This window comes from Cygnus atratus, chromosome 7 (assembly GCF_013377495.2).
Source record: "Cygnus atratus isolate AKBS03 ecotype Queensland, Australia chromosome 7, CAtr_DNAZoo_HiC_assembly, whole genome shotgun sequence".
In the NCBI taxonomy this organism is placed as follows: domain Eukaryota; kingdom Metazoa; phylum Chordata; class Aves; order Anseriformes; family Anatidae; genus Cygnus; species Cygnus atratus.
In genome coordinates this window covers 10,123,517-10,195,605 of record NC_066368.1, presented here as the reverse complement: position 1 = coordinate 10,195,605, position 72,089 = coordinate 10,123,517, and the positions used below count along the sequence as shown (strand labels likewise).

General features: G+C 39.5%; 1 protein-coding gene across 2 annotated transcripts; it reads right to left on the bottom strand.

Annotated features, from left to right (window-relative positions):
• Positions 1-31,057: 31,057 nt before the first annotated feature.
• On the bottom strand, positions 31,058-61,678 carry GPAM (glycerol-3-phosphate acyltransferase, mitochondrial). Of its 2 annotated transcripts, none has more exons than XM_035547882.2 (21): positions 61,484-61,678; positions 59,997-60,127; positions 57,854-57,976; positions 54,817-54,890; positions 52,727-52,840; positions 51,355-51,504; positions 50,383-50,479; positions 49,285-49,421; positions 48,554-48,653; positions 47,610-47,822; positions 47,057-47,170; positions 44,961-45,046; positions 43,883-43,998; positions 42,919-42,989; positions 41,575-41,839; positions 40,894-41,036; positions 39,341-39,418; positions 36,254-36,394; positions 35,545-35,734; positions 35,376-35,434; positions 31,058-34,363 (listed from the first exon to the last, which is right to left on the bottom strand). In XM_035547882.2, the coding sequence occupies exons 2-21, from the start codon at positions 60,096-60,098 to the stop codon at positions 34,247-34,249; spliced, it is 2,490 nt and encodes an 829-aa protein (XP_035403775.1). In that variant the 5' UTR covers positions 60,099-60,127; positions 61,484-61,678; the 3' UTR covers positions 31,058-34,246. The 2 variants fall into 2 exon arrangements, with proteins under 2 accessions (XP_035403775.1, XP_035403776.1); XM_035547883.2 differs by having other exon boundaries at positions 31,064-34,363; positions 36,254-36,391; positions 61,484-61,628.
• Between the last annotated feature and the right edge of the window lie 10,411 nt (positions 61,679-72,089).

Below are 72,089 nucleotides of genomic sequence, written 5' to 3'. Positions count from 1 at the left end.
TCTCACTAAATACTTACACAGCAGGAAAATGAGTTAAGCATATGGAAAAAGCTCATTTTATAGCTAAGCCAATCTCTGCCTTGATGCACCACAAAAAAAACACAAACACAAGATAGGAAAGCCTCAACACTAATGAGCAAGAACTATGTGCAAGACAGAGGCAAGTTAAATCTGTAATAGCTGCTAATGAGCTGATCAGTTGCACAGTTACCATTATTAAAAGAGGACAGTCACTATAGCAACAGGAGCATCTACCACTTCCTATTTCTCCAAGACACAGGATTCCTCTTGGGAACGTACACCGTGGACTGACAAGCTATCAGAGCTTTCCACAGGGTCTCCTAAGAAATACTCACTTGTTTGTCATTGCAGCAAGTTCTGCTGTACCCCAGTCCCTTATTTTGACTGAAAACTTCCCACCATGACTCCTCAAAACAGGGAGGAGTTGCTACCAAGAGTAATAAGGCCATACCAAGACCTGTGGTACCTTTGGGACCATCTCCCACATTGGAGCAGTTTGTCATTTCTCAGTGCTCAGCTCTGCTGTCCTCATTTCAGCTCCCTCCAGCTCACCTTAGGGGTCAGGGCTCTAGCTACCCCTTTCCCTGATCCAGTTACCACCCCCTTCTAAGGACTGAAACAGTTGCTTTGAACTGAATTGGGAACTGATCTCATTTCATTATGCAACACCAGGGAAGAGCTCTTCCAATACAATCAAGGAGCAGAAAACAATTGGTAGAAAAAGCAGCAACATCAAATGAAATGCTGATGTATTTTTATGCAAATGTGAATTTTTACAAAAACAAGTGATGCAGACAGGAGAGCGCCTGAAAGAACAGTGTTTCTGTCTCTGTCTGCATGATTGTCCTATCTTTGTGCTCCATATGGAGCCAGGGGATACAAGTCTGACCATATTATTTTATTGGCCAAGTCTATCCCAGAAAAACAAGTTGGTTCTCATATCAGGTCAGCTAGGTCTTTGAATCTCCCTGAGGCCATACATCGACATCTGGTGCAAGGGGCTCTGGACCACAGCAAGAAACAAGCCTAAAGTTATATCAAATAAAGTCTAATAAAAGTCATGCCCTAATGCCTACCTGTAGGCACCTGAAGTTACAAATATACTTTAGGTCATGATGACACTGTTTCAAATTCATTGGCCATTGATAATAACCAAGGTGCGTACCATTTTACAGTTGTGGCAATTTTGAGTACAGAAGCACAGTGATATTTTGGAGTATTGCAGTAGCAAAAATCTACAGTAGTTCCTCAACAGCTAGCAGATACTTTCTACTTGCAGAAAGCTCAGTGGACAATATGGGAGCCAAGAGATTTCAATTCTTATTTGTGAAGCTACTGGAACACAATTTGTCTTAGCATTATTAGAAAATTAAATGTATGTTAAGACACTTCCTCAAGAACAGCAAAATGAATGTGACCTTATTTTCTGTATTTGCCTAGAAACACCTTATCTGAAGATTGCAGGAACATAAAGTACCCTAAGGAAACTGAATATTTTAGAACAGTGCTAGAAAATAAGTCAAGGAGCAATGCAGACTTTCTAAAGATGCTTAGGATCAGCATAGTTAAGAATAATCAGCAGTAAAACAATTAGCAACTAAACTCCATGTTGGTCATTGAAACAAACATTATTTCAAAGGAAAAAAAAATCTTGAGGAATTGCATCTCTAAGATAAAAGATAAAGAAGAATTTCCCACTTATTTCCCCTACTTTGGTTCTAAAAAGTCTCAATTAGGTTGCTCCTTGAAATGACCAGTTATTTATGATTTCTATCAGGTTAGAAATATCATTAGCTAGTATTTCTGATGATGATCATGCCCTACCGTTCAGGAAAAAGAACAGAGTGCCAAAATAGTGAGACATTTATGAACCTCAAAAGCGTTCATATTCAAAATGAAAGCATATCTTCAAGATTTTCATGCCCTCCAACTCTGCCCCAAAACAATTTCACTGAGGATAGAGAACAATAGAAACAGTTCCTCCTATTACAGAGAAAGTGAAAAAATGACTTAAAAGCTTGCATTTAAATTTCTTTAGCTTTCTCCAGAATCTAGCCAGTAATTCAACAATAGCATAGAAGAGAGCTACCTGTGCCTACAGTGAGCTCCTAACATGTGAGCTATGCACTGTGAGCTACACTGACTCAGAAACCAGAAGAGACATTATAAGCTCTAGAACACCAACCCAAACAAGGTTCTGCTTATTCCTTCAGAATTCCTTCTTGCTTCCCTTAATTGCCTGCCTGACAGGGTAATATTAAAGTGCCTTGTAGACTCTTCTAACAACCTGCTGCCATTTCCACTGAAGAGGAAAAGTCAACAGAAAACATCAGTGGTCCCTTTCTCCCTTCAGGACAGCCCACTGTCCCCCTCAGGGCTTGGGCAGGAGCCCTGCATTCAGCCTCCTTACACCTGGAGAAGGGAGGGGGGAGCCCAGGTGACCAAAGGGATCAAGACAACGAATCATCTGGAGGTCCTGAAGACAGGCAAGGAAGCACCACACTAAGTACATCTAGAGGACCATGACCTATTTGGAGAGTGAGAAGTAGAAACCACAGGACATAGGAACAAGATTGCCTGCTACACCAGAGCAGATCCTCCAATATGCCAAAAATCAGTGCTAGTAATCCACAGGAACAGGCAGGTCCCAAACAGCAAGATACAGATGTCTTCTAAACATCTTTATTTCCTTGTACTCCCAAAGTCATAATGCTGGGGGCCATACACTACCATAGACCAATATTATTTGGGCTGACAATACTGCATGGCAGGTTCATAAATCCATGGTACAGCTTCAAAGTTAGAAACATTGCTCTGGAGGCACCACTCATAACATGAAAGACGACACTTTCACCCTCCAGGATGTTATAAAAACTGTACAGAACCGATCTGACACAAGAACATTTTGTCAGCTGCTCTACAAGGACAGACTTCTCTTGTTCTTGTTTTAAATGATTTTGCCTCACCGTACCTGACTCAGTTTTCCCCACACAGTTTTTCTTTCCCTTCAAATCTGAAGATGTATTTTTTATAACAAGATGCTTTTCACTTAAATGTCCTTTTCTTTTGTACAATATTTTCTGTGCAGATGTATGTCAGTCCCCATCTGTCTCCTGCTGGGAAACGCAGGATGTGCCTTCCCACATTCAGCCCCAAAGCTGAGCCACAGGCTTGTTCATCTTTCTGTTTGTGACAGCTTGTTCCAGTTTCATGTTGAGAAAAACACCTAGAAAGAAAAGCAGCTTCCATGACCTCTGCTTTACAGACTCCCAGGGTCTCCTGTGCCACACAAGCAACCCTATCCCCACAGCTTGCTCAATAACCACGTTAGTAAGTAGCTACCTTTGAATCAGTTCTTGGAGTTGGGATATATTGCCTCAGAACTTGTAAACTCTGCCTAACTTCTAACTCTGTAGCCTTCTTTGTTTTGATGTGGAGGAGGGAAAGAATTTGGGGGAGTTTCTAAGGGATGTTCAGGCTTAGAAGACAAAGCATTCCTTTTTAGGCAGATGGATGTTGAGGTTACATTTCTTCCAGAAATTGAGAAATTCATTAAGGGTTAAAAATAGCCAGAAACCACTCCCACCTCAAGAAGTTTTCAGCTGAAAAATAGAAGCTGGGAGGGTGCTCAAGGAAAATGTTTACCACCACCACCACCCAAGCATTCACCTGGACCTCTGTTAGAGTCAGGAGACAATGCTAGATAAACCCCAGCCATGGACATTATGCCCTAATCCAAGTATGGCACAACAGATCTGGTGCAGCTCAGTGAGATTAGCTAGAACTCATCCACCTGAAAAAAATCCTACCATTGACAAAATAGACATCACTTTACCAGTTGAGAGTGCTGAGAATCTTCCACAAGTTGATGCTGTCCAAAAAGTTTTCTTTCCAACAGCATTTCATCTTGGAATATTAGTTGACCAACTGGTCAGTTGGGGGACTGAAGTACAGCCAGGGAGGAGCAATAAAGCCAAAAACATCCCCGTCGATCCTTCCTTCTCACTGGACACCTGCAGCAGCTCCACTGCTCAGATGGCTGAAAATGATGCATCTCCCTGGAGCAGGATTTCACACGCACACACTATCAATGCAAGTTGAATGCAACCCCTTCCTTCATACCACTTATAATCTCTTCAGACCCAGGACTATTATGCTCCATGACTAAAGGCTGGTCTTTAGGAACACAGACTGATCAGGGATCAGAGGAAGCTCAGTAACATCATTGGTGAGAGCCAGAGTACACAGATTCAGCTGCTCCAAATAAAGGAGAGCAACAGACCAGCATCCTTGAGTGGCACACCCCCTAAAAAATAAGCCAAGGAAAGCAGCTGTCCCTTGAAAGCCTTGCAGATTAAAATTATTGCTAAAAACTGGGGGAATGTGCAAAATATATTTAGTGTTGAGGTGAAGGACTCTGGAATCCACCCAGAAGAGGGGTTACAATAGATGAGCTCCAACAGAAGCTTAAAGTAGGGCTTTGTATCTTATTAAACATTATAGAAACCCATAGAAAACAACCTCAGGTTGTTCTGTGAGCAGTAGAGCTTACTGAAATTCCTTTGGGTAAGAAAACTAGCAGAAAACACAGCCTGACTTTAACTGGAAAGTAGTCAAAATGGAACAGTAAATAAAATAATCAAGTGTCACAGTCCCACTTAAATCACCAGGGGTATGAAAATACTTGTTTTGTAGAAGCACTGTTGTACATGTTGGTCTAGGCTTTCAGAGTTATTTATGCCAACCCCTTCTTATACACAATCAAGTAATAATTAAGTCTCAGTGCTCTGCACACAATGTAAGTGCCTTACAATTTTCTGTGAGCATAATTAAAATTATTTATAGACAAGAATGACAGCTGTGGATATGAGTGCAACGCTTCAGTATTAAGTTTAATATCAGCAGGCAGGAAGGTAATTAGTTAATGGGCATGCAGAGTTTTTTGTTTTGTTTTAAAGGGCAAAAGCGTTAATTATTTCTATTTGAAATTGCTTTAATACATATTCCTCCCTGAGTAAATCTGAAGATTTGTTTCAGCTTAGGTACTGTTTTATATAATTGAAATCCAGGCTTAAAGTTAGCTGTCACCCAGGGAATTGGTAATAACTATTATCCTACAGTTTTTAACTTGAGAAGTAAATCACTTACTCCTGAGGAGTAACGCACAAAGGCACTAGTGATGCTGAAGTTATCTGCAAAGACTCTGGTTTGCCTAGTTCAGTCTTTTCCTATGAAGATCTTTAAGGTGCTTCTGACCATCCTATGAGTGTTCATTCACACTGTTTCTCACACACACTAAAGGACTTTTGCTCACAACAATTTACAGGATTGACCAAGTTCAGAGGAAGGTCACTCCAAAAAAAAGCTTCATGTAGGGACATTAAAAACAGAGCAGTAAAGCTTCAGACAGGTCATGAAGTGACAATGAGGAAGTTATACTCTTTCCAATTTTAGCACTATGAAGTCTTTCTATTTCACGCAGGCAATATATGCTTGACAGAATCCATGTTTTGTTTTGGAAGCTTTCATAAAAGCCATACACATAAAAATAATGTGGTGACAGTACAGGGCCAGCAGGAATAGACAGCAGTCTTTCCAGATAGACACTAACAGTAAACCCTCCCATGAGTATTGATGCTGTGCCTCTTCAGGCAAGGGCAGGACTGCTGACATTATGATCTTGGAGTAACTCTAAACACCATTATGTCTATCTTGTTTCCTGGTGTCCCCAGCGAGCAGCAGTCAAGTAAACTCAATCTTTACTCAGCAGCAGAGCTGTTCCTGTCACCCAACATCATCTCATTGCTCTATGCACATACAAAGACTCCGAGTTGTAATGCTTCCACACATCAGGATTGAGCCCACGAAGCAAGAGCTCTGATGCTGCAAAGATCACGAGCAGCAGAAACTGGTGCTCAAGAACTGAGGTCCCAAGGACAGAACTCCACTTCCCTGCTCTTTGCCAAGGGCCACTGTTTGCACAAGACAATTCTTAAAGATGAGCCTCAAAGAGGCACCACCCCCACCAAGCCATGAGCTTTATTTGAAGACAGCCCAGGTTACTGCTAAGATCCACTCTACCCTCATCTTTTTTTTTTTTTTTTAAAGACAAAGTTGATGCTGATGTCCACACCCATAGCCAAATCTGGAGCACAAAATTGCACTGTTTCAGCATTCAGTGGTAGAAGGCACCAAAGTAATGCCAGTCAGCTGCCAGAAGAAAGCATTTCCATCAGCAGAGCAACAGAGTTGTTCAAGACAAGCTCTTACATCTATCATCCACATTTTGCATCGATGCCTGTCTGCCTTATACATATGTACCAACTGAAGGTATCATCTTCTGCTTCAGCTATTGAGCATTTCCTATGTTACTTCCCATGCAAGCGTCAAGTTGTATAACACAGATACTGATTCATACTTGCTAAAGACTTCACCATCATTTAATTGTGTGTACTAATTAAAATACAGTATGCTGATAGAGGTGACAGTGTAAACAACACTAGATTGAAAGCTTCTAAGCAATTCATCATGCTGCTAAAATATGCAGGCATGTTTCTCAACACCAGAGCATCTTTTCTAATTTACAAGTGAATTAAGCATTGCTGTATGTCTGTGACTCTAAAATAATTGCAAGACACTTTTCCTGGATTCTCGTGTTTTCCATTTACAATTGTTGCAAGAAGTTTAATGGCAGCTGTAATTCTTTGTGCCTCCCCAGACATCCCTAAGGGGCAGGCCACAATGCCAGTTTCTCAGAAAGTAAACCATTACAGTATTTGCCTGCTATAAAGATCAAAATGTAGAATAAATGTGAAATAGAATGCGATTAAGAACTCTTTCACCAAGAACCATTTCCGTCAGGATGTTATTCAGAAAGGCTGAGTGTTTCAATGAAAGCCAGTGAAAACGCATCTCTTGGCCAAGCAGTAAGGACTACCTCATGATAATTACTTTCTTAAAAATTAAGAATCCCCTCCAATTATCTGCTCATTGTAGATTAGACTGAGAAACAGCATACTAGGTTGCTTAATGCTAAATCACATTTAGTTCACCACAGACAAGGAGGTGAATTCCCCATGAGGCGGGTTAGAATAAGGAAAGATAAGCTTTTTATAACATTCAATTGGCCAATTTTTCATACTAAAGGCAGAAAAGCTTACCCCAAAATTAGCTAAATGAATGTGTGTGTGAATGGTTTTTTGTTTGTTTGCTTTAAGTTCCACCTATAGGATCCTAATATTCTTTGGCAGCTGTTTTCCAGTCTCTTGAAGAGAAAGTGTGGGAAAATAATTTGTGATATTTATGACAGATTATCATTAGAAAACAGCAGAAGCAAGAATGCAAGTTCTGGATACTGAGCAGTTGCACATCTGTGGCAAACCCATGTAATTAGGATCAAAGCATAGCCACCACTAACCCATATTGGGGTTGAGGAAAATGAACAGATTTATTGGAAGCCAGCCAATGAGAGAAACATTTAACCCAGCAGAACCCTAAGAGTCCAGACAATTCAAAAAAAAGGTCACCTCACCAGATCATCTTCCAGTTAGTACTTAATTTTGGACTCATTTTTCCATGCCTGCACAGCCATGTTAACTCTTCCTCCAGCCTCAAGTTCTTTAATTCCTTTAAAGCAGTACATAGGTCCCTTAAATACACAGCAGAGTTCTGTTGCACATTAAAGCACATGTCCCAGGGTTCTGCATCGTAGCTTCTGAACAACTACAGACCATGTGTTTACCAATGAAAGAGACTAAGAGATGAACAAACAAAAACTACTTCTGAAGTCAAGACAAATGCTTAGAAATCAGAAGACAAGAGGGGGAGGTCAGAAATGGAGCCTGCTACAGAGGAATACAACAGAATTATACATCAAACACCCCATCAGCATAGTCAGAGTACAAACGTCACTGCCAATACCACCACACTGCCTCCCAGATGTAATCACACCCCTTGAAGCATACTTGAGCACAAATATATTCTGCTTCTCCTCAAGACAAGATCAACTGCAAACCTTAAGCGTCCCAGAGATACACAAATATGAAACCCAAACTTGGGGGTTGAGGTTACACAAGAATAACGCCAGATAATCATGGAAAAATAGATAGCTTGAGAACCCCAAGTCATTGGACAAAGGCATAATAGTTGTAAACAATTTAAAGATGAAAAATCTAATGAAACACATTAAACTTTTCTACAGCTTATTCTCACCTTTCTTCACTCCAATTTTCACATCGCATCAGGAGACAAGAGGAGAATACTCTCACAAGTCACTCCAAGGTCTCCAGCTGTAAGGATACGCATCCTTAATACAGGACCTTTCCATAAGGGTGAAGACTTGCATCAGTTCATCTATACAAGAACTAAGCTTGTGGGTAGGAGTCACTTTTATATTCTACCCACAGACACTTTGGGGACACTGTTGGACCTACCAGTCACAAGAAACTCATGAAGTGGCTGTTACTGTGGCCTCACATCATCAGGGCCCCAGTAAAATGCTTCTCTTCCTTGTTGTGAAGTAACCTGAAGAGCTTGAGATAGAATTAATAGTGTATGCTATGTAGCTTCTGCCATCTAATTTTCTATCGGGAAGAAGTAATTTATTAGGAGACCTACACAAGGCAAGGAATTTAGTTCAAGCCTCCTGCAGATCAGGAAAAAAAAAAGAGTGACTTTTATTGACATGTACACACCCTGTGATTCCAAATGAAGGATTTTTAGCCTGGTACAGTTTAGATAATGAATGAGAACCAAACAGAGCTCTCACTGCTGGAGTCACTTCAAAGGGAAGCCATATTTTACTGAAGAAATCTGGGTAGAAACACAGAAAAGTCTGAGACCACATTAAACAAATCCTTGCCAGAGGGAGATAAGCTAAAACATTTTTAAAGGAATATTCAATTAAGCACATATTCAGAAATCACACCTGACACGAATGGAAGAGTTTTGTTTTGTTTTTTCCATGCAGTAGAATTGTTTGTTTACAGACAGGGTGAAACAGATTTCTTTCAGCAAGTTAAAAATCAAGCCTTTCAGAAAAAAAGGCAAAACGTTTAACACAACAGCATGAGATTTAAAGAGTACTTTCCCACATAATAAAGAACAGGATACCCAAGCTTGCCACATTTCATTTTTAGATAACAATATGCTGTTAACTCACTACTTTCTACTCATTTTAACCACCTGTAGCTCCCAACCACATTCCTGCAAAATGTTAGCAGAAGTTAGCTATTCCCTGCATGAGACTTACAGCCCACATCTGCACATAACAGATGTTTCAGAAAAAAACACAACCAAATAAACAGTATTGCAAGATAGCTTAGATAAACCAGGAGCAAGAGGTGCAGATGCATGGTGTGCAAAAAGAGGGGAGAGCTCCAGGTGTGCTCCTCCACACCTGGACAGCAAGAGGTCTGGGAAGACTTCTCTCCCAGCAGCTCTGCAAGCTGTTCCTTGTCAATACCTAAATACCTGCCAACCTTCCTGTTCAAAACCAAAAGCCATATTCACACTCATCCACTTCATACAACACCCTTGTTCATAAGCATTGCTGAGTATTGCCCTATTTGCTCAGATTTGCTGGCTGAATAAAATCTTCAACCAAGCACAGAATTACTCACACAGCAGTGCTTGTTAGAAACAAACAAAAAAACCACATTATTCAAGCAGAGCTCTCCCATTCAGTCAGCCTACCCCTCCAACACCTCATTTTTCCTGTTTAGCCTAGCACAGCATTTCCCTGAGAACAGGCATAAGGCTGACATTTTATGTGATTAACTGATTTACTTATTTCTGAGGCCGCTCCTAGGTGAAAAGCAGACTCACCACACACACAGAGCCTTATTTCCGCATTGCATTGTCCTTTGGGGAAGGCCTGCTCCCCACTGGGTAACTCCCTCCATTTATCATAGCCTGCAGAGAGCCCTGTTACAGGGCTTGGCTGTATGCTGCAGCACCCTACCGACTGCTCTGCAGGTTACAGAGGAGTGCAAGCATGAAATAAATTATGCCCAATGTTCAACATATCTCCTTTCCTCTATTAATCACCTGAATAGTCAACACACACAAGTTTTTGAAAGATGTCTGTACTACATTTCATTGAAGTACAACCTGAACACAAGTTTTGGCTCCTGATATTACATAGTTAATCAAAATCCTCAGGCTATGGTTATGACTAGCTTGTTGATAAAATAAAGGTTTTATTTGCTTATGAATTACTGATTCGTGAATTCACCAACAAGAAAAAATGTTATTTAGCATACAGGAGAAAAATTGTGTATTTTGTGCTGTTCTCTCTATCACATGATGGACATCCTATCACTAATTAAGTTGCACTCATTGAGCTCTACCTTCACTTTTTGACAAGTAGTTTATTACATGCTCTGTTATCCAGGACCTACAGAGCTTGGCCTAGTCCATGTCACAGCCACCGCTCTGAAATTACAACATCTGTCTGCCAAGTTCAGCAGCCAGCATATAACAACTCAGTCTGCAGCTCAGAGTTCATCCTGCATCTTGCACCATTTTATCCCTTCCAAACAAAGGTCTAAAATCATAGCTGAAGTGTGAATTCAGCAATAAAAACAAGAAACACTGACGATAGAAGCAAGGCTTGCATCTTCTGCAGCTCTCACCATAGTCCTCAGGTAAAACAGGTATTTAGCACAGACTCTCTAACAGTTTATTTTCCTTTCTGAGAGAATAAAAGGATGCAGGACAACTGGAGCATCTTATGACATTCTTGACATAGGTTTTGCAGATAGTTTGATTCTGTCTTCACTAAGCAACATATCTGAAAGGAAGCTCCCTTCCGTGGCACTGATGCACCACCTTAACGTGAGCATCTGAAAGAGCTAAAATTGAATACTCATATGTATTCCTTTGAGTAACATCCACAGCCTCTTACAGATGGGTATCTTACTGAGGTTCAGTGCTACATCAATGAACCTTGGTATGTCTTACTGAGGTAAAACTTCTCCAGGAGAAAAACTAGGACTCCCTCAAGTCACTGGCAGTTTCACTCCCTATTCTGGAACAATGCAGAGAGGCAAGCCGTAACTCTACAACAATATGATTACATTTTACGTAGACCATGAAGAGCACCTAGAGATGGTAGGTTTTCATTGTAGCATCTTTGCTACATTAAGAAACAAACAAAAAAACTCAGTGCTTGAAAGCTTTGGTGCATCTACCTTGCAGGCCTCCTAAAGCTCTGCAATAGGTACCAAAGTATCTTGTGAAAGAGAATTAGGCCAGCACACACAGCCCAAAGAAAGCAGGGCTCCAAATAGAACAATACAGCCTACAAGTTCGGTCAGCTTCTGGAGAAAATGTTATTGTAATTAGGGAAGAAACAAACCAGACCTATATTTAACAAGGTAGGAAACACACATGCATGGAATCTTACGCATTACTCTTTTGATACTAGGTAAAGATATCCCCAAACTAATCCTTCCAATGCATTTCAGCAGCAAAATCTAATTTCTACTTTCCCTCTAGACTAAACATGACCTACCTACAGTTCTCCATCGTCACCTAGCTAAGGCACAATACTTGCATCTCAGGAATTCAACATTTCACAAGTATAACTTACACGCATCTTCAGAAGTCAGTAACTACAAACAGTAGTCAGACTTATAATGTTTTTAGGTAAATTCCAGCCATACCACAATTTTACTTAATTTCATCCCACCACAATACTGTAAAGCACTTACATTTAACCAGACCTTGTCTAAAGAGCACATTCTTCTCCTGGCAGTCAGTAGGAAAACACAATCATCTTTCACAGTCTGAAAAAAGCTTTTGCTTCCTCCTTCAGATTTTATCCTTTGTGGTGTACTGGCTTGTTAAGCCAGGAACTTGGCTTCACCTGGAGCACGTGTGTGTGTGTCATTTTGCAGGTGAGAACAATGAACTAATCTGAGACCAAGGCACACCAACAATGGGAAGTGCATAATGTAATATTGATAAAACATGAGTGGTTTTTACAGAATAAATATTTTATGTGTCCTTGTAAGTCTGCTAAAGACAACAAAAATATTTCCAGATTTTCTTGTGCTTCAGACCTAAATCAACCATAAGGATTTCTGTACTTTTAATTTAACCATCCTAAGGTCCTAAACACATTTGGGAATGATGCAGTTTTTCTAGGACCCTGTATCCTTCACGAACACAGGCCCCCACCTGCTTCCAGTTGGATCTCAGATTAAACCTCAAGTCCCCCACCTGTGAGAGTGATGGCATGTTTTTTTCTTGGTATCCACCAAAATATTTTCTTTTACTTATGCTTTCTTTCTATATAGTAAAAAATAGCTCAAGTATTTTAATAACATCAGACAATTTGGTTTTGCTTAGGATCAATCTCCATGTTTTATATGCAGGTCTTTTCATAGAAAGAAAACACTTAAACTCTCAAAACGTTGTTACCAATCTTTTCTCACCTGGGTTCTACCCATCAACTCTCTTTTTCAGTTAACTTCCCCTTGAAGTTTTCCCTATGCTTCCAGAGAAATCTTCTTTTATCTCTCTCTTTCAGCTTCATGTGTTTTTTCCTTGTGATTACCTAAGAGAGTAGATAAATATTTCATCTTTGTCTCATAGTCAGAATTAATTGTTTTATGTTCCACTCAGAATATTTTCTTTGATTAATTAAAACACACATGCAGGAAGTTATACAGTAATTTTATTGCTGTTTTCTACTAAATAGCATTTTGTGTTCTGGATATTATCTGGCAAATATGAAGTTCACTTAAGAACTACAAAACAAAATTGAAAATTAATATAAACTGGTTAATATTGTAGCAAAACTAACAGCAATGTCATCAGTTATAAGAATAGTCATGACACACTATGCATTACTTAAGAAAAGTGTGGGTTTTTTTGGTCAGTTATTACTGCTGCAGAATTTAAATACAGTGCATTGCTTTGATGACATGATAGAAATGCATCAGGTTGCTTACACACTGCCTGAGCTGATGTAGATAATTTAACATTCAACAGAGAAACTTAAATGCATGGCAGGCCCTTGTGCATTGTTATTCCAGGTGCAGCAGATCAAACTGTAAATAACAGACCTCAGCATACCTGAACCTTGCAGCATCTGAAATACAGCTGAAGACTCAAATCTTTCATGTTGTGACCGCTTCTAGGAAAAACTTATTATAAAGCAGAAGATATATTTCATGCATTGGTGATAATTATCACTTTAGCCAATATGGGCAAACAGATGTCTTCTTCCTGATGGATGTAGATAGAACAGATATCCATCACCTTTAAACGGGGCTTCTGCAGTACTCTCAGTTGTAAATACCACAGCTATCAGCAAGCATTTTAAGCACAACAGTGTAACAAAACCAAATGTCTGTGCGTGTGCATCCTTTCCCATGTTTTATGCCTCAGGAAGGGACTAGTTTCAATGAGTGTATAATTCATCCTCTGCCTGGTTTTGATCTCCCAAGGTCTGCACGGAGCCACGTCTGCTCCCATGGTTTCACAGATCAGCTTTCTGGATCCATCCGGCTGAATCCAGACCTGTTCATTCTGGTCACTGCCAGTCTTTTTGTATGCCTTAAAACTCACCTCCGGATAAGGAAATCAAGATTTTTTTACTATAAAGCCCGTCACATTGGCTGTCACATTGGATTTTGGCTGTAGAGTCCATACATCTTTTAAACTACGAGGCTGATCCCCAGAAAGTGTGTTGACCACACCACACAGCTCGGTGTCATTGGCAAACTTGCTGAGGATGCGCTCAATCTCACTGTACATGTCACCAACAAAGATGTTAGGCAGCACCAGTCCCAGTACTGCCCTCTGAGGAATGCCACTTGTCACTGGTCTCAGCTTGTACAACTGTGTTGATTGCAACTCTTTGAGCATGACCATCCAGCCAATTCCTTACCCACTGAGTGGTCCATGCAACAAATCCATGTCTCTCCAATTTCAAGACAAGGAAAGAAAGGCAGGTCTAGAGGCAAGAGTACAAGATATTCCTGTGAGTCCATCGAGCACACAAACTACCTACAGAGCAGAACCAGGTCCATTGAGGATGCAGGGTCATAGACAGGCACGTCTACGGATAGAGACTGACAGCCCTGGGCCGATCTGAAATGAGCCTCCTGGGCCATGGACAGGGGTGAAGCAGGTCCCAGGGGAGGCTGGGCAGGGACACTAAGGGCCATTAGTGCCCTCAGGGGCCTGACAGTATGACCTGTCCCTTCTTTTAAAAGGCGATATTTGTAAACATCATTGCCAACATAAAAGTCAACAACTAATTACCTACACTTTTATGATCTCAGTAGCTTCTGGAAATTCCCCTCAAATACTTGCTGGGCTGATTTTATTTTTTTTTTCACATTTTATTTTTTCATATATATTGGTAGACAATTACCTTCAGTACCAGATTAGAGAATCCACCTAATGGCTCACAAAAGTAGGGAGTCTTCATCTCTCATCATTAACACTCAGTTAGTTCACCAGCTGACTGAATTATTGCTCATAAGTACTTTTGGATTGATTAGCTCTTGCGGCATATTTTGAGCAGCTTGAATCAATGTACATTAATTTGGGGATCTTAAATTGTAAGACATCGCAGTATTGGCACACACAGAAATTATTTATTCTATCATCTTTTATATTCTTTGCTTCGTTTACGTGGATACTTCTGATGCCTACCTGGAGTGAAAATCCTATTCCAAAGTATTCCTGTCTCATTACACAGATAATTAAGGCACAATTAGATCACTGACATCTCTACAGTTTTCTCTCGGAACTGGATGGTCAATCCAAATTATGCTAATTTTTGTTTCCCTGCTTTACATTAGTTTTTTAAACAAAACTTATTTCTTCACTATACACTATTTTAAAAATTCCTATTTAGAGCCTGACATTAATAGCATGATCCATCCAAGGGCTGTTGTATTTTTTTTTCTGATCTTCTTAATAACAAGCTGGATTTACTACAAGTAACAAATAGAAACAATTCTATTTTTAAACCTCAAATGACAGAAAACCAACACGAAATCTGCAGTAATGTAGTAGTAATATAAGCCTTTTTGAAGAATGAGTTCAAAATACACCTTTCAGACCTGGTACAAAACTGAATGCATTTCAACCTGGAGATGACAGCCCATGATTTTTGACAGAAGTTTTCCCAATATTTTGCCATTTCCATCATGCCACAATGAGTGATTCTGAATATCTCACTTCTTTTTGCAGCAGCTTCCAGCAGTGGAAACCAACAAGACACAATCTGTTCAGTCACATCTTCAAAGCACACATCATAAATGAATATGCAGTACTGCCTCTACATGTGGAACAAGTTGAAATATTTAGTATTAGCCAGCATTGAGGGTATTCAAGCAGATTTCACAAAAGCTACAACAAAATGCAACACAGAACCCAAATAATTCCAGTCTCAATTCTCATTCCAAAGTTTACATGAAATGTGTCTTTAATAATTGCCCCACTGCCTCCTTAATAATTGCCCCATAATGCCCGCTAATGCCCCCAGCTGGGACTAGGTCTCACAGACCAAGGTACTAACACAAGCAACATTTTTTGCTATGTGTAGACACTGTCTGCAGTGCAGACAAAGTGGTCCTGAGGTGAATAAGGTCTCCAGGTATTGCCAAAGTTAAAAATGGAAGATATGGTCCTTGGACAAATTTACCCATCACACAGTCAAAAGGATATGTGAAATTTAAGGCACATAATCCACAGCAGATGATGGGTGGGAAATGTGCGATTGAAAGTTAATTGTTTAACAAATTAACTGAAGACTTTATTAACTTATGAAATTGAAGACTTACAAGTTCCAGTGACTGTAGTGGATCAGCAGTTATGAAAACATTTCATATATGTAAAGAAGGAATGAATCTTCCTTCTTGCCAGCTGCTGGTATTCTCAAATCCCAGGAGGTCTTCCCAGTGCTCCCCTGGGGTCTGCGATAAACTTCAGCAGCTTAAATATTAGTCAAGTGGGATGTTCAAAGCCACATAAGGGACTTGTAGGCCCAAAATTCATTAATTTTAGAAGGAACTGAGTGCTCTAAAACCTTTGGGAACATCAAGCATTTTACCCTCATTTCCATGCCTAAGATTTCTTTTCAAGGAAAGCTTTTGGTAAGAAATGCTAGTGTGAAAGCACTGATTTACAGCTATTGCTGGAGAGAACTGATCACTACAGGCAATGGCCACATGAATTTTCTTTGTGCTTTCTAGTTACTCATGGGTGCTGTTTGTAGAGGTGATTTTTTCTAAGATCTCTGGGCTCTCTGTTGCAGGTGACAGCTGTAAGGAGGGGTGATGAAGGATATGTGCTCTAAGAAGCTATGGGATAAAAGTTTTAAAGCACTTGCCTATGACAAGCAGAAGGATTCCATCGCTGAGGGTTACTGAGCGGTTTATCACTTTTGGCCATTCTCTCTCTCTGCTTACTTCCCGCAGGAGAAGTGCTGTCAGAAATTAAGCAGATGATAGCACAACCTCACACAAATATTTATGTTACTGATAGACCAAGACACCACTATCTTCAGATGTTTACCCTAATGATTCAACAAAAAGCAGGGGTGTTCAAACCTCAGATTTTATTTCAACATTTCCTGAAGATGGGGATTAGCCAAGTCAGCAACATTCACCATTGAGCTACAGGGTTAGTCATAAGAGATGTTACAGGGATTCACTAGGACCATTTTGCTTTTTCAGTCCCATTACAGAAGCAGAGTGGTAGTGCCTACATAATGTAGGCATTTTCAAAGTGCTCTTAGGTCTGGCACACTGAAGAGGCTCATGGGGTGGCTTCTTCATCACAGTTCTGCACAAGTAGGTCTCCAGCCCATTGCTTTGCTCAGCAGTGCCATGCCTGCCCTCCAACCTTCCTTCACCAGGTAATCGTACCTTAGGGACAGAGCACTTCATTGCAGCCAGCCGTCACAAGAGCCTTTCTGGAGGACCCAGCCTTCGCATGATTCAGTTAGGTGCTTTTTAATATTCTACACCGGAGCAAACTTCAGATGTGGTATGAGACATTTGTTGACCTTGGCAGACAGGTATTGTAAAGTCCCCATGGCAGTAACCTCATGTCCTGCCCTCTTCCTCATCTAGATGACAAGAAATCTGCTCACACATCTTTTCTCTCTCGGGATCATTTTGGATGGTGCTTTCAGATGACTCCCTACACAAGCAATATTGCAAGAAAAAAAAATAAAATCCCCTTTCTTTATGAAACTCCTTAACAGGAATTTATTACAGAACAAATGGTAATAAGAAAACTGTATTTCTGTCTCACAAGCTCCCTTGCAAGAGGAAGGGTTTGAGGTACCTTAAATGTCCTGGACCATCTGCAGAGTTCCCTACATGGACAACTGCAACCTTTGAACACATCAATTGTGCCCTTTGACAGCACTGTGGCCTGACACCAGGCAAAGCCTGACCCAGTGACTCTGGCTCACAGTCTGTTACTGTGAAGCAGTGCAGGGAGTTCTGCAGTCTGTTAGACTGATGAAACACATCAGGTGTTTCTGAGGGAAAGCTAGAGGGGAATAAAATGGTAAGAGAACAACATATTTCTGAATTTAAACTTTGTTTTTTGAAAGAAGTCCTAATTCCTTCCTAAATCCGGTAGTAAGTAATAGTGTTGCTTTATGAAATCAAAAGTTATACAATGCAACATCACCCAGGTTTAAAATGCCACAATACAGCCTGACGAAGGAGGATTAGGAGGGACTGTTTGTTCCTGCACACACAAAACATGCAGGGAACATCCACACTGCCCAAATCTCATTAGTGAGCAAGAGCTGATTCCTATAAGGCCTTTTTTATCTGAGTGAGTCTCACTTTCTATTATTACTTAAATTCTTCTCTATTACAGAAATAAAGGATAATATTGGCATTTGCTTAAATATATTCCTGAAGCAATATGGGACTGTGAGTGATCCTGTGCCCCACACACACACTCAGCGGCACCCTGTGAGAAGATCTAACCAGCAAAGACCATAAACTTCACCTGATCTGTATAGACTACCAAACACACTATTCCATGCTAAATATCTCTTTCACATACACTGACAGGCACCCCAAGTATCTAATCCAAAGGAGCAGCTGCAGAGCAGGAAGAGGAATGTAAGGGCAGTTAAAAGAGAAGACAGGAGATACAGTGGTAAAACAGGTAAAATATCAAGTTGGGTATGGAAAGGGCAATAGAGCACTCCTGCATACATCCTCATGAAAGGAGGGCAATGGTCTTGTTAACAAGAATCGGGAACCCATTGCAGAATGGTCAGAGGAAATGCATGTCAGTTTGGGAGAGAAATGATTCAAACAGATGCTAAAGAGCCTTTGAAATTCATTACCAAACAGTGTCATTTGGTGCCACAGCACTGAGGGATACAGAAGATCATACAACAAAAGCTATACTGCCTTTCAGCCTGTGTTCTCAGCCATGAAGAGAAAAACCTTGGAAATGAACTAGTGTCTTAGCACATGGTCCTGGCGGCTGTCTGAGGTAGGATGACACAGACCAGATTTTCCTCCATCAGGACAAATCCTGCATTTCCGTAATTCACAGAAACTAGAGAGTCCTGCTAAGAGTTGTGTTTATTAACCCTACAATACGATGGAAAACTCCCTTTTTTTCAGTTCTTCTGAGCAAACAAAAATCCTGGGTTCTTGCCCTTCCTCTGTATTCTTTCACATATTTTGGAGAGACACTTTGCAGAATTAAAATCCTCCCCAGGAAGATTTTGTAGGTACAGTAGCACATCTTAAAAATCCCTGCCAGCTAGCTGATGTCATTCAAAATGGCTCTCAATGAGAAATGAGGAATCAAATTCTAAAGCAGCAAAAAACAGCAAGCTTTATTTTTAATTTGTGATAAGCAGAAATAAAGCTATGAAGAAACTGTGATAACAGATTTATAATTTGCTCTATAATAAATGCACTAATAAAAGTGTTTTAAAAACATATTTATTAAGGTTTTGTGGTAGAGATTCCGCTGAGTTAATCCAAGAGCTGGAGCAGAGCCTAACACACTCTTATGAATTCATAAAATACTTTAAAGATCTCATGAGCAAGACCCTAGAAAACTAATTTGAAGTCTGAAGCACATTATTTTGTAGTTCATATATAAAATCAGAACATCAGGGATTTGTAATGACAGTGCTGACACATCATTAACTATAGGGGGAGCTGGTAATTTTAAAATGAAAAAGGAGAAAAATATGAAGAGAAAAATGTGCTGGGTACTGTAAGTATACATATTTTCTGTTATTTTACCTGGAAGCAGAACTCTTACTTCAGACAAAGACAAATAGTTGAAAGCACTGCTGAAATCCTACCTCATGTCACTGAAAAGTAATGGTGCTTTCCAAAAACTCTTTCAGATGAGGACTAAGTTATAAACCAACTGAGCCGCTCCCCACACTGGGATTTGCCATGAGTGCCATTTGTTTCTTTGCTATGTACAGCCATAAACTTTCCTTTCCTGACAAGGAAAGGCAAAAGCAAAAAAACCTTGTGGAATATGTAATTGGGATTTATTTGATGTTAATGATATAGTCTTGCTAAACAACAACAAACAAACAAAAAGACAACAATAAAAAACCACTTTGCCAAGACATACAAGTCAGAGGATGAACACAGAGAAATCTACATAATAATTAATTTCATTTTCACATATCTAGTCAAGTACCATTAGTTTTCTTGCATGCGTATTGTGTATAGGGAAACAACTATGAAATACACTGTAAATATGCAGATATGTAATTAATATGTATTACAATGCAATACATTTCATTGTAAATGAAATAAATAAAGAGTGTCAATCATTTTATTTCACAGAAGCAATCACTGACTGGGTCATCAAGCCAAGAACACAGACAATTCATTGAACTGGGACCATTCAAAATAAATTCACTTTCACCTCCCTCTTCCTCCATCAATTTGCATGAGTTAGTAACAGATTCATTTCAGTCATGCTATAACTGATTGCTATAATTTTGCATATTTTACCTATATATACTAAGAGGTAGCACGGCGAGTCTCAGGATTAGCAGATCTATGCTTTGAATTACCTTTCTTTTTCATGCAAAATCCATGCAATTCTTTACAAGGGCTCTTCAGAAGAAGTTCTTCAAGAAAAAAAAAAAAAGCCAGTAAATTCACAGTAGATTAAAACTCAGTAGTAGTGAATTCCTATGTGATGAAGAAAGGAATTAAAATAAGAAAAGAGTTCCACTTTACATTTTCAAAAAGAGAAAAATCATGACCTTACAATGATCTTAATTCTTACAACACAAACCATAATGTCTCAAAGGCTGTCCATGTCTGTTAATTTATTTAAGTAGACAGCTAAAAAAGTATAGTTGCCTGAATTTTGTTCCAGTTCCCAACATGAAACTGGGAAAAAAAAAAAAAAAAAGAAAAAAAAAAAGCATATTTTAGGTTGGGAACTACATCTGGAAGTCACCTGGTCCAACACCACCGCACCCTAGCTCAAAGTACGGCCAACTTAGGAGAGGTTTCTCAGCCTTTTTTCCCCGTCGGGCATTTCACACCTCCAAGAACAGTGGTACAATAGCCTCTCTAAGCCCTTGCTCCAGCGTTTCACCACTCTCACTGTGAATTTTTCTCCTGGTATCTAATGGGAACTTCCTTTATTGCAGTCTGTCCATTGCCTCTTGAAAGAAAGACAGAGCCCTTCTCTATACTCTCCGTTCAGGCAGCCAACAATAAAAACTTGTAGGGGGTGGGAGGGGCAAACCACACACATTATTCCAGATGTGGCCTCCTAAGTGCCCAGTAGAGAGGAGCAATCACTTGCACTCCAGCTAACACAACTTCCTGTGCAGTTGTCCTTCATGGCCTGGGGAAGTACTGTTGGTGCAAGAGCACCTTGATGCCCACCAGGCCATGCTGCTCCTTTTTTTGTAACCAACATTTATAGACCAGTCGGTGACACTGAGAAATAAATAACATCTATACCATATCCTCTGTACTAGCTGAAATTTTAGAACTTTCCAACATTGCCTTGGTGTATCCACTATAGTATAAAAATGTCTGAATTTGTGGTATACTTTAATTTTCTCCTGGTCTGCAGTCGTCTTATTAGAAACCATTGATCCAGAGTAGATTTTGAAGACACATCTGCAGAAGCCTATCTGGAGAAACAATTAAGCCAGTGCTTGTCTTGGGCATTTGAAAGAGAAAGTGACAATAATTTCAGTAGATGATAAATTTGAGTAAGCAACTGATGCCTCTCTGCATTTATTAAATGCCAGTCTCCACTTTGAGTTAAACTTTCAAATGAATTAGAGTCCAAACCTAAACTCTCCAGCTGGGTGTGGTAAGAAATTTATCTAGCACCTGATATGTAGCTCTCATGTAGTCCTCCAACTACACTTGAGCCCAACTCTACTTTTTTACAAGGGTGGAAAGATACAGATAAGTCACTCAAATTTTTCTCCCGCCTAGAAGTTTCAGGTGGGTGTTATGTTTTTATTCACTGAGCTGCTGTCATTTGATGCTGTTTCAAATTGTTAAGCAGCTTCTCGATCCTCTCTTCTGATGGATGAGACAATTCTGTCTTTACGTAATTCAGAGGAGCCACATGAGACTTAATTAATATTTATAAAGCATTTAGGATGCTCAGTTGAAAAGGGTGATGATATAAAGGCTTTACAAAAACACTCCATTTTTTTCAAGCTCTCTGATGGTGCAGGTCAAGTTAAAGACTCATTTTTCCCTTTCATTTTCCTACAGTAATTCTGTCCCCTATGGGCTGTGTGGAAATAGTCAGTGCCCCGAAGCCAATAATACAGGGAATTTAGAAGAAGAGAATAAACTATTTACTTGTAAAGAATGGCATCCCAGGAACAGCAAAACCAATTAAACATTATTTCCTGTGAATTTGCGTCCTGTCTCCTCTAACCACCAGCTCATCGTACATCTTCCCACAGCCCTTACATCTCCAGCGGGGCACACAACAGCAGAGGCAGCAGCTGGTCCAGCACCGCGCTGTGCCACGAGGCCGCTCAGCTGGTGCATGCTGCTCAGCCATACGACTGCCACGTCTCGAAACAGCAAACAAGTTGAACCGCATAGCGGTGATATTGTATCTTGTTATTACATCTGCAATTACTCTGGCTTGTGCAAGTTGGTTGAAATTGCCTGGAAAAGAAGACAGACATCCCAGCTGTCTGAAGAGCTGCCAAGCACACCCCCAAGCAGAGAGAAGCAGACCAGACTGAGGCTCTTGAGGCCTCTCAATGGTGTCTGGCTTCTACCTATGCCTCATTCTTGCAAACAGCTGCTGGTGCCAGCAAAGAAATCAAAAACTGCTTAACTGAGGCTGGAGCAAGCTGGAAACCTTCCCACCCTACTGCAGGGCAGTACCGAAGAAATGCAATAGGGATCACAGTGACTACAGCAAGGCAGCGGGCCGGAAGGGATGTGTTACAGCTGGCAAACAAAAGCACCGGTTAGAGGAACATCATTGCCCATAGGGAAACACGCGTGTTTATTTTTTCAGGTCTCATCTACCACACAGAGAAAAATTATAGGGAAAGAGGCTGTTTGTCTGTGTTTGTACCTCCGCTCAACCACGCCAGCAAAGCAAAATCATCCAGAGCACAAATTTGTCTCATGTGGGCTGATTTAATGGCATACAGCATAACTCAGCGAGTAACCGAGGCGGCCTCCTCACACAGATGGGCAGGGCCCTGTTGCCACCCTCCCCCTGTCCCAGAGGTGGGGCCTGCCAGGCCGAGGCGTGCTTGCCCCACCACTGTCTCCTCTTGCCCCAAATGCTGCTCCCACCACCAGTGAGCAGCTGAGGGGAGGACAAGCAGCTGCTCCAAGGATAAAAAGTTAGAAGTATACGCCTACAGCCCCTGAGACCTCTGCCAGCTCCGCCACAGACATAACACTTCTGCTGCTAGGCGCTCTCAGCCGCCTTTCATCCCGAACACCCACAGTGCCCGTTGTGTGTCCAAAACCCTTACACCAGGCTGGTGTAAGGGTGGCATCAGCGGGGAGAAAATTGGGGAGCTGCAGTCCTGGGTGCTGGAAGAGCTGCTGGGTGCGAGCGGTGGGGAGAGAGGAGAAAGAACCCGGGGAAACAAAAGGGAAACGTTTGACAAGAGGAGCCTGAAATGAAATGTGCAGGGAGAGGTTGGATTGTACTGGGCAGCTGTGAGTTTTGACGCTGCCCTCCGGTGGCCACATTAGTATCCATCCAGCTCCCCCTGCCTAATTCTCTAACACTTCAGACGTGGAAGAAATCCTTTCAGACTTTTTCTTGTGCCAGCATGGCCACTCCTCCTCTCACAAGCAGCTTAATGGCAGAAGAGTTGTTTCCTTACCAGTATGACTAAAGAAAGCAAATTCTGATCCCAAACCATTTAGGGACAGAAAACCAAATGCAGTATTTCTACAGAAGCTATCCCCAGGCCGGGGCAGGGAGTTGAACACAGCAGTCTCAGCAGAAGTTGTTGGGTGCATGGTTTCTGGGCTGGCAGCCACCACCGTGTTCCTTCTTGCTGCTCAATCACCTCTAAGGCAATTGCTCAGGTGCAGGCCCAGCACTGGTGAGCGCTGCTTGCACGTCATGAGGTGACCCATGGGTCCTCTCCTTGTTGCTTCATTCCCCACTCCTCCTTCTCTGGGCTAGCTGGAGACTGCCTGAATCACCACAGAGACCCGAAGCCCCTGAACAGCTGGGACAAGGGGAAAGCAAAAGAGCAGGATTTTTTAGCATCAGTGCTGCTAGCTGGAAACGCACATGAGTCACATCTCCTGTGCTCCACAGCGCTGCTGGACATGGAGACTTTTATCAGAGGTGCTCTGCAGGGCACTGGCCATCTCCCTGTCCAGACCCCACACCTACTTCACCTTGCTACACAGGGACTGTGCAGGAGAGTGTAGAACACAATCAGGGGACTCCTCAGTTTATTTAGGGCAGGTTCAAATCTGCTTTGCACTAGTGCCTCTGGAGATTTTTGAATAAAAAGCACTGTTGGCTGAAGAATTAAGCTGTTCACTGGGACACTTTGATTCAGAAGGTTATCTTCACAAGGAAAAGAAAGGCCTTCCGAATATTTTAAAAATAAACTAATGCTTGTAATGATTTGCAGAATATTTAGGAGGCGCTCTAGGAACACCTGGTACTCACATCCAGCCACGGTCTTTGAGTTGCCCTCCAGCTTCAGAGGAAGGTTTTCATCTCCAGGGGGATGGGCTGAGCTGGCAGTCCAGCTCCCCAAAACATGCCAAGGGCAGTGCTTCTCCTTTTCATCAACCTTCCAGAAGACCCACTTTTCAGCTGCCATCAGCTGTAGGGGGCCCTTGGTTTGCATGGGCTCTGGGGACCTGATGTGGGTCTACACCCCAGAAAGCAGATCTGGCATCTGGGGCACTTCCGAGCTGAGGTGTGCTCGGGTCAGGACTTTGAGTGATGGCTCTGTTTCCTTGAAGAGCTTGTCTGGACTGGAGGTTGCAGGATGACTAGTGTGGTTGGGGGGATGTGAAGTGTTGCTCAGAGCCTCCCTCCTAATGCTAATTTTCTCTTGAAGCAGCATGAACACCACTCCATGCCCACAGGCATCAAAGTCGTCTTTCAATGTGTTGTTGTTAGTGTCGGGTGACAAGCACAGCCTGACTCCTGCGTTTATAAAAATCAATCACAACCACAGATAAAATCAGCTCTAAAAGACGTGCTTTCCATGTTAGGCAAATATTTCATCTGACTGCCAAGGAAATGATGTTTGGTTTCTAATGGACAGCCTGGGGGCTGAGGTATGGGAGTGGTGGTGTCCAGGCCCTCCGCAGGAATCACAGCTGTAGATGAAACTCCACCACCATCTGCTGGACACTGAGGATGGAGCTGCTCTCATCCCTGCTTGTTTACTAGCCAAATGCCAAAATCCATCCAAAGAAACGAAAAAAAGAAAAAGACCAGGGCTAAAGTCCTTAACCCCTTGTTTTCCAGGCACTGGGAATTTTTCTACCCATGGACATAAGTGGCAGCTGCTTATCTCCTTTGGAAAGCCTGTTTTTATTTCATTTTATTATAGCCCTGATACTTTGGAGAAGCAATTTTTACCTCACAAAGTACAGCCTGAATGCAAAGTGACACACAGCGGGAAAAGAGTGTTTTCTTAGGCAATTTAAGCAAACAAAAAACCTCTTGTATGTTTTACACACTAGGGAGCAATCAGAATCAAGGTTAGCCCACTGTATAAGAATGATTTGGGAGGAAAAAAAAAAACAAAAAACAAAAAACACCACTGTACCAGAACCCATGCAGGCCGTAAAACTTACCATAGCCACATGGCAGCCACAGGGAGAAATGAATTTTGGTATTGAAAAAGAAAGTCCCCCGAGCCAGTTGGGTTGGGAGTCTCACAGCATCTCCCTCCCCCCATTTATTCCTACCTGCCGTGATGCTGATGGGCCACATGCTCCATCATGGGCGTGGAGCAGCTGAGCAGGTGCCGCCTGCAGCAGAGGTGCCCTGAGCGGAGCTGTGAGGCCGTGCCCAGCACCAGCACCTCGGTGTGGCTAGCACAGGATGGCTCAGCCCATGAGCGTTAACAGCTGTGGCACTGCAGAGGCATCGGTCCAGCCTCCAGCACTGCTCCCAGGACCTGGGTACCACAGGGCACCACGCTGTCGCCTCACAGGCGCCGAAGGACTTTCTAACAAACAAAGAGAACTAAGTGATTTTCCCAGGGTAACATCTGGAGATGTTTTCAGAGCCAGGGGCTGAGTCCTAAGCCCTCAACCCAGGGAAGAGATTTGTCTCTTTACTAACCACTTCACCTCCTCACACGACCTCCAGCAATAATCCACAAGGAATGAACCGTTTCGTCAGCTACCCACTTAGCAAGGATTTAATCCACAGCCCAAAGCTGTGGCAACCCAAAGGTGCCAGGTGCCCAGGCTGTCTCCAGGAGGTCCTGCAGAGCCAGGACTTTCTGCACCAAAGCCACCTTCCAGCTTATCCCAGGTCTGAAGCCGGGCACGGCACACAAGGCTATTGCAATGTCTCAAGCCTGCTGCATCATTTAGATCTGATCCCTTAATAAACAAAGAAGTGAGGCTTTAATAAGAGATAAGGGAGCTTCGGACTGCCTCACTCAGGCTAATCTTTTAATGGTTGAAAATGATAGACAAGCTGCTGCAATTTCTTATCTAGCATTTTGCTTTGAATTATTAATATCCAATTTGTACTTAATTTACTTAGTTCAGAAAATTAACTACATGTGTCATGGGTTCCAACATTTTTCATTTTTATTGCATTCTGCACCGGCAAAGGGATAACTTTGTATAAACCAATTAAAAGACAAAAACAGCCAACCTCCTGCCCTGCATTCTCTCTCCTAACTTTCTGGAGCATATCCAGAAATACCAGCTTTAATATTTCTATGCTTCCTTGCTTCAGATTTCCCTAAACTACAACTCGGGTTAATGATTATAGCTAGTAAAGGGATAAAATTCTCCTAATATCTAAAAGAGTTTTCCCAGGCTCTTGGCAAAAGAGGAACAATTTTGAGTAAAAGGGACAGAATTAGCAGTGTTGAAGAACGAATGGAGGTAGTGCTTGTGGTCAGGGTTTGCAAGGAGGGAGGGATGAGGACAAAGTGGTTTAGGGAATACGAGTTCAGACTGGAGCTGGTAAACAATGCAACTCCTGTTCTGTTGTGACTGCTGATCCCTTGCCACCATCTTTATTTCAAATTAGAACGAAAAACTGAAAAGTGTCCACCTCCTAGACACTGAAAATTCTGAAAATGGTGGGCTTACAGTAAGATGTTTCCTTACAATTATGTCAGAATCTAGTTCATAGCCATGGGAAATAGAACTAGAATTAATTCACATTATACCTAAACATTACAAGATATGACACAAGACATCTAAATTTTCCTATCTCCTAGAGACAGGGAATATTCATTTTGTTCCATGTAATGGTTTATATGTGGGATTTCAAAAATATTGGTCAAAAACATGTCCTGTGCTGTGTCTCCCTCAAAACATAATTTCTTTGCATAGAATGCATTTTTTCTGGGAACAGCAGCATAGCAGTAAAATTATTCTCATTTAGTCATTCTGATCATTTTCAAAAAAGATACGCAACATTTATTCAGAAAAACAAATATTACTTAATGATTCAAGCTAGTAGCCGAAAAGAAGGGGAGATGGATGACTTTTCAATGGGAGCTCAGTGAAACATTACAAACTTTTTGATCGAAATTGTTTTCTTAAAAGTTTTTAAGGAAAATGTTTATGAGACAAGGTTTGCTCTACCTTCACTTCCAACATTTCAAACTGAGCAGCTGCTTGCTAACGCAGCGGTTTTTAAGGAAACGGGATTTTCTGATAGGAGAAAAAAGATGGAAGTTACTCATTAATTTATTTCCACATCTGTGTTTAAAAGGATCTAATGCTTACATTTTAGGGGCTCTGATTGAATGAGAAAGCTGAAGAGTTGCTGTTAAAAAGGAATGGGAATGACACACACCTGGACATAGGAACGATCACAAGTGTCTGAGGCTGTGGCATACAGGAAGAGGAAGCTGTGGAAAACAGTTTATAAATGGCCAGAGAGAAATTTGTAGGCAGAGGTGCTGAATTGTGAGTTTAATTAAGGGGGATATCAACACTGAAAAAGGGCTTTTACAGCTGACAGGTAGCATTTAAATTGTCCTTCTCCACCCTGAAGAGGTAAGGGGATGTCTAATTCAAGGTGCCCAGCACCACTGCTAAAAATAGGCTTCAGCTAAATTTAGGTAACCCATGTATTAACATAGCCATAAGGCGAGCCTGTGAAGTTTTCCAGACATGCAAAAATACTTAGCTGAAGAACATAAACCAATCAATCAGCCCTCCCTAAGCCTCATCTGCTGGTAGAGAATAAATCAAAGGCAAGACACATGTTTTATTGATGCACTCCAGCTGGCTGTTAACAAGCCGTGGTGGGTACCCATCACGTGGCAGCCATCAAACAGCACAGAGCTCACGTACAGAGGCTGCTTAAGTATTTGTTTGGGGTTCAGGAAAGCCTCCCAGAGAAAATGCGTGGTGCTAAAATAGTGCTACCATGTATTCCGTGGCATTTATAAACCTTGTTGACTTTGGGTAGATATGATCGGTGGAGCCCAAAGCCCTGAGATAACGCAATAGTCAAGGCAGTGGTAAACTAAAAACTCAGGAAATGCCACTTGGCTTCCAACATTCCCAAAACCGGGGCAGAGTTAAACTGTAACCTAACAGATTGCAGAGTTAATTTTTAATTTGTTGTTGTAATCTGCCAGGAAGAGTCTGGAAGGTGAAAAGGTCAGGGGCAGGATTCCTTCAGTTTTCTGGTCACTGCGGATTTTACAGCTGGTAGGATGCTCCTACTGATCTCCCGTGGAAGCGCTCACACAGGATGCAAGGCGCAGTGCAGAGACACAGTGATGTTACTCGGTTTGCTCTCTATTCCTTTCCTAATGAATTCTGGTACTGCATGTGCTTTTTGACAAGCTGAGAGACACTGAGCAAACATTTTTACAGAACAATCTTAATAAAGCCCTCATTTATGTTGTCTTGAATGGTAACAGGAACAAGTGTTGTAATTTGAATTAGAGCTGCTCCTGATCTCAGGGCTCAGGAATAAAGAGCCAACCAGCCAAAGGAGCCTGACCAAGCTGCTTCTGCACAAATCCAGTTCTAGTATGTCTAGGAAAAGTGCCTGGACGTGGAAGGCTGACCTTCACCATCCATTCTTCTGCTCATCCTACAGCACAAACAGGGACAGAGGCCATGGACCCAGCACCAAGAACAAAGGGAACTTCAGCCTCACCAGGCCATCTATTTCAGGGTTTCTCTATGCCTCCATTAAAAAAAGATTTTACTGCATCAAACCTGATTCTTTTTATTGCAACTTGAAGACTAAATTCACTCTTATCCAATTTAGGAGCTCCCATATCTAGGGATTAATCCAAATTATTCTTTTTTTATTCACAAGGGCAAAAAATAGATTTTTTTTTCCTTTTTTTCTTGTCCATATCATCCTCCAAATAGGGCTCTTCAAACTAAACATGGTATCCCAGCTGATATCAATCTGAAAAGACTGGAAAATTATGCCCTGTGTTTGTCATTCATGTGCAGGGATTTTGCATCCCATCTACCCTTTTCATAACATCATGCCACTTCTGGCCCATGTTCAGCTTGTGATCTACCAGTAAACTCAAGAGTTTTCTCCAAAGAATTGCTACAACCTCCAGGGTGCCACCTGGCTCTCCCAGATCATGTTAACTACAGATGTAAAGAGCATACCCTCTGTACCATTCCCCAAATCACCGAAGAGACCAGACTTAGAACAGTTGCTAGTGGAAGTGTCCACTCTTAATAGGAATTATTTCAATCCATAAATCCATAATTTTTCCATTCTGACTGTGAATTGTTCTTTAAGGAGAGAAGAAAAAAAAACAACTCTTAAAATCCGTACATATGCAGCCTTCCTCAAACTTCCATCACTTCCTAGATGGAAGACAGCATCAGAAGTGACGTGGATTAGAAGAAAAAAAGAAGAGGTTCAAAGGCGTCATTGAAGTCACGTGTGGCTTTAGGCACCTTATCTGAGGTCCATGTCTAGGTTTCCTTAACCGTCAGGGATTGTAAAGCATTTGAGACCTAGAGACTGTAAGTACTACCAGTTTAAGAACCATATTATTACTATGCTGGAGAACGTCCTTTTAAGGCCAGTTACTCATATAAATTTTTCCATGCATATTTCGTTGAAATTTTGCATCTGTAAGTACACATGTAACTAATAGCTATACAGTAATTAATTAATTAGCTTTTCTTTCTGTTACTGTCAATGGCTATGACATAGATGAAGTCTAAAAGTCTCTTCAGGCTTTACAGTCTCTGGGGCCTGAACTCTGGCACAACACACAGCAATGAACATTTCATACATATTCCTTCACAAAAGTCAGAAAGTTTCAGGTGGGACAACATACAGAAGAATGAACAGGGACAATATTTCTCACCCAGGAAATCCGAAGTGCAACAAAGATCTATAAAAGACTGAAAAGAAAACATTTCAAGTAGCAAGTCAGATCAAAGGGGATCTTACCTTGAAAATGCAAGGCTGCTGAAAACTTGATGTACCATAAGAGAGAACAAAGCAGAGAGTTCAAATCAAGTGATCCTTCTAAATAAGCCTGACAAGCTTTTATTACAAGAAAACTGAATTAAGCAAAAAACAGAGATAAGTGCTTTATCTGACATTTGGGATTTTAGAAGACTGAGCAATAGGAAGACATTTACACAAAGAATAACTTGTAAGGTCATCACCAATAAAAATTGGGTTTTATTCAAGCTATTCACTATAATTAAATTTCAGTTTCCTACCTCAGCCAAGAGTTGTCAACTAATTGAACTTTGCTTGCAGGTGAACGTTGCTAGAGGCCTCTTAAAGAATCAGTTGATTATGATTTTTTTTTTTTTTGAAAGGTGAAACAGCATCCCTCCTTCTCGATTTAAGTAATGATCATCTATGCAGGTTTTATTATATTAGAGCCCCACTCCAATTGATTCACATTTGCCAGATGCTGTCAGAATTGCTGAAAGGGGCTTATTGTTCTCTTGGTCGGTTTGAAATCACCATGCGAAGGGATAATCTGTAGAATCAGACTTCTGCATGGCCCACCCCTCCCTGTAAGGTAAGAGGAACTTTCAGAGCCTTTAAAAAACATGGAAGCCACATACAAGATCCTTGAGAGGATGGGAACAGTGAAACTAAATGGCACCTCTGCTTTGTGACCAAATGGAACTGACTCAGGAGTTAGGATGTCATCTCAATTGGCTTTTTAAATGGTTCTGCTCTAGTCAATACACCAGTAGAAATTCCTCTCGGTCTCCAACTTTCATGTGCACCCACATCTGTAAGGAAAGCTTTTCATGGTTTAATTTCAGGAACTACATGGAAAGGGACAAAGTTATCAAATGAATTATTTTAGCAGGTTATTAAAAAAAACACACTAGAAGAACTTATTAAATGTCATATTAGCAAACAGTTTAATTTATTAAAATGAATCCAGTACACCTCTGTGCTTCTACAATAGACACCCATTACACGTAACAAGTAAACCGCGGTAACATTCACAAGGAAGCAGTACCAGTCTCATAAGCACAGAAACAAAATAGCAACAGTATCTTACAACACCTCCAGCTCAACCTTCTTTTAAATTTGTGATTCCAATACTTCGTGGAGCAGGCAGTCAGTTCCGTTAAACATAAGTGTGCGTATTCGCTTCCTAATCGAAGATATGTGAGTAAAGCCCTATGCTGTCAAAGAGAAGGCAGGTATGCCTCATACATCACTGTGATTAGAGTAAACGTTAACAAAATTATGATCCCTGGGGGACTGGGTAGTTGTGGCAGCATGGAAAATGGAATTCTTCTATCACTCTAAAATACAAGATCTATAGGATGCATATGAAAGCATTACATTTCACTTCTTATGAAAGACCCTGGCCCAAAAGACTTGCACACCTGAGTAATATGTTTGTAAGAATGATGGGACTTGTGTAAGCCTTTATAAGAGGAGAGTCTTAAAATACATTTGTGGTAATTCAGAGTCCATAATTTCTTCTTTACTAGTTAACTTCACCAAGGTTAACTCAACCTGGTGTTGTATCAGCAAAGGAAACATGAGAGATTAATAAAATCAGAAGACACTGAAGGTATAAATACAGTGCAAAAGTGTTGGGTATAGTTCTTGACTGTTACAGTCTGATTATTTTTATTCTGTGCTTTATTTTCAGGAAAAAAAAGCATAGTTGTGTGTCATAATATACATGCTTGCATACATACACACTTGCTGCAGAAAGCAAAGGCTTCCACTGGCAGATGATTCATAGTACATGACTTCTCACATGCAGTTTTTTCTTACAAAACACAGTCTTAGAGGCGTACCCTCCCTCTGCATACTAAAAGGATTCATTAATGTGTATTCACATGCATAGTACCCTACCCTCTCATTGACTTACATTAATCAGATTTTTTTATTTTTATTTTTTAAAAGGTAATCCATAAGTTATCTTTAGATGCGACACCTAGCCAGAACACTCCAGTGACCTTAGTACTCCTGGGTTTTACGGTAAATAATACAGATTGTTGGCAGAACAATCTTAATAAAATGACTCAAGTTTTGTTTGCTTCATATTGCTTCATTTGTAAAAATCTTTTTATATACAGTCTTCACTGTTAGTACACTTCAGATTTACTGAAATGTAGTAAACTGAGACTTGTTATTCAGAAGCACCTAGTCTTTTTTGACATTAAATGGAAGCCATCAGCAACAACTGTTGTATGAGCGTTCATTGGGTTAACCAACAGTGCACGTTAGCTAGAATGAGATGAAACTTTCCTAAAGAGATAGAAGACTTCACAAAACAAATCATGTGCTAGTCACTACCCTGCCAAAACAGCAGAAGTGTACAAAAACAGATGCAGTTCTATGGTCAGTTTGTATCCATATTAATGTAGCTTTGGTTCAGAAATTCTTTTAAGTGTTGTAGAGCACCTGGTTTAGTGACAAAACACATGCATCTCACAGTGCTAATTGTATAATGCTAACAAACTATAAACCACAGGTTTCAAATATTAATAGCATTTAATAAAAAAAATTACAGAAATATTCTTGTTGACGAATGTGCAGTACGAATGCAAGCTCCTTGGCCACAAACTCAAATTATGTGCATCAGTTTTGTGCTGGCATAACAGTGCAAATGCTGGGATTCAAGTATGTTTGTCCATATTTATGCTAAGCAACAGAGATTCACATGATGAATTTGGGGGGATTTTCTGCTCACAAGGCCATGATGTGAGAATCAAGTGAAACACTGCAGTAATGGAAATGTTGATTTCCCTCATAGCAAAGGCAATCTAAATGAGGAAAACACATTTCACAAGCAAACCAGCTTCATGTACCACCAAGTTATTGCTTCAACTAGATCAGCTGTACTAAAAACACAGGACCACAGCTTGCAATCTAACCTCCTCTCACATAAGAGAAGATGAAATCTACAGTGCAAGTCCTCTGTGCAAAACAATGACACTGCAAGACTAGAGTCCTGTTTCATTGGACAGAATTATTCATCATTTGTTGTTTTTTGTTTTTTTTTCTTACAAGCCAGTTAAATTAGAGCCCGAAGGACATTGTTTATGACATTCTATGTTTCCAGAGGCTACTCCTTTGTGCTAATTTAAATCTGTTCAGCAACAGAATACAATATGAACCACTGTTTTCCTAATAATTGCAAAAGTTATTGCTGAAATTTTAGGGTCAAAATTAAAAATTATTTCACCAAATCAAGCTTTTACTCCACTTAAAAAAAAATCTGACACCCTATTAATTAAAAAAAAAAAAAAATCTTAATAGCTTTTCTCAAATAGTAAACTAAGATTTTACAAGATATTCACACTTCGGCAACTGTCTCCTGACTTTCAACTAACTGAAGGACAGATGCCACAATAAAAACAAAAAAGCTACTCTCACATTCTTCAAGACAGCAGTGATTAGTGCAATTTACCACTGCACTATTCAGATCTAATAGTGCAAGCTGTGCCTGCTGACAACACTTCTCACAATCATCTGCTACATGATCGTTTTTCTCAGATGTTTGTAACTGTTACTCTCATTAGAATTTTGGCATTTATGTTAGCAGTTATGCAAATCTATGGCTTTATCCATGAAGTATATAACCTGCCTAAGCAAAATTTTAGAAACCATTTATTTAAAACAATAAAACTGGATCGGAATGGAAGTTAGTTGTTTATGCCATAAGCTGTGTTGCCACTAAACTCAAGATCTCAGGGTTAGCTACAGATCACAAATATTTGTATTTGTGCATCTGTTACAGTCTTCAAAAGTACATTTATTTAAAACATAACACTGATAAAACTTCACTCTCCATTTTAAACCTAATTGCTTATTTTATTTTTTGCAACATATTTAACTCGTATCCGAAGTGTCATCCAAGTATCATAACAGGATTGGGACTGTAAGAAACTAATAAATGCATACATAATAAGGCACTTGTCTTCCAGTAGTTCAAGTCAGAGAAGGCCTTACCCAGACAGTGGCACCTTAAAGTTTGAAGGATTAGCAAATGTTGTCAGGCTTTGACACAGTCTCAAAACCTGTCTTCATGTCCCTGGACAAAGGTGCTGTATGTGTTCTATAGTACCATGAAGCTCATGATGAATTCCAGTAGTTTTTGCCTGTTGCGCTGAGGTAGGAACGTAGTGCTAAGTTCCAAAATAGTGTCTCTCCTTTGTTTTGTTTGACTGAAAACCTGAAACACAGCATGGATATATGTAATTATCACCATATTCAAGTAATCACCGTTTTTAAGAAAAGAAACTATGAAATAAGCACAATGTATGATAAACAGCCAACTCCTAACAAAATTGAGGTATCAAACAGGCACTCAAAATGCATCTGAATTGAATATGCATGCACTTTGAAAACAAGAATTCAGATGCTATGCTCTAAGCAGATGTGATCTAGTTCCACTTTTTCAACAGCAGAATAGACTAGAATTAAAATGATGAATGCCTTTACCATAGGCTTTACTCCAGGATAACTATTGTTAGCTTATTTAATACATCAGAACTCAAGAGCAAAGACTACAAAACCCTCTCCTGGCAATATTTTGCCTAAATGCTGGTGCTTTTAAAATTAATGCTAAATCCCATCTGGTATTCAGGAAGCCATGCCATTTTGATGAAAGAATTTTTTTATTTGAAAATTCAAGATAGAAAATCTAAAATTTGAAGCCTGAGGGGTATAGTGCAAAACTGACCCTTTTCTTCAAAAATAAAGAACATCTGTATTCTCACGATGGACGCTGGAGGTCCAGTAAGATGATGCTCCTGGAACATCAATCAGCACTAAGACAAAATTCAGTAACTAATACTTAAAGATTTAAGTAGTCCTTCAAACTTTGATATAGCTGTCACTCAGCATAGAGCATGCTCTCTGCCTTCCAACATTGTTACTGATGTGCACCAAGGACACAGAGCAGAGCAAAGAACTTTATTAGCTAGGAATAAAACACCTGGTCCCCTAGATAGCATCTGGACAAGTTTTCACAGGTGCAGGAAGTGGCCTGTTCTGCACTCTGTGTTCCTTTCCTTCAGCCCTGAGCTTTAAAGAAAGCAAAATGTTCAAAAACCATAACACATTTCCACAGATACACTCACAGATTTTAAACTGACGTTGCGCAGATTTCACAAGTTTTCAAAATTGTGCTCCTTGTTAGAATGAAACTTAACAGTCTCTGGCTTTGACCACAGAACACTTACCCCAATTTCCTTAAAGACTTTCACTGCATTTTTCACATGACTGTAGGTAGCGCTCTCAGCTGCAAGAAAGAAAACACAGAAATAAACAAACTGCAATTGAACTTGGGCTATCCTGTTGCCAGGACAAACAGAATCAAGTACAGTTCCAGAGAGAAACTGTTTGACTTACCATACACAGCAACATTCTTCTCTGTCCTGCTTATTAAGTGCCTGTGTAACTTTTGAATGTATTCAGACTCTGAAACAGGACCACTAAAATTGTGCACGAAGATGACAGCAGAGCTATATGCCTCCAGTAAAGGTCCCAGTAACCTCTGCAGGAAAGTGATATATTGCTGGTGCTCTTGAGACTGACTCACCTAAGAAAGAGCAACAAGAGCTTAAAAGACAGAGACCAGCAGAAATGGCAAAAAAAAAAACGGCACTGCAGTACATGGCAAAACGTCAGCCCAAATAATTCCTACTACAATTAAGAGTACAGGGGCACAAGACAGTACATTATGAAAGCATATCAAAAAAGTAGTTTACCAGTTTGTTTGTATCGGCTCTGTGAGAAAACTGGTTTAAGTCTAAAATCAACATGATCAATCTATGAAGAATAAAACATTTAGACACTAAGATGCTTAGGCCTTTTTGTTTCATGACACCACCATTGCCTTTCCACCTCCCTATAGGATTATTTGATATTTCTTCAGCTGTTTTCTCTATGGGAAAGAGAAACAGTTTTTTTTACCAACTGTAGCAAAATATGACAGGCTAATACTGGAACCAGCAAAAAGAAAAAGGTTTTATCCTTAGCCCTCCAGAATGAGAGAAGTAGTCTGTCTCTGGTAACAGGCTTCAAGGTTACTAGCCTTAGTACCTTAGCCTCACATTACCTTCAGGTAGCAATCTCTCTGCTCTTCTCCAAAATCACTGTCTTCATCTTCCTCATCACTTCTCCAAGTTAATGGTTCAGGGAGTTTTTTATCCCACTGCTGCTCTGTAAGAGTGGGACTAACATCCTCCTGATCATCCTGCTTAAATTTGAAAGACGAGGTGGTTAAATAGGTAACATAAATAAATAAATGGAATGAAATCTAAGCAACCGACAGGCTTATTTTATAATCTCATCCAACTAAATCAGTCCTTTCATTAAGCAGTATTAACGAAAACAGGGGAGACCCTTATAGACAGGGTTGAGATATGCAGACAGAAAAGAAATTTGGTGAAGAAGACTGCCCTTCTGTAGCCTGCCTGTCACATAAAAGTGAAAATCTCTGCTGTAATGTTGCTGAACCTTCCCATCAGCAGCCAGGCAACAGCAATTACCAAGAAAGTGTTTTCAATTGCATTAGGATAGAAAGCTGAGACGCGATCTGGATGTGGATGTTGTTAACCATTGTACTACTGTTACTTTAAGGACATATTAGTAAACTGCGTTTTATTGTATTACAGGAGCTAAAATCTCAGTTAATGCAGAATGCCAGAAGTTCCTATTTTTAAGTGATAACTTACTGCCTCCAATGATGCTGTTCGTGTATTTGTCCCCATGTGAGACATCGGTTGGAATATAATGAGCCAGTTTTAATTGCAAAGGACCCAAATTGTTTAAATCTCAATTATGCCAAGACACTTAGTCCCCTCTACCTGTTGTGTTGCAGCAATTCTGTTCTGCTAATCACCCTGACAGGCACCACCCAGGTTTAGCCTACAAATACTCCAGCAATAATCTGTCTTCATATCAGGGCATGGATTTACACTCATAGTTACCTAAGACGCAAGTAAGCGTCTTAGGTAAATACACATTTCAAGGCTTCTGAAATGAGTGCACGATGGCAAGAATACCACTGGTAGATTTTTTCACCTTGAAGTCTTTTTTTCTCACAATATCCATAGTTTGTTTTTCATCTATTTAGGAAACAATTATTAATTAAAGGTTTTACTGAAATTACATTGCTCTGTAAAGTTGTAAAGTGCTGTTGCAAATAAAATATGAGGTAATCTACCAAGGCAATAAGCATAATCGAAAAGTACATACATACTCGAACTACTCAAAGAGTGGTTTAGTCCTGTTGCGCAATAATGCAAGTATGTCACGAGTTCAGGTGCACAGTAATTCAGGTGCAACAGAAATACTCCAACTAACTGATGCAACAGTCAATTTCAACAATGCACCTTCAGAAATGAGTTTCAGAGATAGCAAATACACACCCAGAAGAATAAGGGAAACGTTTGTGTCAATCATTCATGATTATTTGTTTTGCTCGAAGCAGAAGAGAGATTCTCAAAGGTCACCAACACTAAGTCACTCTGGAAAGTCCCCCATATTCCACTTAGAAATATAAATCATGCAAGATTAAAAACAAGTGGATAACAGACATGTCATTATGATTGCTGTCATAATATTCATGACAAAGAGAAAGGCTTCTGTAGTAAATGAAGTATAACATCCTTCTCATCTCACGGTATGATCAGATGTTATATTCAGAATGAAGCAATGGCCAGAAAATAAGTTTTAAAAAGTACTACAGAGATTACTATGTGTTGGGATTGTTTCTTATTTGTAGAAGCAGACAGTAGAGTCACAGGAAAAGAATTAAATTTTTAAAAAGCATGTATCAATCAATTTATTAGGGAACTTCCCGATGTGTTAAATTCAGCAGGAAAGCAAAAACATCAGAAGGTGCAGAAAGTAGCTACCCCTTTTAGAGAACAGGTTTTAAAAACCCACAAACATTTCCAAGCTAGTGTTTGCACTGATTATGTAAATTCTTAATGTTTTAAAAGAATAAGCAGGCACAGAGTTTCACTAAGTTTAAGAAGTTTACTGATGGAGTATCTATTTTTTAAGCATTCAAATGTTGCATTGGTCTGGTATGTCAGATAACACAACTGAGTATTTACACACTGCCTAACAGTTATGTACATCCCAGCTTTAAACAGCCGAATACCAGCCTCAGCAACCAAAATTTACAGAAGAACCACCAGCACAGGTTGCATGCTTGAGTAGACAGAGGTGTCTATCTGCTACTGTCCACACCTGTCTTGCTCATCTGTCCCCAGGCATGGAACATACAAGAATCTTCCTAATCCAATGAGTAGCATTCAGTTTTGGATTTATTTAATAATGATTACATTTTAATGCATGATAACATGTCAGTAATTAAGATAAAAAGCGTGCAGTTTTAACTCCAAAGGAGGAGAAGGTTTAATATCCAGGAGTATTGAGTAAATATTACCTACAATTACATGTATTAAAAACGTATCAAAAGGTGTGCGGTAAGACTGGAGAGGAGTAACAGCCATGAGCAAGCACACGAGAAGTAGCTCTAACCACTTTTGTAAAGAGCTGCGAAAAAAAGCAGCCAAATATCTCTTCTACATGCTATTTTACTTTTTGTCACTTTCCCCTGGGCTCCATGGTTTGGTTACTGTGCACAAAAAATGTCTGGGAAGCAAGAGTATGCTGAGTCAGCCGCTGCCTCATCCCCACATTCCTGAACAACACATGCCTCTGGTGACAGATTGTACCACACAGCAACTCCAAAACTTCACACCGTGTGAGCAGAGAAGGTTTACAGGAATTCCTAGATCAATGCAGAGGAGTCCAAGAGTGCCAAAAGATCTGTTATTTTACAAGTAGAAATTAAACATCTGTGTAGCTATACTACAATTCTGAAGGGCTCCAAAAATAAAATAAATTCCAATTTCACAAGGCAGTATAAAATATGTCATCTTTAGTAGGTGTAATGGAACGGAATGGGACATTACACAGTCATTTGTAGGCTCACTTTGACCATCCCCAAATGTCTGATGCTTATAAACATAAGAATCAAGCAGCATCAGGCCTAGACTTGTTCATTTGTTACAAGCCTTCTGTAATAACATATATTTAGAACAAGACTAACAACTAGCAAGCATAAACTACCCACGGCAGAAGTCACGTGCAAGAAACGGCACGTTTACTATCTCTGTCATCTTACCTCGGCAACCAGAAGAATACCATATTGTATTAGCCGTTCCACTGATTCATGGCAGACTTGATATATCACCTGACAAGGCTGCAAAACAAAATAAAATGCACTAAATAACATAAAATAAAAAATTTCATCCGTTATACCCATTACAGACACACACCAGTTCCCTGCTCTGTTTGAATTTTTTAGATACAGCATTATTATTCCTTTTAAACAAGTTATTAATCTTTTATCACCATAATCCAAATGTACCACTCTCGTCTATCCTGGCAGACAGACAATTTTTTCTTTCTGATGATTTTTTCTGGAAAAAAAATCATAATAAAAGTAAAATCATTCAGACTTACAGCAGTGATTTCTTTGGAATTTAAAGATAATTCCACTTTTAAGAAATTGCCTTGTATGTCTTGAAACTGAATTCAAAAAAAAAAAAAAAAGACACCTCTTTTGCACTGATCATAACCATGGAGGAAATATTTTTTAGGTTAAAAAAAATCAGTTATTAACTCTGAAGGCAGAAAGATGAGATTACTGAAGAACTTTACCATATGAACTACAATACTGCCCGGATAAAAATACTAAATTTGGTTTATGTTTCACTTAAAAAGGTGAGAGTTGGGAAAAAAAACATCTAGTCTATAAATTTAAGAAAGAATTCAAGAATCTTTAGAATTCTAAGTAACTTGAACATATTAAAAAAAAAAAAATCTAGCACTGAAAATTGTAGGTATACAGATTATCTTTCAATACAGAGATAACATGAGTTCTCTTCAATGTTTTGCAACAAAACAAAAACCAGTCAGGCCATATTTAAAATTTACACTAACTATTAGGTATGGAACTGTGCAACTCTTGCACAACTATTTAAATTAGGATTATATTTTGAATCTAGAGTCTTCGTTTCCACTGTAATTTCAATCAATGCATGCGAACTCATATGAGCTTGGTACTCTCAAATATTATATTTGTTTAAACCAAAATATTTAAATAGCTTTTGGGGAGCGCAGATAATAGTTGTAATGGTCTAATGACATAAGCAAGACAAAAGATGAAGAAGTCCAACCTTCAGTTGTGGGAAGCTGACAGAGCGATCAACCTTTCTTTCTCAGGAAAAGCCTGATGGCAGCAGAGTAGAAAAGCTTCAGGCTCACCCCAGTATCACACACTTTGCGCTTGCACAAGCAGCTGGCGTACACTCAGTATGGATCCCCTAAACCTGACTGACTGATTTTGTCATACCTTGCCGAGAAAACTATATAGCAACAACAATGTGGCAAGTTTCACACCTTATCTGAAACCAGACAGCCTTTGGTTGAATTGTTCTGATGCAACTATACTCATTCAAGTGTTCAGACATTTCCTTGAAACAAATGGTAACAACACTATTTTTTTTTCAAATGATGTTCAACTTCCTGCTGCCCTTTATCATCAGACTGCACTTGCAGTGAGCATATCAGAATCAAGACACTTAAAGAAAGAATTAACTCTCATTAACTCTCTTTTAAGTAACAAAGACAAAAAGAAAGAAAGAAAAGTGAACAATTAATACAATCACTTACCAAAGATATAGTAAATTCATTAGAGAGCAAGTAACACAAGCTGGCAGCTTTTCGGACAAGGTGTTCTTGACTAATCAAACTGGGGGAAGCACCATTGGTACCATTTCTGTACCTCTTACTCTGAACTGCACGAAGACTGCAGGCTAGAGCAGAAATACACATAACCAGTTTTTCCAAAGAGATTTACAGCAAAGGAAACTTAAACATCTGTTTTGTCTATTTCTAGGTCTATAAACAGTCAAACATCAAGCATGCAGCTGAAAAATAAAGATGGAATCACTGTATCACTACTTTTGTTTGTTTTTGGTTTTTTTGTTCTTTTGTTTTCAATGTATCTCAGGTTGAAACAAATTCTCATTAAAATATTGCTAAACAAAGCACAGGTTCTGCCATATTGGCTCAAAAATCCTACAGTACCTTGCCTATGGCAGTGAGCAATACATTAATACTTCCAAGAAAGATAAAGGCTGGTGGAAAAGTTGAGGGGAAACACTCCAAAAAAACAAAACCAAACTTACTTCACCATCAACTTTGTTAGGGTAAACAAGGGCTTAAACAGGAAGGTGAGAAATATATACTAGTAGTAAATTACATAGAAAACTGGGTTTGGGGTTGAGTGCAGACACTTTTTGACTTCATGGGTCACAGGAATATCTTTCCATGGTAAACCCCAGCACGTACCAATAATTGCCTCTTTAATGAATACATGAAGAACTCCATTGCTGTAGAAGTTGAGTTCAAAGACAGCAGGTATCGTTGTGCTGGGAGTGATGAAGAACTCATTGTTTCGACTAGTGTTTGTGATATTTACACAGTTCCCCAACAAATGGATGGCATGCATGACAACATCATCTGAGTTCCCTGAAAAACCCAAGTCAAAGTCACGGGCTAAGACCTCTTCCTTCATGGAGAAGAAATCTTCTACCAACCTGGAAAGATCAGTTCCCTAGAAATAAAAACAGAATCAAAAAGTAAAATAATTTTCTGCACAAAAGTTTATCTGTACATTACATGTACATAGCAAATACATAAGAGACTTTGATTTTCAATAATCCAAAGCCCAACAGTCATATTAAAAAGCCTTGTTTTTCACTGAAATAGACCGTGGGTTTTGAATTACATACAATTAAAGCCACGCATCTATTTGAGAATGCAAGATTTTTGGTTGAATCTTAGTTTATTTCACAACCGATAGAAACCTAAGTCATTCTGTAAGAAGATTTGTTAGAGATCTCATATTTCCATTACCTCCACTATAAAATGAATGCTTGGTTATCTGGCCACAGTGTAATTAACAGAACTCACAAGTGGTTGGAGATATGTGGAAGAGCTTGCTTTCCTTGTTTTTTGGCAAGATAGCTTCAGATCACATAATAAAATGCTTCTTTCATCCCATTATTTTAGGAAATTGGAAAGAGTGAACTGATGGGAATAGTGATACTGCCTTTGACTGGGAAGATTACACACCTGACCAATACTTTTCAATGTGTTTTCAATTTATGTGCAATAAAAGCTTCAAATTGGAGGGAAAAGGAATTACAGACAAAATGCCAAACACACTTGTAGGAGAAAAAAAAATCCAAGCCCCATGCACAAAGGTTCATTTAAACATTAAAATAATTTTGCCAACTTGGCACAATATTCTAGTACCAAGGAACAGCAAAACTCATTTGAAAATTAACTGAAGAGGCGCTAGCCATTTACCATTCAGTGGTAAATGTGTTTCAACATCAGACATCTAGAGTGTGATTTTAACACAACGGACAAAAAACATTTACTCTTTCTAAAAGGCATAACTAAATTTTGAATTTAAAAATCTATATTTTATATGAATGTATATTATTATCTCATCAATAATGGATTATCTCCAAGCATTCACTGCTAACCAAAATACAAGAGTACACAAAATCCACCTCAAATGCACCTCTCTTCTCTCGTCAGTATCACACAATAGTAGAATGCATACTATGCTTCTAATTAACGAGTTTAAAGCACTGTTTGTCCACTTATGCACAAAAGCCTTACCTGTCTATGTCTGTACAGCAGCAAACAGGCAACAATGTGGGTGGACATCACTGCACAGGACTTGTTAGCAGCTAGAAGTAAACAAGACAAAGTTAAACTGAAACACTTCAACTATCAGAGAAGTTTATAACATCGTTACAAATGAAACACTAGCCACTACTTAAAAAAAAAGTAGTGATACGGGCAGAGAACTGTACATTCTGAATGAAATACGAAGTGTATTATGTCTATATAGTAACAATAAAAGGGTATGAACTATAGAATTTCAAGCATGCCCTGACACTACTGTATCGCAGCCCTTAGCGCTTCAGCTCCTTCTAGCAATACATGATGATCATCATATTCACCCTACAGAAGTACTGTAAAGACCATGGACAATTCTGGAGACCTGCAGGTATGGAAAATATTAAAGTAATCAAACTACAGTAACTTGAACTCAGAAGCCTGAGTAAAACTCAGAAATTTACTAAGCTAGAAGTGCCGTTTCGTACGCATCTCTTAAATCTGAAATCACAGATCTGCTAACTGAAATGCACACCACATAGCCTGTAAGCCAGTGGTCCGTGTAGCTAGATGAATTCATGAGAATAGTAACATAAATAATGCCTACAAGACGCTGCAGTAACTTCTTACATGGTGCAATGAGAAGTCATGATGTCATATTGATACACTGATATCAACGCAAACACTTCAAATTACATCAAGTTCAGTATACTAGTAAAAAAAAAATACACAAGTTACCAATATAAACAGAAGGTCTGTACAAACAGAAAGACAGTCTATTAAATGTTCCAGAGGGATGGAGGATGGCAAAGGAGGGAGAACTGTCAACAAAGCATGTGAAGTCAAGAAATGATCGCCTGGAACGGAGAGAATTTGGAAGTATGACACTACCAAACAGCAAGTTAGTTCATGCAACAAGCAAGACAAAATAAGTAGCTGACAGTGATACTGGAACACTTACTGAATAAAATGTGCTCAGCCAAGTTAGCTATCAGCTCTCTTCTGTAGGGCTCACTGGTTATATCCCTGGTGTTAGGCAATGAAGCCTCTCTACCTTCATCCACAGTATCATTAGGTCTAAATACAGAATAAAAAGTTGTATTATGACATTTAGATTTACATTGATTTTTATTTTTTAGATACACTAACTGAACTACAGTGCAAAAATACACTATGAATTCTGGTAAGGGCACTAAATGTTATGCATAACAAGATCCACAAGAAGTTGAATGTCTAACAACTTTTCCAGACACTTTCTTCACAGTAAAGAACAATCCAAGGTAAGAACACCAAAAGAAAAAGGGCAAACACAACATTTGCCTTGTCCTATGGCTATTCATGACTTTGCTATTACATCACTTGCACCCCACAGCTCTTTTCAATGAATACGGACAGAAGTAGATTAAGCGAATCTGCCTAGAAGGCAGTTTTCAGCTCAGCCACTCCACAAGCTAGAAATGGTCTTTTGTATGGACCTCAAACTTTCCAAAGATAAATATCTAGACTTCGTCTTTACTAGGACCACACAGGTTTGTAAAAGTCGAGCAAAACTTCAACTAAAATCTAAGTCTTTGTAACAAATGCAAGTCTAGCCCTATGGTGAAGTTTTTCATTTCTGAATGAGTCATATCCTTGAACAAGGGGTACTCACTCACAAGTTCTCACTATTTGGTTTGGAATTCTACCAAAATCCACCTGAGATGTTTGTGGGTTTTAAGAACATATTCTTTCTTTTTCATTAAGAGTGTTATTTTTCTTCGCTGACTAAATTATTCTGTAAAATTTAAAATTAAACCAACAGAGGTCACTATAATTAATTTTTTTTTTTAAAAAGCCTCCTCAAGCTTATTTGAAAAAAAATCCCCAGAAAGAATGCAACTCTTGGAATAAATTGCAGTTATAATCGCATAATCACTGGGGAGTTCAAGCATATCTTGAAATGTAATGCAGAATACTAAAAGCCAAAGGAAAATTGAAAAAAAAAATAAATAAAAATCAACCTGTCATCCCTCTCCCCAACAACAAAAAAAAAACTCTACCTTGATGGAAGTATAGCTGGTAACAAAGCTTGTTCCAGAGAAAGAGGAGCAGGCACAGGTTTTTGATTTTGGCTGTTGACGTATTCCTATTAAGAAAAGGATTGATTTTTGTTGGTTTTTTTTGTACTTTTCCCACATTACTTCTGCATTCAACTGATAACACTATTTATATGAAAAAGGCAATTATTCAAAAATGCAACAGTGATTAAAAATAGCTTACATTAAAAGAGTACTAATAAGGTTACAGAAGTGACAAGTTTGCAACACTTTATTCTCTTTTAATTCTATTTTATGTAAAGGAAAACTTTCCACCGCAAAGAATCCATACTTGGTGAAAAACACTGCCACAAAAAAACAATACATAATCCCTGTCAGCATCTTGCTGGGAAGAAGTCCTTTGAGACTAGCTTCTCCATGATTAAATTAATGAGAACTGCCTTCATTAGCATGAATGAGAGCGAAGTCTAGTACTCATTCAGAACCCACAAAGAGATTATAATTATTGCTTGTTGCTGCTTTCCTCAAACACCAGGACAGGGAGCATCTCCATAGGTAAACACTACTATAGAAGCTTTAGCTGTAAGACATCACAAAACTGAAGCGCCCAGAAAGCAGGCATCAAACCACATACTTGGAATTCTTGAATCCCAAATTTCTCAGAAGACTCTCCTTACAGGTTAGCATTTACATTACTCTGTTTTCAGGACACTGTGTTCTTTCAGTTCCTATGAAGACTAATGTGGGAAACTACAGAGCCACTTAGCCTGCTGGTCAGAAAAAGTTCTCTCCCAGGAAAGCTGTTTAAAAGGCTTTCACAGCCAGCTCTCCCTCTTCTGCTTCTAATTCTGTATTCACAGAACTTCAAAAGCTCAAAATTAACCCCAAAAAACTCACCTTAGAAAAATTTGCAGTGATATAACTACATCAGCTTAAATTGATATAGTTATGTTTTTGCAAATCTTGGTTAAGGCATACTTAAACAATTTACGTCACGCTTATTCTATTTCTGGAGTACAAGAAAGAATGCACATACAAATGAGACCTGGCAGAGGATGCTAAGAAGGTATAGAGTGATCAGTATTTCACTAGATTAAGAGGGCAGATAACATTCTTTTCCCTATACTGATCCAAGAGCAATCATTAGCTTACTACCAAGAATAGCCTGGAAGTGACCCAAGCCTTCTTCTTTGGAAGTGAATTAATATCTTTCCCTACTACACTAATTATAATGCAGTGCAGACAGTCACAATAATTTCATGCTGTGGTAATTGAACCCTCCAAAGCTCTCCAACCTACTGCTTTTCTGAGAGAAGTAGGGCAGAAAGAAGAATGCCTAATTAATTTGAATAATGTTCTAGTAGGTTGTTGTTACAGCAGTTAATCTTATTAAAGTCACACTAAAAAAAAAAAAAGGTATACTGTAGCAGAAGACAGATTAGTGAAATGCAGATAAATTAAGTATAATACTAGCAAATTCTGCAAAGAGATAAGGAAAAGAAAGTGAAAGCAGCTAGTAGTGAGCCAGCCCCTTCCCCAAGAAACCACAGAACAGTATTTTGTGAATTTAGGCAACAGGTGAAAACTAATAATAAACTATGGAATATGTAGATCTGGTGATATATCCACGGTGCCTTTATAACTACTAACTTGCTTAACAACTTTAAAGATCCAATGAGACAAATACTGTTCCTCAACAATAGTGTAAACCATTTAATTACTTAAACTGGAGAACTGTATCCAGTTTCCTTCAACTCCAAATGTCTATACAACTTAAAAAATTACTACACGGTACACAGATCACTTCAAAAGCTGTTAAAACAAACAAACAAAAAAACAACAGTGAGAGTATTTACGCTAATTCAAAACTAACATGATCCTTTATGTCAACTTTGAAACTATTTCAACTTAACACAATTGTGTTTGAAGATTCATGCCGTCAGTGAAACAGGGAAGTTACGTACTCGTGTCCTACTGGAATAGAATTCTGCAGATTATGCTAATAGTGACTACCCCCAGTGAGAAAATAAAAATAAATGTCCCATTACTGAAACAGCAAAATCAAACTTCAAAACAAATCTTCAAAATACCAAACTTACTTTTAAGGAAAACGGCTGTGCAAAATCTACTCTGACACACCCATAATTCTTCCGTAGCATTCTGAAGACTCCTCTAGCTATACTCCAAAGGCTTTCATTCTTCTTAGGCTTGCCCTGGAAAATATGAGTAGTAGTTGGGTTTGGGTGTTATTTCTTTTTGTTTTGTTTTTGGGTATTTTTTGTTGTTGGTTTCTTCCAATTTGCAATTAAAAAATTATGTTTAAAATTAAAAATGCATCCAACAGACAAGAAGGCCAAATCTTCTGACACACCTTATAACTTCAAGTAAGTCTAGAGAACTACTGTTTTCCATGCGTATTACCGTTTGAATGTATTATTTTTTATGTCATGGATTTGCATTTAGAATTATGTTACCTATACCTCGGCACTCCCTATCAGAGAGGTTCTGTGATTCATGGCTCTACATTCTTCTTCACTAACACCAAGTGCATGTGACAGAGAACTACTAGCACATCATTTAACTGTGTAACACATCCTCCTGCACATAAGCAGAAAATCACCAAGGCAAAACAAGCTGTTAAGTTGCTCTTACCAGCTGTTCACTGTTATAGTGACCTTCAATTATGCGATCATAGGAGATTCCCACAGGTATAATTAGGACATCAGGAGTAGCATTTGAGAAGAGAGCATCCACCACCACAGATAAAAGACCCGCTCTAGCACTGGATGTCTTTCCACTTCGAGACCTTGTGCCTTCCAAGAATATTTCTAAAAACTGCTGCTGTCTCAACAATTCCTCTATGTGCTGAATACAAAAAGATAGAAAAAGAAGAAAAAAATAAATATCTTCATATACTCATATACTGGCAAATTCACATTTGAAACATATTGCTCCTTAGCAGCAAACATTTCCTTTTACAACAATGGAAGACCATGAGTTGGCATGAATACTTGTAAGAACACAAAAAAAAGGCAATAATTACTGCTTGGCACAAACCCAGACCAAACTGCAGTTTAATTTGCGTGAATATACAAGCAGTATACTGCCATTTGTTCAAGAACATCTCTAGCAACAGTTGATCTAGCTGATTTGCATATGTCTCTTCTGGTTCCTCAGTACATCCCATCTTCTGAGATGCAAATAGAGCTATTTTACTGAGTCGCACAAAGAACTACATCAACGTATCATAAACAGAGACTTCTATTAAGTTAGTAAAATCAGTGTAGATAGGCCCCAGTACAAAAGAAATCAGAGAAACAAGATTAAAGTTTAATATTAATTCAGAGAGACTAATTCCACTTATTTTAACAAGGATTATGCAAGGTGAGAATCTTCTCATCCTCAAAGGTACCAGGCATTCAATTCTCTCTTATTTCACACATTCAAGACATGATACAAAAATGTATCCTGCTTTTCTAGCATGAACCCCAAGACAAATTCAAAGCAGTAAAAACCATCCCCAGGCTGACAGAAATTACTCTACTTGCCATCCAACTGAAATGCTACCCATGGACACAAAGACAAGAAGTACATACCACATAGAGCAAAGCTCTGTAGAGGAAGTCCTTACGACCATCCGGACTCTGATCTAACTTTCGACGAATGAAAAATCCTCCTAGCTTGCGGATCAATGTGCTACACAATAAAAAAGAAATATACTCATTGGTTTCAGATTTTACCAAACTACTACACAGCCAGTATAAAATTCCCGGCACACAACAGGACACCCTCTGAGTCAAGATAGTCTCCTTCTTTTCCTGCTATTTCCCACAATGTCCAGTGGCTCTTCAGAGATCAGGTATTCCTAAGTTCTTTGTCACTGGCAAAAAAATACCTAGAAGATCTTCAGATGTTCTTCAGCCACCAGAAATACGATTTAAACAGAGATCAAACTGGAGTACTTTCCCACAAAGTACTATTCACTCAGTACTGTTACTGCCCAATAGTCATCTCATGTAACTTCATAAAGAATAGCTGCCTATTCACATATGGTTTTCACGTACTAATCTTTCTTTACTCACCTACCCACTTTGAGACTCCTAGAAGAAATTAATATTATTCCTTATCCCACTTAATTTCTCAAAAGGATTTTGTTATGGTCTCTCTCCAAGCATGCAATAGGAACCAAAAAATTCTACAGAATTGCCCAGTCACACTGATGCCCTTACAAGTGGACGTATGATATAGTGCACAACTGGTCAACTGATCATTCCCCCACTTCATTATTTTTCAAATAATGAGATTCCACATAGTTTATTATCATTACCTGAAGATGGGGATGTTGAGATTGTTCCCTGCAGCAATATAGGGTGCTTTGATGTTATGGCAGAAAAGTATGAATGTAAGGAGCAGGTAGTCAATGTGAGATTTATGAACAGGCAAGAAAATAAGGGGCAAATTCATCTATGGAGAGGAGAGAAGAAGAAGAAAAAAAAAGACAATTGATAAGAACCGTGGAACATTACTCCTTTTCTAAAATCTGTCATCAAGATTGTTAGCATACTATCAGAACTGATGATGTCAACATTCATTTCGTTTACTTCTGGTTTTCATTCAGCTGTGACGAGAACATTTCAATGAACTCTACTTTTTAATTTTCCAAGGTCTGTAGTTTTCAGTTGTATGCATTACCAGACAGAATGATTGATATTCTTCAGACTCACAGTACTGAGAAAACAATCAAAAAGTTTCAAGGGATGTGACCAAACCAGAATCACCAAAGTGTTGCTATTTCTTTCTATAAGACATCAACAAGAATCTATGAATAGCGGGCTTCCCAACACCGTAATCAAAAAGTAACAGAAAATAACAAGAATCATTTTTTTCTTTAATTTATCTAATGCATCTTTATAAAGTAAACTCTGCAAAAATAATCGAGTCATTTGAGTGTAAACGAGATGGCTGAATTTAGGAGTTATTTTAATCAATTTCAGTAAATATTGAAGGACTGGCAATAGATTGCTAACAAGGAAGACAAATTCTTAAAGTTTTTTATTCCAAATTAAGGTAAGAGCAATTCTGAAAATCCTAAACATACCTACTAATTTATTACTGGCTGCCTCAGCACAGAAAAAGAAATAATGCTGGATGCAGGTTTACGTGAGATAACCATTCAACCTTACAGTTAAAATCTGATCCTGAAGCAAAGATGAAGACACTGCTGACATAGTATTTTAGGTTACACAACTCAAAGAACATAATATTTAATTAAAAACATTATTTCCGAGCTCTGAGACAGATCTATCTAGAATCTGCTATGACATAGACTTAGGAGAACCATTCTGAAAAGAGAAAGCACTGTAAACATTAAGAGAAATTCCATCAGAAATATGCCTTACTAGATTCTTTCCCACCCCACCCTTACCTCTGTTGCTGCTTTGACCATTTCTATTTGACCTCTGTGGATCTGAATATTCCAGAAAAAGCTATTAAACAACTTCAGTAACACCCAGCCAGTCAACCTGAAAAAAGAACAAACATAATTCAAAGAACTTCGTTCGTTGCTGCCTTGACTTTTATATTGCTTCCACACAACTAAAGACAAAGCCATAAAATCTCATTACTTCATATTCAGAAAAACTTACTATGAAATCAGATTGCTTAACAAGTCTTTGCCTATCAACTAAAGCCTCTTGTAATTATGACACAGAAGTTGTGTCAACTGCAGTGCAGGCTGTTCACACCACAAAGACTACTGTATGTATGTGGCAAGCTAACAGAGGTCCTATGATCGATTGCAGTAACTAAGCACGTGGATAAACATGTTAGGTGACACGGCGAATCTGGTCTTGTAGGAAAACTTAATATAGTTACAAAAAAAAGATACGGTTTGCATCACGAAAGTGAGTGAAAGGATTTTGAACATGACAGAAGCAAACTGATCTTTAGTAGTGAAATCGTATATTTTATCTAAGATAAGACTCTAAGACATTTATAACTACAGGCTATGATATTCAATGTGTTACTGGAAAAAAGATCTTTCACAGTCTAAGATCCTGCAGCTAGCTGCTCTTGTCTGTATCAGCCTCAAACAACAAAGGATACCAATATTGGTCTAAGCATTAGCAACAAGCCTAGTTTTGGGAGAAAAAAACATGTTTGCATTTAATCACATCACAAGATTTATCCCTTGAAAAAGAGGTAGGCTTTCTGCTGTACCTGAAAATGAAGTATAACAACCATTTCACTAGGTGAAAAGGACTTTTTATGGAAAAGGACTTTTTATGAATAATTATTCATTAATTATAACTAACATGTTACAAGCTTTGCTGGTATAACAGAGACAGCTTGGCTGTTCTTCTATCCATTGACAATGATGACGAGCCATTTTCCTTACCTGATTAAAGCCGGTGACACATTTGCTACCATTTCCTGGAGAATTTTCCTAGCTTTTTTCTTCACTTTGTTGATAGCTTTAGGATCCGTCTGAGCAAAACTACCTGGAACGCTTGGTTCAGAAGCTTCATCTACAATGGCCTTCTGCACTCTAACATTAAAAAGTAAAACTTATGAGACAGTTCTGCAACAGAAGAGTTCAAGACAGACAATAACTGCTAGGAATGATCTATATACTACTACCAGAGTAATTTGCAGGCATAAAAGAAGATAAAAAGCCACGGCAACATTTTGTGCATTCCAAATGAATTCAATTTAATTCAGTACTGCTAAGCTCTGAATTAAAGAGGTGGATGATGGATGGATGCACTCAGATTTGGTGTATAAAACAGTATGTACACACTTGATAGGTACTGATACTAAGTGATCACTGAATTTCAGAAATGATTAATAAAGTTAAAACTGCAAAAAGCGCAGCTGAAATCTCCTCTTTGTTCATACTTTGTTTTTACTACCATAACAATTTCACTTACCTCATTAGACAGATCTATGCAGTTGCTATTTTGCATTTCTACAGGATCTCCCCACTTGAAATCTCAGTTTTACAAAGTGTAACTAAATTTTGTATGGGTTGTTTTTCCCCATTTAAAACATATATAAGAGAGATTAAGTGGATTAACACACCGTAACTGTGGCACGAGGTAGTCTGCATTGTTTTACAAAAGCAACATCATCATCTTCAGATGCGACTTGAACATTAAAAATTCACAAGAGTACTCTGACTAGACTAGACTGGAGGAATGGGTATGTGGCTGTGTTTCTCTGTGTCCATGGAAAACAGATACCTTACTAGCTGATCAGGGGATCAACATGCCTTTTAAAATACAGTAGATGAAATAGAAAACAAGCTCCACAAAACAAAGAATGGGTATAGACACTCTATAATCTTTTTCCAATTTTGCCTCACACTATTGTTGCATCATAAACTAGGGTAATCTGAAATGCCACTTTCCCATTATTTTTGAAACGCTGAAAATTTTTGATGACAATAGTATGGCTTTATTAATAACGACTTAACTTGAATTAGATAAACAAAAGTTTGAAGAGTTTCCACACAGCAATTTATTTTTCTGTGTACTGAGTCTGCTGTCCACCCACTACGCATTATTCATTTGGAGATTAAGAATTACAAATCTCCCCTCTTAGTAATCAAACTGAAATTGCAAGCCACAGTCCTGAATGTCTGTGCTAAAGATACTGTATCTTCTAATGTATTTTAAAGAGCATAGTTTTCAAAGCCGTCAGTTTCCAAATTCGTAGATTATAATATAATGTACCAGTCATACAAAAAAAAATATTTTGCATTATCTTACCTGCTGTTATTCAGCACATTTTCTGTCAGATTCTTCGCAAACATACCCTTATGAACATCCCTCTCTTGCACAAAAAGAACATAGCAAAGCCGTCTTGCAAGCCATCCTCTGTACCTACAAAAATATGAAGCAAGTTTGAGTGTCAGCCTCAAAATAAACTACTGACAAAAAAAAAGAAAAAAGAAACAAAAATAAATACTAAGAAGCAAAAATAAGTAAAGTTCTTCAAAGAACTTCACTAGCAGGACAGAGCGAGAAGCTGAAAAGTCCTTGGCTTGGTGTAAGCACCGCTCTACAACAATTAAAACATCAGCATGTTATCAGCGCTCTTCTCATTCTAATCCAAAACATAGCACCCTGCCAGCTACTAGGAGGAAAATTAACTCTGTCCTACCTGAAACCAGGACACCTCCCTACCACATTTCAGTGTATTTACACATGTTGTAAACAGTTATAAAAGATGAGAAGAAACTTGCATACTGCAAAATGTCAAACAGAATTAGCCACAACTGCTGTAATTGGGATGAGTGCATACGCACAAGCAATCAATACTGTCACATAACACTTACACAAATATTCAGACTGTCTCTAAGGACAAAGAATTTTGCTAACCATGTTGTCAGGAAAGTAGACTGGTGATGCTGCTTTAATTGCTTTTCCATTTTCCCATTCCCACCTGAGTTTGAGATAGCTTTATTGATTTTTCAAAAAAGCAAAGCGAAGGAGATACGCTTCTTTCTGTCAGGAGTTTTTGTAGCTATGAACAAATTCTAACAGCATGCATCTACTAGAGGGACCTGTCAAGGTATAAAGGCTTCTGTATTCATTTTAAAGCTCAGGCATAACGCAAAACAATTAGAAAAACTTGTTTTCTAATCATGTAGCAAGGACATAAGAAAAAACACACAGAGTAGATCCAGTCAAGATGTATTATTTTGTTCAGAATCTTGCTCCGAATTACCAAAACTGACATATTCACTCCTCAGAAAAAGGCCGCTGATAATTCTTGGCCTTAGGAAGCTTATGGAGACACCTGTTGCTGTGGAACCCCAGGGGACCTCAGAACTTCATTATAGTCTGAGAATTGAGGATTTTAATAACATTCTGAGCTAAAGGCATTTTATTTCAGAATTATTCATTAACCCATATTTTGTTGCCCTTATATTTCTAATTTAAGAATCTCTGACTATTCAAAACCACCCAAGGATGAGACTTCTCAAACTAATATAAAAAGTCAAACACTATTTCAGTTATTTTTCTGTATTCTAAACTACAGACTCAACTCTTAAAAAAAAAATCATTAATTCAAATTGAAGAAAGAACAGTCTCTAACATTAGCTTCCTCCCTCTCAAGCACAGCACAATACTGCCTTTCTTCCACTCAGACACTTTGGCTCATTTCTTTCAGGCTGCTGGCCTCTCTTTGTTTGCTCTGGTTCCACAAACACTGCAGAATCTGCTTATGCTAATGATTACTGCAAAAACTGCAGCAAGCATTATTAACTTTCCAAAGAACAAAATGAAGATTTTTGTGTACTTCCAGCATCTTCCTTCCAGGACACAAGATATAATTCAGGTAGCACAAAAATACATACTCATATTTATGACAAATACACCATCTTTCAGAAGCTGCACTCTGCCACTGAGGCAGAGGAGTCACAGTCTAGCAAGACATTTTCAGATTTAACTGTCATTGGTAATAATAGTGAAAGCCTAAATTGTGAGCCAGATTTGCTCAGTAAATTAAAATGCAGCCCAAAGTCATTCTTAAGTATGGGAATAAAACAGCTCCTCTCAGCATTATACTAGAGATGCTGCCATTTGCAATGAAGGAAAAAATGCTTTGTTTTTTTTTGTGAAATAGGTATGACCTTTACACTCCTTGCCAATCATCCCAAAGGACTTTGTCCTGTTCCCAAATGCACACAGCTGAATTTTACAAGTATTTTACTTTCCCGAAGCCAGCATCAACTCCTGCATTTCAAGACTGCAATGTACATTCATTCATTCTGGACTATCCCAGAGATTTCCCTGCCATAAGAACAGAACATACTGAATTTCAAAAGTAAAAGGAAGACTTGCTACTTTACCTGGTATGTGTTTCATTGATATATATGACATTACGTAGACCCAAAGAAGGAATACTAGCATTGAAGAAGTTATCCTGTAAAACCAAGGAGAAGAAGATTGGAAGGCCGTTTCTCTATATAAGATTAGTTGTGTCTTTACATTCCTAGTAACATTTAAAATAATGCAATGTTTTTCACCTCTATTAACAAAAGCCAAAGCAAAGAAGTACTGAATTTCCTTACAAAGTATACAGAAAATGTTTTGAAATGAGAATAAAATTCAGAAAGTCACTACTCCCAACTCCAATACTTTCAGTGTATTCTCTAGGCTTTACTGCATACAGAAAAGAGAAATGTTCTGGTTACTTTTTTCAAGCCAGATTTTTTTTTATTATATTCTGGTGTAACATAAACCAGGACTTGTCACAATACAGAACTCTTATTTGAGCCAGAAATTCATTAAGCCACACTCAGCATTAGTAAAACCACGAGCCTTTTTACACTCAGCCTGTGACATCCAGTTGGACAGCGGATCAGGCATCACATAACAGCAGCCCAGGGCTGAGAATATCCATGGTTACGTGGTAAACTGCCTTCACATTCCTGCTCTGCCTGAACAACAAACTCGGTCCAGCCTCCTACATAAAGGCTCTCCTTGTCAGACTATTAACTGCTCTGGGATGAGTTTGGGAGCAGTTCCACTTCGGATAAACAAACATTCCCTGGCAGGCAGACCTGAACTTTAATCTTCCATTTTCCAGCTAAGAACCTTGACCAAAAGATTAAATATTATTTGGGCAGAAAGAAACTAATTTTAAAACTGGTACCATGCCAACAGGAAATTATAGGTAAAGTCACTGGGATTGTGCATTTCAAGGAAGTCAAAGACTGGGAAGTTAAGGAGAAAGATGGTTACCAGCAACAGCAAAGCTACAGAACAGCCTCATTACCAATTTTGCAATGGGAGACAGATAAGAGCCTTATTTGTTTGTAGTTTGTTTAGGACACTTCATTTGCCACATATTGAAAAACATGAGTGTCCTTTGTCATTTGCAAATCAGGTAGAAATTACACACTGCAGTGGGAGCAAACACTCTCACCCCATGTTAAAGCACAGCTGTGTAGTACATACAATCAACAAACTGTAACTTTAGGCACTTAAATGGAAACTTTCAATTAATACCAATTTCTCACAATGTTCACTCATAATTTTGTGCACTACGACAACTTCTTGGTCTCCCAAAAATCAGCAACAAATCTGAGGATGCATCAATGAACGCCTGAGTCCACTCCAATGCTCTAACCATTAGGCTATAAACTTGCTCTGTGAAATCCATCCTCCAGGTGCCTTGTCACACTTCAGCTTTTCCTTGTTTAATTCTGCTCTGATCCTCTGTCAGGCGGAAGATGTGGTTCTGTGAGACGAAGTGAGCTAATCTCCCAGCTCTGCACCACAAGGGAGCTGCCCAGCTCCCACACTGCCATGCCCTACCCTTTCCCACCACCTCCCCACCTCGTAACTTACATCACCACTAGCACTGATGAATATCAGACCCCTTAATGAGCCAAATTCATTCAGGTAAGGCAGAAAACTAAGAGAGACGCAGGCTAAATAAATAAAGCAGGTAGTTCTGCTTGGTTGGTGAACTTTATCAGCCACAGGAGAGCAGGAAGAATGTAAGAGAGAAAAGACTTGCCACTTATAGCACCAGCAAGGTGTTAGCTTGGCCAGCTCACTAAGGAAATCTGTCTTGCTCATCTATCCCTTTTCCTTGAGATAATTAACTAAACAGACAGCTCAAAAAAAGTGAAACAGGCGGACTCTAATGAGAGGATCTGGTTTGTTATTGTCTGTGGCAAGAACGGTATCTTCTTGGGGCATAACGCAAAGAAGGACTTTATCAGGTCATGCCTCGTTCCTAAGTGAGATCTCAGGACTAGTAATTTCTTATTAAACGGACAAAATACAGAACAAGATTTTTCTTTTTAAAGTGTAATCCCCAACTTGAGAGGAATAGCCTAATTACTAATAGCCTAATGACTAAATGCATAATGGCCCTAGTCACTACACACCTTTTTACAAGTCAAAACACCCCACTGTTTGTTAGAAGCAGTCCCAGTTTCTCTAATTGCCTGTCTTGCTGCCCGTATCGTACATACTCTTCACAGCACATTTGGATTTCTATCCCACGTTTGTGTACCATTGCTGCAGCTTTCTATTTTGGCATAGTAATAAAGTGAAATAACAACTTTTCCTTAGTCAAAGGAAAAGGCAAGTTTTCATTTCAGTCTGGCCAACTATGGAGCTCAGTGCAGGTGTAGCTGAGTGCAATGCAAAGCCTGCGGTGTACACACAGTCAAGCCAGAGGATGAACTTGTTGCACACTACATTATGCCATTTATCAGCATTTTACATCTTCAGCCTACAGAAAACCTGCTCAATGCAGTTCAATAAAGGTCACATTTTAAATCAGCTGGCACAATGTCTCTAGTGCCACCCTCTTGACGCTGTTCCCAGCAGACAAATATCCCCGCCATTGTAACTGGCACGTCTTGCTGCCAGGATGGGCAGACAAGCCAAGAACTGTTTGGGTGCAGAAAACCAAGCTGTCTTCTCAAGCACAGGATTGATCTCTTCAAGTTTGAAGGGAAGTATATTGCTTACTTTCAAAACTGTGCCTATTGTGTGGATAGAGGATTAAGTATCCTAAAAATAAGCCTTAACACTTTTGTAAGCACCAAATTCCCATTACTAATCCAGTAGAGCAGATAATTTTTTCCATGCATTTTCACAGTACTAATTCTGAAGAGCTGGACAGTTTTGTGCACGGAGTAAGTCCGCACTGAAAAGCAGGAGACAAAGCATCACAATAGATCTGTGTCATCCATTAATTCCATGACAAATAAAATACAACCACAAACAAATGAGAAAAACTATATTCCTTTACAAAGTAAGAACATTCTGACCTTAATTCTGAAAGTAAGAAAACTACTGAAACTTCATTACACTGTAACTACGCATTATTGTCAAACATCATCCAGCCTGTAATCTTCTTACCCGGCTCTGGGGAGTGCATACGTAGCAACATCGTCCCACAAATGGCCTTTTTCTGCTCAGTAGAGTTTCTTTCCATTTTAAAGTGGCAGATCGGAAGAGAGGAGGCCTAGAGTTACACTCTCCCTATGGAACAAAAGAACACCATGTCAATATCCAGCAATATATGTTTTAATGGGTATTTGAAAACTTTTTATTACAGGTGCTGCCAGAAACACACACAAAATTATCACAAAAAAAAATCCTGAAATCAATACTTATTTTTTAAAGATTTTTTCTAAAACAAATTATATCATCTCCAAATGATGTGATTTAAAAACAAAAAACAAAAACAAAAGCAAAAACATTGTGTTGTACTTGTATATCTTAAACATTGCAGCATTTGCTGATGTGTGAAATTTTAAAATAATAACTCTAATGTGAAATAGCAATGAAATTTACAGCTGAGAAAAGGTGAAGAATTTAACTGTAAATTACACTCTGATGTATAGGTGCTCATAAAATGAGCAATGCATTTCAAGCTTTTACTGGACAACACCCTGTAAAATTGCAATTTGAATATACATGAAACATTAACTCCACTGACTCTGTAGGCTGTTCTTCAGCAGTTTTATTCAAAGCAACATGAAAAAGGAACCACAGTTTTTTCTCCAGTGTTAGGATAAGATTACAGAATGGAAAAAATCAAAAGTAAGTGCATTTACAGAACACGTTCTGTTTGTTAGGACACAACAAAAATATACTTAACTACATGATTTACAAAGACATTGGCTGTTCCCATTAAAGTCTACTGCATTATTGCTTCCCTGAGCATAAGCATCAGGTCCACTGGACTCAGATTTTCTAAACCAAATACTGTAAAGTTTTTTTTAAAAAGGGAAGCCACAGAAACAAACCAAAATGAAAAGATAGCAAAATAAACAGAAATATGTTTAAAATAGCACCTCCAAATGGAAGAGAAGCATGGTAGAACCAGTACCTTAAAACCAGCAGCACATGGGTTAGAAACACAAATACAGATTATCACATACCCAGCTAGAAAGCCAGCCCACTGAGAAACAACCAGAAAGTCAAAAGCAATGCTGAAGATGACTGAAAATAAAAATATGCACATATCACATCTGGCAAGCTGTATGAATTTGCACTTATTCCAAGGCTAACTCTTCAACTGAAATAAACATGCACCAAAATGCTAAGCGTGGCCCACTCCGTTCTCTATCACCCTCAGTAATGCTAACTCCTCATTAACCAACTTTGCAGCAAAAATGCTTCTGCTTGCCTCCAAGCTCTGACCAAACTTACCACCACTTTCTTACAAAACCTTTGCTATCTTTTTCGCTTGCCTGCCTATAACTACTCTCTCACAGATCTCTCTGTTACCACAGCAGCCTGCTGTGTAATGTATCCTACTCCTAGCTAGATATAAAACCCAGCTGCGAGGACATCTGTCCTTTTCCTCAACTCTGACCATGTCTCCAACCCTTCTTCTGTACCAAGTTCAAACTCCTCCTCTCCAGAGCAGTGCCTAATTCCTCCTGACCTATGCTTCTAAACCAACCAGCACCCAGCTCGTCCCCATGTGGCTTTGTGCTTCACCCAACCCTCTCCGTTCCTTCCCCCTTTGTCTCCTCCAAATCCCCAGACTCACTCAACAGAGGACACCGAGTTTTAATAGGCTCTTTATTTATATCCACCAAGTTTCCTCTGCCTGCTGTACTGCATGAATAGCTCCAACTCTAACGGTTACATCACCATGCATCTTTAGCCTCATGCTCCTTTTCCCTTGCACGTTTCAAAGAAGTACCTCTTTTGGAACAGGAACCAGCTTTCTGTTTGACTTTCTGTTTGACCTCAGTCTGCTACAGAATGAAATTCTGCACATCTACTATTATATAAAATGATTACTAACATCACACCAGTAGACTGTGAGACTACGAACAGAGTTCAATATGAAGATTTTCCCTATCGAGCAACATTAGTCTTTGGCACAGCACTGAACTGTTCTTCCTTACATTTCAAGTTATATTAAAACCAAAACTGTATCACACACTAGAGATGATTTAAAAAAAGTCCACCTTCAACTTGCATACAAAAACAAGAAAACAAAAGGCAAACATGGCCAGCCACATTGACAATTTTTACTTACCCATTCTTCATTGGAATGCTTACATCTACCAACGCTGCACTCTGCTGAGGTGGACACATAAGAAACATCTATCGTTCCAAGGGACAACGCAGTTTCATCCATGACACACGAGTTGAACCGAAGATCAGAAGCTGTAAAATAATACATACTTGTTTATAAAATATTCATGTATATATCGTTTCAGGGATGGGCATCTAACAATTAATTAGCTAACAGGTATTTTTGCACCTTTCAGTAAAAGTTAGATTCTGAAGAAGTTTCACTACAGTCAGAAACCAGCAGGATTTAACCCACCACATTCGATTTTCATGAACGTGGTATACCAATCTGCTGTGTGCATGTCTTTCCTTCCCTTCTCCTCTTCCCATTACAGCTCAACACAGCCCCCTTAGGCTTTTCCACTGTTCTTCACTGCATGGATTAAACCATTTGGCAACAAGGATACAAAGGACATTTCAGCCGCTTTTAAAAGTTTACTATTCTCTTGCACTACATGACCTCATTCTTTCATCATTTGCTTCTGAAGGACACCAATCAATGTGATAAAATTTCCTTTATGTTCTCTCCCAATCCTATCCCACAGTAAATTTTATGTGCCTGGTCTAGCTGCAGTCAAACCAGTTTACAACCTCCTCGGACGGAGGAGTGCTCCTTGCAAAGCACACCTCTAATTCTGAACGTGCTGCTGACATCAGTGACGTTACGGGCTCGCTGGATTAAAAAGCATTGAACAGGTCTAAAATTGCACAATTATTTTAAAATGGACGTTTTATCGTTCGTATAGCGAGCAAGGTAAATAATTCTCCCTCAAACAAACAAAAAAAAGGAGGCCAAACATACCAAAACAGCTTAGAATTGTATATCTGCAAAAGTCTACACGTTAAACTATTTTGTTTTAATGTCCTATCAAAAGAGGAATCCCAGCACTTTTATCTAGAAGTAAAACATAGAGTGGCAATTCTGCCTCCTGCATCTGTCCCTGCAATGACACATTACAGCCCAGCTACAAGCCATCCAGAAGCGAGACCGTTCCCCTCCAAGATTTGCAAGCGCAAGGCCTAACAGAACTTGAGCCCAGCGCTGTGCCTCCCCTGCCCCCCTCCCCAGGCAGCCCCGACCCTCCCTCAGTACCTGCCCGCACCAGGTGCACGCAGCGGGCTCCCAGCACAAACTGGAGCCGGAGCACGCTCAGCCTCGCACTCGGGCATCGTTACACAACCCGAGTACATAAGGGAACCTCTTCTTCTTGGCTGACTCTTAAGTTTCATTTGCCTTTTTTTTTTTTTTTTTTTTACTAAAGCACATCAATACTCAAACTACGCAATAAATACAAAAAAGAGTCCCTGAATACCTAAAGAATTCAAACGAAGCGTGTCCTCAAATCATGCTCAAGGTGACCTTAGCTGCACCTGCGTATGTAAACGGCCTTTAAAACCCGTGTCTCGGTATTTCACAGCCTGCTCGAGCGCTACCAACGTGGCACGTACCTCCGCCGAACGCTCCGCGCCGCCAGGCTCAGGCTGCGAGCCGCCCGCAGGCCGCCATCCCCGCGGGGCTGGGCGCAAGGACCCGGCGCTCTCCCGAGCTCTGCTCCCGCTCACGCCGCCACCGGGGGTGCCGCGTCCCCGCCTGCTGCCAAGGGGCCGGCACCGGCACCGGGACGCCGCCGGGGGTGGCCCCCGCCGGGCAGAGCCTCCGCGCCCACACGGCTCCGAGCCGCCCGCTGCCGCCGCCGGACCGCCCCCTGCTGCCCGCCCTCGCCCCGCAGCCACCGGGGGGAGCAACCCCGGACCCGGCTTCGGCTTCGACCCCGGTCGCTACCCGCGGCGATGGCTCGGCGGCGGCCGCTGCCCCCTGCCCGCCCGGCGGCGCCGGGCCTGACGCGATTTCCTGAGCGCCCGCCGCCATGGCGCGGGCCCGCTCGGCCGCCGCGGCTCCCCTCAGCGAGCCCCGCTGCGTCCCGTCTCCGCACCGCCTCAAGGGGCTCCGGGGGTCCCCGGTCCCGTCCCCTTCGGGCCAAATGTCGCCGCCCGCCGCCACCCCCCGCCACTCCGGCCGTCGCTGGGCAGCCTCCCGGCAGCCGGCTCCACCGCCACGCTGCCTTCATACCCCCCCTCCTCCCGGCTCCTTTTCTCTCCGATTAGGGCTGCTAAAATAAAAACCCCGAAAAAAATAATACGTAAAAGCGTGTTTGTATGGGTGTACAGCGGCTCGGAGCTGTTGAAATTCGAACAATTGCAGAAAATTCGGGACAGGTATCGATCTGCCTACCTGGCCTTGCAGCGCTGCCAGTTTGTCTTTTGCTGAATGCAAAAGTAAATGTTGATAGAGATTGCTGCACATAAACAAACATGGACTAATAGCATGTCTTGGCTTTGGCAGTCTTGGGCTATTTAAAGATAGCGTTTCTGGGGCTTAGTTTGAGCTACATGCCTGTGGAAAGGCTTGTATCTACGTTTCTTCTTTGAGCCTGCACTGATACTTAATACGGAGCAATACAGGTATAAAGTGACAAAAAATAATAAATCATTTTATGCTAATGCAAATATCCCATTTACAGTCTTTTTTTTTTAAGTCACCGAAGGACATATTCTCCTTCTAGATGCCACTTCAAACTTAGGACAAATGAGAATTACCCATGCTTTTCACACTTAAATGAAATGTGCGAAACTCGATAGACAGAAAACCAAACTGCTACGTGCATTTGTAAATTGCCCCATTTCCCGTGACTGAGTATCTGAGGAGAATGTTTACTATTCTTTAAAAAAAAAAATAATGCTTTCTTAAAAGTATTCTACAGCTTATGGGCCAGAAGAGATTTTAGATCCCTGCTTAGCAAGGAAAGATACTCTATTTGTTGTAAGGTGGACTTTGGAGTTTACACCTACTTTTCAAACCACAACAATATAACATGATCTCATGAAACACACAATTCTTTTAAAAAGATTGTGTTTCTGCAATAAAACACAGTGCAGCACTAGTGCACAGCATATAGAAAAGCACCACCTCCTAGGGTGTTGTATTTTGCATAGCAGAAGAACAATCCCCAATTGTAGTTCTCACAGCACATTCACAACTGAAGTTTTCTCCCAGTTTTCTCATCATCGAGGCCAAGAATTCCAGCCTTGGTTAGCGCTGTGTGTGTCAGTTCTCATGATGATTAGTTCAGATAGTGCCAAACACCCCCTTACAAGTTCTGGCCTCCCAAAAGCATCACAGCCAGCGTCTGGCCACTTTGGAATTACAAGCCCATAGCTGACCAGCTTTGTAACAAAGACTTTGACTTCATACCAACTTCTTCTTGAATAGATTTACTGAAGGTCAGCAAGAAAGGGAGGGCAGATTCAGCTTTCGTTTGTGCCTGCTGAAGCTAAATGGATTTGTAACTGCTTCGCTAATCTGAGTCTAGCCTAGGAGGCTGTCTATATGAAAAGAAAATACATAAGGATTTCATCGATCGAGTCGGAGCACTTCTGTCAGACCAGTGACTCAGTTACTGACCTCAGCCCAGCTCCGCTTGCATTACAAGCACCTCACTGCCTCCCTCGGGTGCTGTGGGTCCAGCCGGTCAGCAGGGCCACGTCCTGCTGTCAGGCCTGAGGGGGAAAAGCTGCATCCAAAGGGGAGGCTCTGAACACTGCTCAGAAAAGTGAAATCCAGCATTGCATCACTTATTGTGGTAACTCTCCTTGCATACAGAGCTCATCACAACAGCTGTGGTCCCAGTGTAATGCTGCCGCCTCATTCTGATCACAGTGTCTAGGATGGGCCGGGCTAGGTGGATGAGGCGCAATGAGGCACCCCGAGCTGTGGCTAATGGGGCAGAGCTGATCTAAAAAAATCACTCTGGAGGAAATGATTCAACAGCTAGATCGTGTGACAGCTGAATAAAACAGAGATGGCAGTGAATGCTTATATCTAGAGTTCAAGAAAATGCAACAAACATAAAACAGTTACAATTGTAATTAGTGCTGACTAATCATTTTGTTGCTCCATTGCATTTGTATTTTTACTTGGGAACGTCCTAGTAGGTACTTTACATTATAAAAGACCATTTGTATTTCTTACATGCAATTTTACCTTCTCTAGGTATGGAATTGCTTTGATATTTTTTTCCCTTTCGCACAGTTTTTAGTGTCAAAATATGGGATCAAACAGTGCACTCAGTTTCGGCATGCTATGATGTAACTCTGAGCAAACTCCCAGCCACAGAGTATACAGGGCTGGTCTGCATCGCATCCCTCTAACAGATGAACTGTAGTGCATTCAGAATCTAATATGGATCCTTTTTCAGGTTGGAAAGTGGTTATTTCTTTGATAGTAGTACAGATAACAGAACAAAACCTCAATGGCCTTATCATCATTTTTTGCAATTTCTAGAGTCTGTGTTAGTATCATTTATGAGTAGACTGCTTAGGCAGTTCTCTAAACTGTTTTGAAAAAATAGCAAATAAATACTGTATTTTACTTAAACATACTGCTTGTGTGTAATAATAATTATAATAATAATAATTTGTTTCTGGTATGATTTTAAAGCAGTGTCCTTGTTTTTCTAACCTTAGCAAATTCTGGGCTTATTGTAAAATAAATCCAGAGATAATTTTATCACTCATCTGAAAAGGATAAAGAATTAGTCCAATGGCAACTGCAGCTCAGCAAGATCTTTTTACAGGATACACTTGTATAAATCCTCAGGCTTAATAGTAAAATCTCATTTCAGTATTCAGGGCTTGGTGCTGATGCGTTGCCATGGAATCAGGCAAATGGGAAAAAAATTTGGAATGCTGTAAAGGAACAGGCTTTGAGGGCTGCATGTGCTCCAAAAAACTCAAGTACTGCTGAGCCTTGCTTCCAGAAAACAGGGACTCTGCCCGGCCGCTATTGAAGTCAATGGGAGGCTTGCCACTGACTGTAGGAGTGGGAGCTCGCCTCAGTTTTGCAATACATCTTTTTAAACTTAAACTGAGGTGTTTACTGTGCCTATGAGTCCAGCGAGGTAATTTGCATTTTATGGCAAACCAAGAGATCCCTGGCTCTCCGTGAACAAGCTGCATACCACTGTGCATAGCTGCCTGCAAATGAGAAGGAGCTGGTAGGATTCATTTTTTGTCACTAAGGGTTAGTCCTTCCAACATTCACATTCCTCAAGAAGCGTCCAGCGGAGTGCAACAAAGTACCTGTTTGCTACAGGATGCTGTGGGGGCAAAGGGGGAGCTGGGAAGAGGAGGACTTCTTTTACATCGTGGCTACCCGTGCCCTGCACCCCAGCTCGCCTTCAGGAATTCCCATGATGTCACTTTTAGTAATAGAGACACGTTTACAAAAGAGTACACAGCATCCTCTTTAAAAAGAAACTTTCAGCCCAGGGAGCGCTACAAAAGTTAGGAAACCAAAAACTGCATGAGGAGGGAATAAAGACACAGACAAAGATTCATTGTTTGCAGCGACCGGACTTGACCTCACGTGACTATGAACAATAATGAATATGCAATTTGGCAGTCGCAGGACTCGATGTCAGCAGTATTTTCTTTGGTATACAATATACTAAGAGCATTTGAGAATGGCAAATGGCCATGAAATGGACTGATAAGATTGTACATAGAAATGGTTTGGCTATACTTTATATCTCCTTTCAGGACAAATGATTTCTTCTCATCTATTTCATCTCCCTTATCTCGAGAACAAGAGCAAAATTCATTAAGAGCACAGTGACTCTCTCCGATGTAATACAGCACATTGTGATTCTGTAATTTCTTCTCATTCAAATATCATATTTGCTACTTGAAAAGATAAGGGCATTTCAGCCCAACCTGCTCCTTGCTTTTCCCTTGAATTTGGAATTCATATAGTACAAAAATGGGTTTTGTTCTAACGGAAAGCATTATTGGATTAAAACCAGTATAACTAGCTTTTAAACTTTCAGACAACATAGCACCATTTATCTATCAAGCAATTGCACACATACTTGTATTACCTCCAAATCAGAAAATCTTAAGTATCCAAATGAATTTGCCAGCATTATTAATTTAGGGACACTTACTGACAGAATTTGGAACAAGATTCTCCCACGCTCAGACCTCAAGCAATTTTCTAGCATAACAATTCAAGCTTCCCCATACCTGTGGTGAATAAGGGGTGCATTTTGTAAGAGCAGGTATTTCAGTTCTCTGCTTTTGCTTGTGGAGGATATTTGCAAAGTTGATTTTATCTCAGAGTTGATTTTATCTCAAAAATAACAAAGATGAAACATTGATTTATTGTATATTGGTCTTAAATACTGTGGGATACATCAAAAATATTATGCATTTGTAAATCATTAAAATCATTGTGTGTGTAGAACTCTGTTATATAAAGGATAAAGTCAGCTTTGTTTCCGTAGATATTTCAAGTTCCACTAAGGGCTTTATTTTATGTCAAGCCCAAAGGACTTTTACTTGTTGCCAAGTCCCCCACAGAAGACAGTGAGAAGGCCAATTTCCTCTCATTTGGTTGCATCTCTAAGAATGCAAAGCTGCACTCTCACCCTCCAAAGAAACAACCAAGAAATGGAAATAAAGAAATCAAAGAAATCTGGGAGTTGAGGGCAGTGAGGACCATTTTGGAGAAGAAAAAAAAAAAATATATATATATATATAAATAAAAAGCATAGCATAAAAATAAATCACAAAATCGTGATCTTATCAAATTCGCTGTGACTAATCCTTGAGGGATGGCAAATTGTTCTAGAATAACACAACCCCTAATTATCCTGTGATGCTAGACAAATCTTTTATCAGTATCTCCAAACGAGGTAGGTTTTACTGCTGAGGTGGGCTCTGCTCTGCAGCAGGTGCCTTTAGAAGGGCTTTTCACATCTCACAACTTAAAGCACTGTGGATATTGGAAGTCGTGATCACAGACAGCCATTCCAACCACCAGTGCAGAAGAGTTTTTACAACAGATTATGACACGGGGTTTCAATCACACGATGTCACACCCCTGCCCTATGTTATGGGTATTCAGGACCTTAGCCACCAAGGTCTCCCAGCCCGGAGCCCTAGTGTCGGACACTAGCCATGGAGCTGCTGCCACTGGCCATCACATCCCCAGGCATGGGAGAGGCGTTGGTACTGCACTGACAAGGCCGGTGTCAAATCATAGGTGCTGCCGTGTGACCACAGAAGAGGCTTAATGCTTCTGACGTGAAAGCCATAAGACTCGTTGGTTGGGAGATTGTGTCAGAATCTTTGGGACATCTTTTGCAAACACCTCGGGAGGTCTATGGGGTCTGTTCTGACCTGGTGCAGTGGTCCTGACGCAGACTGCCACATGGACTTGATCATCCTTGTGGGTCTCTTCCAACTCAGGATATTCTGTGATTCGATACATTCCAGTGAAGAAGTCATAACCCCCATATTTTCCAGTCTCCTGTTTGATTATCTGTTCTGCAGGTGAGCAGAGCCATCTCCAAAATGCAAGCTCCCCACAACTCTCTGCCCAATTTAGCTGGGCAAAAAAAAGGAGTTCACTGATTTTGGTTCTGCAAAAAGTAAACCTGAACTTTCCATAGTTGTCTAGACATATTTCTTTTTTTGTTTTTGGAAGTCAGTCTGACGGAAAAATACAAGGTCTCTAGGCTTCAGGTTGTCATATATATCTATAATTTTACATTATTGCAATTTTATCTATAACAACAAAAAATAAACAAAAAGGAAGCTATACATTTTGTTTCAGCACTACAAAATTGACTAAGAACACTGATGAGTTGTGTTGTGTTTTTTTTGCCTTTGGCCTTCTCTTTGCACTAATCTGGCTTCACTGGTTACATTTCTATTCTGACATTCAAATCACGTTGAGAAATTTTCCCACAGTTTGTTTCCCAAGCAAAAGCATTTTTCCTACTCACATTTATGTGTGTTCTGGATCTGGAAACTGCAGAAAAATATTCTTGAGTTCTATGCCTAGGCCACCAATTGTACTCTACTGCCAGATTTCACAAGCTATCAGTAAGCATTCGATGAAAATAATACTGATTGACCGGGCAAAAGTGTAACTTTCTGTTATTAAGTAACAGATATTCATCTCACAACAGGATAAAATCCTACTCATTTTTTATTTTTTTTTAAAATGCTTGAAGCATAACCTAGTAATTTCCCAAGCTCCTTATACCTTTTTGACATCAGAAATCTTTTATGCATGTACCCTAGAGTATTAAATTGCTTAATTATTCCTGGATATTCACTTGGAATAGCAGAATTCTTGAATATCTTCTCTTGTAAATAAATGATATTTTTGCAGCTCTGTCTTTTCCACTTTATCAAAGGTCAGTGCATATTACTAGCTTGGTATTTTGTACATGGTCAACCATTGCTTCAGGAAAATTACATGGTGCATAGCGTGACAGGGCGGTTTTGTAAAGCTCTTTGTGGGCTTAGGACTGAGTCGCTCCACAGGTCTTTCGGATTTAGGAACCATGTTTATTCTACACTTTCCTCTTTATTTCTCTCTCCATAGCAAGAGCAAAGCAAAAGAAGTTTTTGGAGGGTTTTTGTTTACCTTATATTCAGTGAGAGTTACTGCAGCATCTCCCAGATCAAACTGAGCTCCACCACTCAAGCTGAGTGGTTTCCCTAGCTTTTCTTGTTGATGAATTTTCTGTGCATTTTCACCTGTGACATTTCTCATATATATTTTTTTGCAGTTATTATTCAGTATTTCTTATATACACATTAAGAATGTGATAACTAAGTTAACAAATTAAAAAAAAAAATACAAGCAACAAACAACCACCATGGGAAGCACTGCCAATGAAATGGGGATAAAAATGTTATACAGAAATTGGATGTACGTAGGGACCAAAATAAAAGGGATGAAAGAGTGCACCGAGAAACAAACAAATTCACTATAAATTATCATTGTGATAAGTTAGAAATGGTAAACCAAACAAACGATCAATCAAACAAAAAACACCTTGAGGTTTAAGTTGACAATAGCATGAGCAACTAACATGGTGCCACATCTAGTTGTATTTCCAACACAACTAGAATATATTCCTGCATTATTTGGAAAGTGTTGTTATTAGGAAAGATATAAAACCTTGTCTACAATACCACGTTCAGTGCAGCTACCATTCTCCCAAGCAGATGACTTCCTACTGTAACAGGTACAGAGGAGGGCTAATAGAATAATCTTTACAAGTTCATGGTGATTAACTCTAAAAAAAACAATGATCAGGAAGGAGGCTTCTTTCTAGAAATCCCTCAGGGAAAACACCGTACAGGGAAGTACGCCAGCGTGAGCTACAAGGTAAAATCAGCACAACATAAAGCAAATGAGTAAGCACTGGCCAGATTGGAAACTGGAAAAGGCTCCTATGCAGCTAAGAGGTAATTTCTGGAACAGCCTTTCAAGAGGATTGTGGTGCAAAAAAATAGATTTATCATGGGATCATCCAGACATTTCTGGCCATTCTTTGTTCAGTTTTAGCTCCTCTGGTGAATCATTAGTGCATCTGGACCAGGAGGTATCATCAATAATCCCAATATGATGAAAGATGAAGCAAGATTTCATAGTTTGTTTACATTAGGATCACAAATTGTAGCTATAAATATCTTAGACACCATATTTTAACTAATATTTCAAGGGCTAACATAGTTATCTGTTCATGATCAGCCCTCTAAGTGAGAGCCAATATATTTTGAAACGTGATTTATTTTCTAATCTAGGCCTTGTTAAATCTCATACAGCCTGGGTCACATTGGTCTTGAGAAAAAGTTATCTATATCTCTGTACTTGCAAAATCTGGAAGCAGAACAACCAATGATCAAAGAGCCTGAATGCCATTTTGCAACTTGACTGTCAGTAGCACAGCCCACTCTCTCCACTTCTCTGTTCCATCTATCCCTCTGGTAAATATATATAAGATGGCTTCTGAACATAGATGTGACACATTTTATATTCACGTGTTCAGTTGATATTCACAACTGAAAAAGGCTCCACTCAAAGAAAGGTGTGCATTTTCAGAGGACCACAACGGAAAATATATGCTGATGGGACACTGCAGTAAAGAAATGCTTTAAATCTAACTTGTGGGGCTTGCTATTGGGATTCAAATTAATCATTCAGGAAAGTGTTAAATTAATGTCAGAGAAGGAAAGGAGGTAAGTGTTACTATAGTTAACAACACTGCAAATTACAACCCTGTCTACAATCCTGATTTAGATTTAAATAATTTTTTAATTTTTCTTAAACTCAGATTTCCCCCTAATCTCAAGTCTCTTCAGTTTTCTCCATTCCAGGCTAAACTCCATAGTTAGTGCAATGTCCAAGACATGTTTAGACTCTTTCCCTGGTACAGATGCCAGCTTGGCTTAATTAAAACTAGATTAAATAAAAGAAAACGGCCTAACACAGTAGATCATGCATAAAATGAAAAAAACATTGTGACTGTTGACTTCTGACGTCTTCTCTGCCTACATGTTATTGTGTTTCGGATGATCTAGCCTGAAACCCCTGGGGTAAAAACATGGCAATACAAAAGTCAGTGGTGAAACTCCCACCCAAACCAGGAGAGCTGCATCACACTGTTACATGCTAAAAATATAACAGGCACTATATTACAGGGTAACACAGCTACTTGTTTTCTGGTGCCTGTTAGAACTTATACTGGCCTTCTGATTTAATAAAGCATTTGGTTTATGTGGGAATGATTTAATCAAGGTAAAATTATTTCAACCAAGAGTAACTTTTGAAAACATGCTTACATTTATCAGTCGTGATTTGTCCAGGATACCTCATGGAACTGCAATCTATGCATCCTTTCGTAACAGGCATTAAGAAGCAGTTACACAACTTAATGCAAACACCACCAACAGATGAAAAACCCATGGCACAGACAGGATCTTGAGTAATAGTCAAAGCAGTGCCAGAAAGCAAATTCTACCTGCAGAAAGCTTTTTTTTTTTTTTTTCTTTTTCCATGTTAAGTGCACCTCAAGAGATGGTCTGAATTTTGGTGGCTGGTAGGCAGGTAGTAAGTACCTTTGTAAGTCTTAATGCACAGTCTGCCAAAAAGTGGCACTTTATTGTAAAACTTTTGTTTTTCAAAGCTTACTAATACAAACTTTGACCAACACTGACACAAAACGTGTGTGCAATTCAACTCATATCTTTACTGACTGCAATAATAAACTTTTGATCTAAAACAAACAGATCATTAGCAAACAGATATTGTTGTGCACTGTGGTTACTTGGGCCTCTCTCCTCCTGTGATCCCTTTCTTTCACTCACTGTTCACATGCTTCAAGTTTGATGTGTGAGCCTGTCTTCGTGGTGCCAGGGCCTTGCAGCTTTCTGAAATTCAGCACAAATAAGGAACACATGCCATTTCTCTGGGCACAGTTTATTAGTGCCCCTTAATCATAACTGGCAATGCTTTCATCTCAGGCATTAGCTTAGGTCACAGGGTATGTCTAAATTCAGGCAGCCATGCCCGTAGATAGAGGTAATCTAACTTCAAGAAACATTATTCCATTAGCTATCTGCACTATCTTCAGAATACTTTTTGAAGTTGGTGCTATTTCTTGATAAATGATTCTCATTTTCTACAAAAGGTGCATTCCAAGACCCCTTTCAGATACTTTATACTGCAGAGATTTAATTGCCATACAGATTATTTGATGGGACAGATTGCAGTCACTTGACATCAGTAGAAACTGGGATGACTCCAGATTTTTACTGGTATTCTACAAATACTTGTATTCTCCAAATTTCTAGTAGTATTCTACAAAAAATAAAAAATAAAAATAAAAAATCCCAGCCACTATAAAAGACTCAAATTCAAGACTCACATGCATAGCAAGACATAACTGTATGGTCAGAAATACTTTTTGAGAGATGCCTACTTTATCAGCGTTTAGCTACGTTACATCTTTAGAAAATACTCAAGTATTTTATATACCATCATGCCTGGAAGGATACACTTCCAGGGCTTTTTTAATGCAACATTGCCTGCTTCCTTGACTGAGATGTTTGCAATGGGTGAAGTGGGTAACATGCTTGCATTGAAGATATTCAAAGAGCAGTAAAACATTAGCACTGGATGATTAAAGCACAT

Bases quoted from the DNA above. Each gene is read 5' to 3' on its own strand.
- GPAM (XM_035547882.2), bottom strand. From the start codon at position 60,098: ATGGATGAAACTGCGTTGTCCCTTGGAACGATAGATGTTTCTTATGTG. The intron at 57,977-59,996 runs GTAAGTAAAAAT...TTTGTTCCATAG, and splicing joins AGCATTCCAATGAAGAATGG to GGAGAGTGTAACTCTAGGCC. The intron at 50,480-51,354 runs GTAAGGAAAATG...TTCTTTTTTCAG, and splicing joins GTGTCACCGGCTTTAATCAG to GTTGACTGGCTGGGTGTTAC.